General features: G+C 53.9%; 2 protein-coding genes across 3 annotated transcripts; both read right to left on the reverse strand.

The window, feature by feature from the left end:
- Positions 1-215: 215 nt before the first annotated feature.
- TPPP3 (tubulin polymerization promoting protein family member 3) lies at positions 216-5,382 on the reverse strand. The gene is made up of 4 exons (XM_038772953.1): positions 5,183-5,382; positions 1,626-1,819; positions 1,152-1,305; positions 216-831 (listed from the first exon to the last, which is right to left on the reverse strand). The coding sequence occupies exons 1-4, from the start codon at positions 5,336-5,338 to the stop codon at positions 643-645; spliced, it is 693 nt and encodes a 230-aa protein (XP_038628881.1). The 5' UTR covers positions 5,339-5,382; the 3' UTR covers positions 216-642.
- Positions 5,383-7,368: 1,986 nt separating this feature from the next.
- ZDHHC1 (zinc finger DHHC-type containing 1) lies at positions 7,369-39,000 on the reverse strand. 2 transcript variants are annotated; one of them, XM_038772842.1, is made up of 11 exons: positions 38,868-39,000; positions 31,344-31,586; positions 30,050-30,225; positions 27,369-27,470; positions 26,707-26,831; positions 26,003-26,161; positions 24,158-24,270; positions 12,224-12,318; positions 10,994-11,087; positions 10,147-10,237; positions 7,369-9,077 (listed from the first exon to the last, which is right to left on the reverse strand). In XM_038772842.1, exons 2-11 carry the CDS (start codon positions 31,584-31,586, stop codon positions 8,593-8,595), a joined length of 1,683 nt encoding a protein of 560 aa, XP_038628770.1. In that variant the 5' UTR covers positions 38,868-39,000; the 3' UTR covers positions 7,369-8,592. The 2 variants fall into 2 exon arrangements, with proteins under 2 accessions (XP_038628770.1, XP_038628769.1); XM_038772841.1 differs by having other exon boundaries at positions 10,147-10,240.
- Positions 39,001-55,669: the final 16,669 nt, after the last annotated feature.

The following is a 55,669-nucleotide window of genomic DNA, read 5'->3' on the forward strand; positions in this document are numbered from 1 at the left end:
ATGTAGGGCTATTAGAGGCAGCATCTGGAGCGGGGCCAGAGGACAGGCAAGGAGAGGGTGTGGCAACTGGGCGGAGGTGACTCTTGTCCCCCTCCCCCCCCGCCAGATTCCCGCCACCGCCTCGATTGGGCCTTTTCCCTTTAGCACCTCTTTTCCTGGCCGTGCTCACCTTGTCGCCCTCAGCCCATGCAGTACTCTCAGTCAGGCAGGACAGGGTCAGTACAAAAGGGTTTCTTTATTGGGTGTTGGGTACAGAGTAGGTGCTGGGCCAAGGGACACTGGGGAAGCAGCTTAAATATGGGGCAAGCAGGTGGGGTGGGGGCCAATGGTATGGTCGCTCCCTAGGGCTGCGCCAGGACCCATCTGTGCTCAGAGCACAGGCCTCACCCTTTACCCAGAACAACCCTGAGGTGGGAGCGGGGGCAACTTGAGCCCCTGGAGGCATCCTGCAGCTGGACAGAAAGCTGTGCACACAGGGGCACAGATTCAGGGCAGCATGGGGTCTGCTGGGGGGCACGGCTGCCGGGGTTTGGTGGTGGGGGGGGGGAGGAAGGGCATGGTCCCCGGAGCCCCTGTGCCCCTCGGGGTTGGTCCTGGAACGGCAGGTTGGGAAAGCGCCCGAGGGGCCGGACCACCTGGGCCTCATTTCTTCACCTTGGCATCATAGGTGCCCGCATGCTTGTAGGCGCCCACATAGCCACTGTCATCAAGGATGTCTTGCCTTCCCGCGATACCTTTGCCCTTGCCGCTCTCATCAAAACGCTCCTTGTGAGAGCCCGTGTACTTGCTGGTGTCCGTCAGCCGGTCCACAGCTCCGCCCGTCTTGGCTTTCTGCCCAAACATAACCATCAGGCATTCTGAGAGGGGCCGTCCGCCCCGCGGTCCCCACAGCCACCTCTGCCCGCCTCCCGCCCCAAATCCCTGGATTTCAAACCCTCCAGGCTCTCGGACTCTGAGCCCCTCAGCAGCCCCAGCTCAGACCAAAAAGGCCAGCAAGAGAAGGAGGAAGGCACGGCGGGAAGTAAGTGCGGGAACTGTTAGGTTAGGAAAGTGCCTCGCTCACTCTCTCCGGGCCCACCTGCCCTCGAGGGATCCCCATGGTGCCAGACCGCAAGTGGCCAGGTTGAATTCAGGGCGAGAAAGATACTTACTGTGACGCCCACATTGGCCGGTTCCTTGCCCGCCACGAGCTGGCAGATGGCATCGAAAGCCTCCTCCTTGCTCTTTCCCTTGAACCGCTTGGCTGCCAGCTCCTCCAGGGCCCTCTTGAATTCCTCATAGTTGATGACTCGGGCGGTCTTCCCCCTGCCAGGCAACATGGGCATTGTGATCCCTGGCCTCCCTTCTGCCAGCTGCTCAGTCCCTGCTTTTTCCAATCCCTCCTGAGCATCAGTCTCTTCCCTAGAACCCTCCCTAACCTTGAGCCCTCCTCCAGGCAGGGGCTGGGGCAGGAGTGGGAGCCAACACTCCACGGCCCCCATGCCATCTCATGGGTGGCTGCCTCTTCTGCCCAGGAGAGCCCTCCACCCCCCCCAGATTTGGGGGGTCCCACCCTGTCCCCAGCTCCTCCGATTGGGCAGGGAAGTGGGGAGGGAGATCCTGGCGAGCTTGGGGGCAGCTCTCACTTGACTTTGGAGAAGACAATGTCAACATCGGTGCCGGTGACACTCTTGCCGTCGGCCACTTTGCAGTCCTTGCACAGCTTGGCCCAGTTCTTGCCGTTCATCTCCTGTCCCGTAGCCTTGGTGTCACCGTGGATGGCAAACTTGCGGAAACTCTCCTCCAGCCCTGCCATGTCCGTGCTCTCTGCCATGCTTCCCTGTGGGGCCCGGGTACACAGCTACTGTCACTGTCACCCAGCCCAGGCAGGGCCCCCACCAGTGGCCTCTAGGCTCCTGAATCCCCAAACTGCCCCCCGCGGGCCCTGGCCCGAGTTCTCCACCCCATGCCCCGTTTCCTCTTGGTGCTTTGCTTCAGCAGCTGGATCAAGGCAGGGAGCGCAGGCTACCTTGGTGGCTCAGGACCGTCCTTGGGGCCACTCGGCCACTCAAAGAAGAAGAGCTGACAGTGGACCAAACCAACGCAGCCGGGCTCAAAGCAGAGCCGAGCTCCAGACCTGGCCCTTGGCAAGGAGATCGAGACCACGGCCCAGTGGGGATCCCTCTTCCAGGAACGATCTGCACGGACCTTCTGCTGGAGAGCACAGAATGGGAAGTTTGGGAGCTATGTCCCTAAGGGAGGTGCCCAAGGAAGAGCCAATGGCATTGGGCCCGGTGGGCTTCTAGGAGGGACTCGTTAGAGCTGTGAACCTGCCTGGACCTGTCTTCCGGCAGCATTTGCTGAGGCCCATGGCAGGGTGGGAACAGGGCTGCATTGTCCAGCCCAGGCCAGGAGTGGTACCCAGCTGTGGAGGCAGTAGCTGGGGTCTTCCAGGTCCACCCTGCTGTCGCTGGCACAAGGGACCCACGGGCAGGTGGACAGACGGGCCATAACCCTCAGCCCCTTCCTTGGAGGCGCTGCCATTCTGGCCGGAACAGTGTTGACAGAGGGCACGGAAAACTCAGGCCTGAGTATGAGGGCTACCGGGTTGCCTCCCCCAAGGTTGGCCATGCCCCTGGAAAGGTGGTGCCTGATGGGGTGGGGGGCGGGGGGGGGGGGGCAGGCCAAAATGCCCCGCACCTGGGTGGCGGTGGATCTGACCGGCGCTCTTGTTACTATTTGCCATTAAACAAAAACGCAAGGGGTGGGGTGACCGGGGGGAGGGGGGGTGGCGGGGGGAAGTGTGTGTGGTGGTGGGGAGGGGGGGAATTGGCTCCAGCACAGTCACAGTTTGTGTTGCTTGGAGATTGTTGTTAAGGGAGGGTGGTGCTGCTTAGACACAGTTGCTAAGGGAGGGATGGTGTCTCAGGGTGGAGCAGTGGTTGCCTCTGAGCCTATGCTCAGGGCCGGGGCGGCTCTAGGAGTGGCTCCCTGATGCCACTGGGCTCGGCTAGGGAGCCAGGGGCAGTATAAGAGCTGAGGTGGAAGCCAGAGCCCCAGGTCTCGAGAGCTGGGGTAAATCTAGAGTTCAGGGTAGGACCTATCCGTTTATACCCAGAGCCTGGCCCTTGCCTAGCCATAGAGTCAGAGTTAGAGCAGCTAGCCGGGTGAGGGATCCTGTGAGCTGACGGTGGGGAGAAGCCTTAGACCTGAGTCTCGATTGGCACAGGGGGTCAGAATGCAGACTGGGCATATTGAGGGATAGACAAAGAAGCTGACAGAGGACAGTGTGAAGGGGGAGTAAACCTCCCCTCTTCCTTGCAGTCCTACGGTGGCGATGGTGGGAGGGGGACAGGGTGAGATGAAGCTGATCCCTCATTCAGTGGGTCCAGGGGAAATCCTTCTTCAGGGCTAGTAGTACACAGGTCATCTGCCCCTCTGGGGGTCACCAAGGATGGGGGGCAGGGGGCGATTCAGAACTATATTCCTAGAGGAGGTGTCCGAGGGCTGGGAGGGCCCTGGTCAGCTTTAACCCCCCCCAAGGGAGAGCCGGTGGGGCAAAGGGGGTGGTGACAGCTTGGGGGCCTGGAAAGCTAGGCTGGGCTGGGGTTGGAGCATTTGGGGGGAGGATGTGAGGTGAATGAGTGAGTGCTCTTAGGTTTTCAGGGTCTCCCTCTCACGCACAAATGCTCATGTTTTGGTCCAATCTGAATCAAATCCTGATACACAGCCATCTCCAGTGGCCTTCTACACACCCAAACCATCACTGAGGAAGGATGAAACACTTCAACCCTGATCTGGGGCCAGTACCCCTTAAAATCCCAGTAGGAGAGGAAGGAGCAGAAAAAGAAAGAGAAGAGGATGTGGAGAAGGGTGGCTGAGTTCCCTGGCCTGCGGCTGCAGGTCCCAGTGAGGGGTGTGGGGGTGCCCTGCTGACGGCTGTTGTTAAGAAGTGGGAGTGGAGGAAGGGGCTATCTACCCCCCCCCCACACACACCCCAACCCCAGGGTTTACAATGCCCAGCAAGGGAAGGGTCCGAACTGGAGAAAGAAGCGAAGAAAGACAAGGGGTAGGAATGGGAGGAGGTGGGAAGGGGGTGGGGAGGGCTCCCAGCTGGCCATCTTGTCCAGCCACAGTGGCAGCCCAGAGACAGCTGGAGCCATTAATCAGCTGTCCAGCAGAGCCCCCGCCCCTCCCCCCACCAGATCAGGAGGAGGGGATTCTCCAAGGAAGAGACTCCAGGGAGGGAGCAGTAGGCACCACCCTGAAAGCGCTAGCAGCTTGTGCTGCCTCTCACTCTTGGACCCATTAGGTACCGCAGAGGGGAGAGGCGGGTGGGCCGCCTGTGGCTTCTCCCTCTGGACACCGCCCAGCTTAGCCCCCTTACTCCGGGGTACGGGTCAGCCCAATCCCCTCCTTGCCTGGCTTCTTCAGAAAGCCCTAGGTTCTGCTGGTTTAACCCAGGTGCCAGCGGACTCGCCTCTCCCTGCTGTCTCACTGGAGCTTAGGCTCTGTGTCCTGGCCCCACACTGAACTGCTCGGCCCAGGCCCTACCCTACCTCCTCTCGGCCTGTGACAAGGGGCCCCGGGGAGTGCGTGGAGAGTTTCCCCAAACTCTGGCTCCACTGGGGTGGGGGTTGGGGTGGGGGGTGGAGTGGAGAGAGGCAGAGGCAGGGAGCGGACAGGGGCAGAGGTGAGGACAGCCAGGTCCTCTGGAGGCTGGGATAGCTGGGGCAGCTCAGGTCAGGCAGGGTGTGGTCTGCATGCACACTGCTTCCCACTCCCCCTCGACGCAGCCCCCTCCCTACCTTATGGGCTCCGGGACATCACCAGGGGCGAAGCCCTTCCCTCGGCAGGTCCGCATGGGTCCTGCCTCCCCACGACCCTCAAAACCCCCGTCTCTCCCGTTCCCCCCCCCCCCCCCTCCCCGGCTCCATCTCTGCTCTCGGGGCACCCCGTTCCCCGCTCGGCTCTGGCCTGAGCTGGAACATCCTGCCAGGTTGATGGTCCTTTCCTGATTTAGCAGGAGGATGGGAAGAAGGAGTGGGACATAAAGAGAGTCAGGAAAGGGGAGAGAAGGGGGGAGGAAAGGAAGGGAGAGGGTGTGGTCCCGACCCTCTCCCTCTCTCCACCATGCCCTTGCGCCCCCCGACCGCCCCCCCACCCCCTCCCAGGGGCTCACCGCCCCGGCTGGGCTCCCTACCTCTGAGGCCGCCCCTGTCTGCTGCGTGCGGATGGACGGTGACAGACAGTCCGTTTGAGAGGCTCCGGCTCCGCTCCCTGCCGGTGTCTCGGCGTGAATGCAGCCCAGGCGGAGTGGCTGATTATCCTGTGTTTCCCCGCGTCTCCATGGTGACATCCTGTCCCTCCTCCCCCTCCCTGGGTGGGGGGGGGGGTTCTCTTCAGGAGAGTGACCAAGGTCACGGCAAGGCCCCGCCTCCAGCTCCCGCCCGGGCCCCGCCTTGCCTAGCTGACATGTGTTCCCGGCCGGGCCCTCGGCCTCCGTACTCTAGTCCCCCCCACCGCCCCGCCGGACCGGCTGCTCTTCCCGGATTAGTTTTCCCACCCCGCGCGAGCTGCCGGGAATAGGGCAGCGGCAGCCGGAGGGATGCGCACGGAACTGCTCCACCCTACCGCGCCGTCCCCGCCCCCGGCCCCTCCCCGCAGCGGCAGCCTCTTCCCCTCGAGCCCGCAGCCGAGCTCCACAGCCGTCCGGGGAAGCCGGCCCCGGGGCTCGGAGAACGGAGGGGGCCGGGGGCCAAGGCGGCCCCCCCGATCGACCCCCCGCGCCTCCGGCTGACCGCGGGGCTGAGGGGTCGGGAGGGATCCTGGCAGCAGAGATGAGGGTAATGGAGAGGGCCGGGGGAAGAGTAGGGATTTGCCAGAGGGAAAGATGAGTCCCATTGGGCTCCATCTGGGACAGACCCCTGGAAGCAGCGGTGGAGGGGAGTGCATGGGGCGGGGCCAGGGTATCCAGAAGAGCTATCATCCCTTCTCCCCCAACCCCCTAAACAACCCTTAACAGTCAACCTCCCCGCAAGTTTTCATGCCTCTCCAGCCCGCTCAATCTCCCAGCAACTGGGCCAGTCTTCCAAACTCCTTTCTGAATTCCCCAATTTACTCTCCCCACTTCCCCCTGCCAACTTTTTATTCCGCTCCAAAGAATCTACCTAGATCCCTCCTACCCTCCACTGCAAAAGGGTCTGAGATCATTCCCCCCCTCCCGCAAAAAAACCTCTCTTTTATCCCCTGCTGGAGCTCCCCTACCTCCCTAGCCCACTCCCTCCCCTGCCCCCTTCCCCCCCTCCCTGTTCTAGGAAAGGAATGAGAACATCCTTTCTCAGCTGATGGTATCTCTCTGGCTTTGGATGTGCAGGTGCAGGCTATCTTGGCTCTTGGCTCCCAGGCCAGAGGGATGGACACTTCATCCAACCTATCTGCCCTTTTCAGAAATGGAGTCACTTCTAGTCTGAGGCAGACTAGGGTGGGGAAAATGTGTGCAGAAGGACTCCAGCTGCCCCTTTCCCTAGCTCTTCCCTACCCACCCCCATTCAAAGCCCAGCCTGAGTCTTTGCCTTGCTGACTCCCTAGTCCCTCGTCCCTAATTCTGAATTCCTCCAATCTTGCCCCAGGCTACTTCAACAGTATTGGGTATTCTTCCCAGCCTCGTCCTGGGCCCCCTTGGTTCAGAGCCATGAGAACCTAAGAGCAGCCCAGCTTAGGCAGTATTGTGTGAACAGCTAGAGGCATATTCATTCATTCAATCGTATTTATTGAGCATGTGTATGTACATACACACGTGTACACACACACACACACACCCTGCGACAAACAGCTAAACTTATGGACACACACAAAGCTATACATAAACTTATACACACCCAGCAACACACATATTCCAGTTCCACAAAGACACACCTAGCAACACACAGAGGCAGACACCCACACATACTGACACAGCCACCTAGACACAATAGCACACATGCACACAAACATACCACTTTGCCCTGAAGACAGGAAGTTGGGCATTTTTCCATTCTGACTCGTCTGCTCATTCTCTCCAGTTCTATCTGCTCCCAACCCCTCCAGACCCTTCTCCTATCCCACTCTCAGCGTGAGCAAGGCCTGGTGACCCTTCACTGACCCTGGTCTTGTTCTCTTCATCCTCTATGCCCCCTTCCCTGCCACTCCCAGGATTGTCTGGAGCCATCTCCCACAACCCCGTCGAACACCGAAGATCCGGGGCCTGAGGCCCCAGCCCAGGATGAGCTAACTCAGACCGTAGAGAGGAGAGAGGCAGGTTAGGGAAAGAAACAGAGGAAAGAAAGGAGACGGGAAAAAGAGGCTGGCAGTCATCTTGGCTCTGGTGAAATGAAGAGGCCAAGGCAGTTAGCAAAGGATATAAAATCTATATTTGCGGCTTCATCTACCAGGCCCATGGGTAGTGGTGGGGGGGTATTGCTGCTGCTTTTGCTGCATCATTAGTTATCAAGCCACTGGATCCAGGCCAGGAGATCTGATGAACCCCGGGGCCTTCATTTCCCTGACTGTGCACCCCCACCATATCCAAAGCTTCTAGAGACCTCCTTGCTTTCCAAGAGACTGAGTCTTGGGGGAGTGTGGAGGAGTGCTCCTAAAGTGAACTCAGTGCTGGTCTAAGGTGCTGGCCCGGGGAGAGGGGATGGTGAGGACGAGGGGAGGCATGTGACGGCCAGGGCTTCTTCACTGCATCCTGGGGTCTGGCTTTCCGGGCTGGCTCAGCCTGCCTGCCCGCCCATGGTCCCAAACCCCATATCACTCAGCTGCCAAAGCCCCGGTCGGACAGATTCTTCTCCCTCTGGCCCCTTGAGGGATGGCATTGGAGCTTCCATACACCAGGCCACTTGTGCTCATTTGGGGAAAGGCAGGACCCAGGAGCTAGGCCCCATGCATAGTCAGGAAAGAGATGGGGCAAGGACTGGGGTAGCCGGAAAGCAGGGGCAGGGCTTGGGAATTGGCTGCTTTAGGTTCTGAGGCTCAGGGTAGCTGTGAGTCTGAGATGTGCTTTGCATAGATCTGGGCAGAGGGGCAAGGAGCGGGCAAGGGGCTGCTGGATGGACACACACAGCTCTGACTCACTCAATGGCACTGGGCCTGGTGCCGCAGCACTCCCTCTGCTTCCTTGGCACCACGCCCCACTGAGGAGGCAGTGAGATGCCATCCTCGGCCCAGGGAAGGCTCTCCTCCCGCTTCTGCCCTCCTTCCCTGCTGGACCCCTGTTCGGGGCTCTACGACCCTGAAGCCTTCCGCCAGCAGGAGCGAAAGGTGGCCACGGGCGTGGAGGGGCAGCTGGCCCCCATCTGATCTTCTGAGCAGCAGGGGAAGCCAGCCTCCCCAGGAGTTCTTGACGCCACCCCACCCGCCCCCGCCCATGGCCTGTGCAGTGGCCACGTGGTTTGAGGGTGGGGCGGCCGCCTGGGGCCAGACTGAGCCTCTCCCTGCCGGCTCCCACCCAGGGCACTTGCAGCCATGATGGGGGTAGGTCCGGCTGAGCCCTGGAGTCCAAGCCAAGTCAAGATACATGGAGGCCCTAGGCCTTGCCAGGCCCAGGATCATCCGGGCCCAGGGCCAGACCTAAGCCAGGTCCAGCTCGGGACATTCTTGCTCCCCAGGGCCAAGATGGCAGGAGGGTCCATCCCCCCCATTGGAGACAGGGGGATCCCCACTGCTCTGGCTGACGAACACAGTAGGCGCCTTGCTGCCGAGCTCCAGCAGCTGCTCGCCAGACCCGTTCCTCCACAGGTGCCTCCCCTGAGTCGGGGTTGGGAGCGAGAGGTGATGGTGGGGCTCAGGGTGGGAGATAGCCAAGTCCTGGCAGGAAGTTACTTGGCCACCCTCATCTAGGGTTGCACTACCTAGGCGGGTCTGGGCCACGGGGATCTCTTCCATGGACTCAGCCGATTCAGAGTGGTAGTCAGCTGGGGGGCCAGTGGCCTGAATGGGGCTGACAGGATCGGGGGGCCGGGAGGCAGGGGCAAGGTATGCAGGCACTGGCAGGCGGAGGCTGGGGGAAGAAGAGCAGGAGGAAGAGCTGGAGAGGCTGGCTGCCGAGGAGTGCTCTGGAAGGAGAAGAGGAGAAAGATGAAGTCCAAGAAGGAGAAATGTCCTTCCCACCCCCATGGCTCAGTCCTTCATTCCTCCAGAGCCCCCACGCTCCAAAAGATAGGGAGGGCGTGGGCTTGAAGAGACTGAGGTTGGGGAGCCTGGGGAAGTGAGGGTCATGGAAGCTGAAGAGCAATGTCAGTCAGAGGATGAGACCAGTACGTTCCACTGTCCTCCACTGAGGACCAACAAGAGGAAACGTGACATTCAGCTCAAACAACAGGGAGGCCTTTTCCCTCATGGGTGCCAACTCCAGAAAACGGAAGGGGCAGGGCTATTAGTTTTGTTCCACTCCCCACCACCCAGCTTTGGAAGGAGGGCAGGCAGCCAAAGCTAGCCCACCAGCTCCCCAGAGCCAGATGGGGATGGACTTGCTCCCCCCTGCAAGCTGGTTTGGCTAGGCCTGGACTTCTGGGCTTCCCCTTCTCCTCACTTCATTCAGGCTTTCTGTCACCAGTAGCTGGGAGGGAGTTCTCCTGCCTCAGAGAACGACAGGGGCCTGACCGCCACCCCGTCTGGACCTGGATCCTTGCTCTCAGTCCTTGTTATGGCTCCAGAGCTGGGGCCTCTCATAGGACAGGAGAATCCCTCCTGCACTGTGACTCTGGATCTCTCTAGCAACCCCTGGAAGTCTTGACCCGACTTCACCCCAGACTCAAAACCAAAAAGTTGGCACCTGTGCTTTCTCCATTCTGATTTGAAGGAGTAAGAGACAGTGGTGGTATGCCCAAAAAGCTACCGCTTCCCTGGGGTCACTTCCCTGGGGTAAACTTGCAGTTCTACTGGCTGGTGGCTGCTTGGCCTGGAGGCAGGGGAGAGAAGGGGCAAGGCGAATCCGGGAGGGCCTCGGCAGCCCTGGGATTTCGGAATCTCTCCCTCGCCAACTGGCCCAGAGAGAGATAATCATTTCTGGGCTTCTTGCGGGGAGGGCAGGGAGGAAAGGCCAAGACCTGCAAGGACAGGCATCCTGGTGGGGAGGGTGGGAGGGGGGCGGTACTGGCAGAGAGGGGGCGGAGAGGAACTCACCAGGAGAAGGATCTGGTAGCATAGGTTGGTCCCGGCTCCCGGATCTGTTACTTGTTACGGAGGCTGGTGTCTTTTTCCTCTTTTTCTTCTTCTTCTGTGAACAAAACCAACAAATGTGATGCCATCTTCCTTCTTTCTCCCTCTCCTATCTAACACTACTCCTAGGGCTCAGGGCACGCTCTCCAAGGAAGTTCCTTACTGACCCACTCTGGATTCCCTGATCCTATCCGAACCTCCTGACTTGGCAGGTCCCATCCCTGTATTCTCGGAGGTGCTGTTGCTGGTGAGAAACTGCCAAGGAGGAGCTACCTTTGACCAGAGAGGGGACAGCGGGGGATAATGGTGGGAAGGCACTTGGAGCAAGATCGGGGAGCTTGGGAGGAGGAAGGAAGCTGGGGTGTCAGGAGACCCGCTCAGCTACGGGCTTGGAACTACAGAATCTGCCAATGCTGGGATTCAAAGAGAGCTACAGACCCAGAGTAAGCAGGGATGGGAGGCCTGGCAAAGAAGGGCAGGGGGAGAAAAAGCTGAGAAGCCCAACCTGAAAGGGTCTCGGGGAAGAAAGGGTCATGGTGGCAGCACTCCCAGCCAGTTCCCAGAGAGTAGAGCTTGCCTCTAACACAGTGGGTAGACGAATCCCTGAGTGAGCCAGGAGAAGGCAGCAGGGCCCTGGGGGAAACGTCTGTCTGGCATCCCTACCAGGGCCTGGGGATTGGCAAGAGGCGAGAAGAAAAGAGGAGAAGATGCCCAGGCTCTGTCCACCAAGTCTGCTTTGCCAGCTGCAGGCTCCTGTCCCTCACTCGGGGGGACAAAACTAGACTGAGTCGAGGAGCCAGCTCCCACTCACCTGAGGCTGGGACGTGGGGGGCAGCACGGAGGTCTCCGGTGAGGAGGGCAGCTCCAGCTCGGCATTGACATTGTTGATGAATAACCTGGAGAGGCTAGGAGGAGAAGGCAGAGGACAGGCCAGCTGAGAGAGCTGCCAATCCCTCCTCAGGTCAACCCCTTGTGCCCCTCCCCAGCTGCAGCTGGCTTGCACCCATCCTAGGCAGCTCCTAATCTCCCTTAGCCAACCTGGGGCCCTCTCTCCTGGCCCTCAGGGCCTAATCTGGGCCTGCAAGTGGGAATGAACTGCAGGAAGACCTCATAAAGTGGAGTGAGTGGGCTGCTAAAAGGGCAGGAGAGCCTCAATGCACCTAGGGAAAACAAGTCAAAGAACAACTGCCCGATGGTAGACTCCAGGCTCCAGGGCAAGAGTCAGGAAAGAGATGGGCCTACCTATTATTGGAGGGGCATTTTCCCCTCTTAGCCATGGTGCCCCTATAGCCCACCCCCAGGCAGGTTCCCTCTGCTCAGGTGATCCACCTGCAGCTTCTGTCCCTCGCCCTCTCTTCATCCCTTTCTTCTCACCACAGATCACCTGTGGCCCCCGATTCCACCCATTTCCTGCTTTCTACAGTTCTTCCAATGCCCCCTAGCCCCAAAGATTCCCTTGTGCTTCCATCGAAATGCTGCCCAATGGGATTGGCACGGGGAATGAGCCCGACAGTGATTTCCCAGAAAATGGATCAGAGTGATTCCCGGAAAAACCCCTGGCCGCTAGTCTTGCTGGGCTTTAGCTTTCCTTACAGAAGCTACCCTGTGACATACTTGCCCCTACCCCACAGCTCCTTACTCAGATGCCCTATCAGTTCCCAGGAAGGGGCAGCCTCAGACGCAGCCTTTGAAGAGAGGAACTGAGGAGGCACACTGGCTGTCACAAACAAGCATGAGGAGGGGAGGGCTGGAGGGCTGGGATGAAATGACTCAGCAGCACTGCCTCTCCGGCACTGAGAGAAGGGAGGGGAGGAAGGACGAGGAGAGGGGGAGGGAGGAGTGGGCAGAGGGAGGGAAGAGAAAAGGGGGGAACAGGAGAACAGAGAAGGGGAGAAAGGGAAGAGGCAGAGAAGTGGAGAGAGGAGGGAAAGTTGGGGGACAGAGGAAAGGCTTTAGAGATGAGTCCTGGTCAGTCCCAGTCTGTGGAAGCAATCTCCACCTAAGCTAGGGCATAAGGTATACAGGGTAGGGGACTACTCACTCTGTTTCTGATGTCCTAGGAGCTCCAAAAGAGGTTTCCTCCAACTGCCACTCAGAAGCAGGGAAGTCAAGCCTCTGGACGTAGAATTCCATCTCCTAGAGGGGGCAAGAATGAATGCAGCCCAGCTCTGGGGAAAAGATGGAAGCTTGAGGGAGGGAGGGAGTGGGCTTGCCCCCATCCCGCCCCAATTTAGGCCTAGGAGATAGGAAGGCAGCAGCTGGCACAGTCAGAGTGCCTGGGAAAGAGCCTTTGTCACGGGGAGGGGGGCCCGGGTGCGTGCACAGAACAGTGTACCTGCTTAAAGCTGACTCTGCACTAGGCAGATTCCCCAGAGCGGCCTCAAAGTGCATTCAGAAGCACTCGGTCTCCTCTGCCTGTACAAGGTTCTCTCCCGATCCTACTCTCAATACCAGCAGGTCCAAGCTGGGCGTCCTTCCCCCAGTTCCCCCACTAAGACCCCATTCAGAAAGGATTTTGTCAAGTGTTTTTCCCCACACGGCCCCTAATCCCCCCACCCCCATCCTGCTTCCTCCCCACATCCTTTTAGATGGAGCAGGGGCTTTCAAACTGGCCAATCAGAAGCCTGTTTCACTGCCTAGTGCTACCTGTTAGACCTGGATCAGAGCACGATCCTGGGAGGCGGGCTGTACAGGATCCGAACTCCAAACGCAAAGTTACATCTTGTTAGCAGCTTCCCAGGTCAGCACTGCCTTCTGCACATTGGACTCCCTGATACCTAGATATTACTTGGGGGTGGGGGTGGGCGGGGGGGAAGAGTTGTCCTCCTCGGCAGGGTCTCGTCTCCACACTGAATTAGCACCAACCACTGCCGAGTCTGAGGGCAGCTCAGCCCCAGACTGGATTAGGAGGGGAGCTGATGTCCGGTCTGTTGCTTGGCTCCTCTCCAGAGAAAGTGACTGTGCGGCTTCTTCAGCTGCCAAGAGGGTTCGGTGTTGGACCACCTCCCCCATCCCAGCCCAATACGGGGAGGGAGATGAGCTGATATTAACAGGGCTGCTGATATTAAAGGTCCTTTCCCTCCAGTTTGCTGCTCACTTGTACACCAGCCAGTCTAACACCGGGGTCTCGGCTCCACCGACACTGGGGGAGGGATACAGCTGACAGCTCGGTGAGAAATGGGATTTGAGCCCACGGCCCACCCCCCACTCCGAGGCCTACTGATCCAGAGACCATGAATGGCGCTTCGGGGCCAGGAGGGATTGTCAACGCATCCCAGCCCCGGCCTCTTCCTGGAAAGGGACCCCGCTGCACAATACCACTCATCAAGCATCAGGAACCAGATCCGCCCAATGCCATCCAGCAACTCACATCTACCGTGTTCAAGACCACCATCATCATCATCAACCACAACCAATCCTTGTCTGACCTCTGGCTCGGCCTTCTGAGCTGGCCAGAGCTTTTACAATAAAGCCACTGTCCATTCAGCATGGACAAGAACCATGGCCGATTAGGGAATCCCTACCCCCACCCTGGGCAGACCCGGCCGAAGGTTAGCCCTGCAGAGCCTGGAGCAGGGGTGGGGGGCCTCCTCCTCTTCTAGGAGGCGAACTGCTCAACCCCCATCCCCTCCCGTGATAACCCGGAGGAAAGAGGCGGGGTCTGGGGGAGTCTATTGCTGCTCAACGACCAGAGGAGGGGAAGGGGCTGGGGAGCCGAGAACAGCCCGATCCTGCCTGGCTGTCTGTCCTGATTGCATTTACCAGAATATTTCCATGGAGACAAAGGGCGTCTTGACTAATGCTGAGACAACAGATTGCATTCCGTCTCTAAAACAAGTTACTGTTTAGGAGCAACGTGGACACAAGGGCTCCAGAAGTATGCTGTTCACTTTGGCAAGCACCCCCCTACCCACCCCCCAATGTCTCTCTTCCCCGAGAGGGGTTGGGGGCAGGGGCAGGGGCACGTCCAGACAGGTAGGGAGGAGGCTGGGTGCCTCAGCCCTTATGAGGCTTGGAGACAGAAGGGGAGAGAGGGAACTGGGGGGCTGGGGGCGGCTGGGCTGCTGGCGGAACTTGGAACTGAGGGTGGAGGTGGCTGTTCGCCCTCTGACTTCTTGGCTGGGGCCTCCAGGGAGGAGAGGAAAATTCTGGGGAGAAGGGTTAGGAACTGCTTCCCCTGGGAACTTTTCAGGCCAACTCCACTTCCCCCGTTCTTCCCAAAAAGCCCATCAAACTTTCTGTAACCTTTACCCCAGTGCAGAGGGGCCACTATCTCTCTTGGAGAAATCACAGCCACTGGGGCTGGGCTGCGTGTTGAGTTCTCGGGCGAGGCCAGGAGTTTAACAAATACCATCATTATTATTCAGAAGCCTCCCCTGTCCTCCCTCCTTTTTTCCTTCCCTTCCTAGGTGGAAAAGAGGAAGTAGGGAGGGAGATAAAGGTCAGGGTAGAGGCTCTAGGCTGAGGAGCTCTTCCTCGGGCAGGTGCTGAAACAATGCCCAGGGCTACAGGCAGCAGAGGAAAAGGGACATAAAATGGGGCCAACGTCCTGCGGACTATATCGCCCTCCCCACCGATCGTCCCTTCTTGATAACTCCTTTCGGAAAGAGGGGTGCTAGATAGGCTCTCCCGCCCACAACCGGTTGGTGAAACAATTCCAGGTTTAAACCCAAGTTGGTTGGGAGATGGTGCAGGGGCTGCTGCAGCCTGTTTGTGGGTGGCAAATGCAGTGGAAACCAGTCTGCCGGTGATCTGATCATTGAGTTCAGGGGCGAGTCACCACAGCACCCAAGCCCTTCTTGCCCAGAGTCTCTTCCTCTTCCATCAGGCTTTCCTCAGGAGTCATCTGATACTTCCCCAGCTCTTCTGCCCCCGGGGCTGCCAAGAAACTTTACTACACCCAAACACACCCATAAAACAAACCCCACTACCAGCATGGAAGCAGGCTGCCACTAAGAGGGCCGTTCCCGCTTCACACTCCACTTCTCCGCTGAGGGAGCCGCAGAGAGCCGCTGGGGTTGGCACTTAGGGAAAGTGTAAAAGTGAGGCTGGGACAAAGAGGTTTCAGACTCGGAGGCTTCTAGGAGATTCCTGAAAGAAACGATGAGGAATATGGTGTGGGTGGGTGGGGGGAATCATCCATTTTAGGCAGGAGGGTGAGGATGGGAGAGGGACAGAATTTCTCTTCTTCTAATTGGATGGGAAAGAGGCTTCGGAAGGGCAGTAACTTGCCCTGGCTCAAGTGGGCCTGTACTCCTTAAACACTTTGATACTGACCCCACCCGCAGCACTTTAGTCCATATCCTTATTCGCTCCCATTTCCCCTAGTTGTAATTTATTTCAATGTCTGTCCCCTTCTAGACTGTGAGATCCTTGTGGGGAGGGATTGTGCCTACCTACTCTGTTGCAATGTATTCTCCCAAACTCTTAGTACAGTGCTCTGAACACAGTAAGCACTCAATAAGTACCATTGATTGGTTGAGAGCAAGAGAATAGGGGAGAAGGAAACTGGCATGAGGATGTCCCCAAGCTAAGGAACAGTTAAAGGAGATAAAGGGATTCATCTGTGCAGCTGCTGCACTGGGCTCCAATACTCCTCCCCCAGACAGCAGGGCAGAGCAAGGGGCTGGGAAGGAGGAGGGAGTGATTGAGAGAGAAGGGTCAATTAGCCAAATTCAATAAACAGATGGAGGGGCTGACCCAGGGGAGTCAAGAGCCTCTTCCTGCTGTCAAAGTTCAAGCTCCCAAACCCACCATCTTCCCGCAGAGCCAAATCCCACCTCCCCGTGACTTTCTCAGGCTTCTTTCTCAGGGAGGTTTGTGTCAGTACCCTAGGGAAGGGGTAGAAAGACTGCGGATGTCAGCTAGCAGGTTTCCAGTTCGTTATTTCTGTAAAATGGTTGCCGAGTCAGCCTCCAAGGCACCTGGAGAGATCGGAGAGGTGGTGAGGAGGATGAGTCCACCCCCGTTTTCTCACAGGGCGAGGAAGACCTGAACTTGGGCTGAATCTGTTCCTGGACACTTATGGGAGTAGAGCTAGGATTTAAGCCTAGATTTCTCACTGCCCCCCCCCCAACACACACACACACACACACACACACACACACACACACAGCCCACCTGCGCCCCCCACCCCCACCCCACACCACGCCGGGCTAATCTCCAGCCCGGGGCCACTCCCGAGGAAGCTTCAGGGAAAGCACAGGGAGACAAAGTGGAGCTCGAGATCTCGAGATCGGAGTTGGAAACCGAGCCAGAGTTAGCATGCACCACTCGTGCAGAGCACGAGCAAGCTGGGGCAGGGACTAGACTGTCTGGTCTCTTATGTACCCCCACCCCTGCCAAGCGATCCCATCCATTCCCACCCCGGCCTTCAGTTTCAATTACCACCCTGGCAGACACATTCTGGTGAATAGCCACTCCCCGGAGCTCCGCAATGCAGGTGGGCAGAGCCCCTCCCAATGCGGCTGTGAATCAGGCTGGCCCCAGACACACATAGCCTTTCACGAGCCCTTCAATAGCCTAATTGAGTATCAGCCAGCTGAGCCACGTGGACTGGCAGAAAAAGGCAAACACCAAGAGGGGACAAGTTGGAACCCAGGAAAGCACATTGGGTTGTGCCACCAGCACACTGCTCAACCTTAACTGCTCCTTAGATCCCCTGCAGGCTCAGACCTTCCTTGGCCTGGCAAGACGCTCGGGAATCTCGGGAATCTCATGCCCTGTCATTCCCCTTTCCTGGACTCTTCCTGGACTTTTGTTGCCGGGCTGACTCCCCTACGCAGGCCTTCCTTTTCAATTCTCCACCCAGGCCCCTGCTCTATGGATCTGAATATTTGGAGTTGGTGGGAGGGGAGGAGGGGGAAAAACAGGGATGGCTTCCTGTCCAAGACCCAGATAAGCCCAGGGTCAGGACCCGCCCATGGAAAACATCTCACCAAGGCACCTCATCTTTGTTCTGACTCTGTTGAATTGTACTCTTCTCTGAATTGTACGCTTGTTGTGGGCAGGGAACATGTCTACCAACTCTGTCATACTGTACCCTCCCAAGCGCTTAGTATAGAACTCTGCACACAGTAAGCATTCAATACGATTGATCAAAGTGCTTAGTACAATACTCTGCACACAGTACACGCTCAATAAATATGATTGATTGAAGTGCTTAATACAGCACTCTGTATCCAGTAAGCACTCAAGTACCACTGATTGATCGATTGATTGACTTTGATCAAAGAAAGCTGGGAGGAAAGCAGATCTGGCTTCTCTCTCCCAGCTCAACCAGCCTTCGGGGACTAGGTTTCCCACCAGTACAATGGGGATCCCAGACACACACACTCCCAGGGATTCTGGCAGCGGACAACGTCTGTGGAGAATTCTGGGACTACAGGCACATCTATCGCTCGCCCTCTCTCAACCCCACTGACGCTGACTGCAAGTGTTAGAGCCCTGACTCTTGGGTCCCCGTCCTCAGCAGCACATGGGGAATGGTGAGAAATTGCCTCCCCTGGCCCTTTCCCACCCAGCTAGGGCTCTTCCGCTAACCTTGCAGCAAGGCTCTTTGCGACACTCCGGCTGAACTCTTGCCCGCGCCCTGGCGCCCTCCTGTGGAGAAGAGTGGAGACCAGCCCGTTCAATCCCTGGGAAAGCGCTGCCGAGTGTTGCGCTTGCTGGAGTCCAAGAATGCCCTGCAGAGTGAGCAAGCCCAGTGCTGGCTGGCTAGGAATGACAGCGATGCCTTAACAGCTCCTAAACAGGCCAAGCAGGCAGCTAGAAGTCTTTGAGAAAGCTCCACCACTTCATTTCTGCCTGGCCTTCCCCTCCCCTCCTGACGGAACGGTTTCTCTGCTCCTGCGATTTCACTGCATTTTCTTCTCCCATAGAACCTACTGGCTACAAGAGGAGCAGCAGAAGTCTTTCTCTCCGTTCAGCCTAATCTCACTGAGCCTGGGTGTGTGGAGACTCCCAGCTCTTGGTGAGATGGCAAATCTCAGAAACAGGGCTCTTGGAGACTGACCCCTCTGCTGCCCTGAGTCACTTCCACCTGGATTCCAGGGCCCAGGAACCCCTCACAAGGATGACTACATCTAATGCTGGTTAGACTAAACGCCATGCTCAGAATCCCTGGTATCCAGGAGTAGGTAGAGACAGGTAGGCAGCTGGGTCACGTCTGTACTTGCTCAGTGTCTTTTTTTTTTACGAAAAAAAAAAAGAAAAATCAATATCTTTGAGCTTCTGGGACAGCTGCCTCCACCCCCAGTTTCTTGGGCCAGTCCTTGCCGTGGATGGGATGTTTAAGCAATAATACTAATAACAATATGAATATTCATTTATATGCCACTGCTGTCAAAGGGCTTTCCAATTATTAGCTAATCTCCAAAATGTTTCCTTGCCCCATTAACCCCTGGAGACCCTGCCGTGGTCCAGCTTCTGTGGGCACACTAAAGGATTGTTGACCCACTCAGGTTAGGCTCAATCCTGCCAGTCTGCAGGCTGAGGGTAGGGGAGAGAACGTAGGCCTCTGGAAGTCCATCCGGCGACAGGCCTAGGGGACCACCCTAGGGTACCACTCTCCCTCAGTTAGATCCCTGGCCTGTGAACCAGACCCTTTTTAGGCTATGTCCCAAGAGCCTCTGGGAATCCAAACTTGATTCCCCTAGAGAAACCCTTTTGGCCCTGGTTTTCCTCCCTTGGCTCTCAGGCCCATCCCAACTCCAGGCGGCCGGGTCTGCTGGGCTGGAAGCCAAGTCCCTGGCTCTCCGCCTAGCCATGTGACCTGGGGAGCTCTTTTTCCCTTTTTGGATGTCTTCCTGCCCCCATCTCTGAGTTCAGGGGGCAGGGCGGTGGGCATCACACTCTCCCCTGGCCTCCTTGTGCTGGGGTTTGGGGAATCGGACTTCCAAGGTAAAAGCTCTGCAGGCCCCTAAACTTCAGGGCCCACGTCATCCCCCGGGCCTGGAATGCCCTCCCTCTGCCCATCCGCCAAGCTAGCTCTCTTCCTCCCTTCAAGGCCCTGCTGAGAGCTCACCTCCTCCAGGAGGCCTTCCCAGATTGAGCCCCTTCTTTCCTCTCCCCCTCGTCCCCCTCTCCATCCCCCCGCCTTACCGCCTTCCCCTCCCCACAGCACCTGTGTATATGTATATATGGTTGTACATATTTATTACTCTGTTTATTTATTTATTTATTTATTTTACTTGTACATTTCTATCCTACTTATTTTATTTTGTTGGTATGTTTGGTTCTGTTCTCTGTCTCCCCCTTTTAGACTGTGAGCCCACTATCGGGTAGGGACTGTCTCTATGTGATGCCAATTTGTACTTCCCAAGCGCTTAGTACAGTGCTCTGCACATAGTAAGCGCTCAATAAATACGATTGATTGATTGATTGATTCAGGGCCCATAGTTTCTCCCTGCCCTGGCTCACCTGCCTCCCAGGCATTCCTAGCCTGAAGGATCTGGGTTCTAATCCCAGCTCTGTCACTTGGTCTGCTGTGTACCCTTGGACAAGTCACTTAACTTTTCTGTGCACCAGTTTCCTCATCTTCAAATGGAGATTAAGACTGTGAGCCCCATGTGGGACATGGATTGTGTTCAACCTGATTAGCTTGTATCTACCCCAGTGCTTAGTACAGTGCCTGGCACATGGTAAGCACTTAAATACTATTTCAAAAACTAAACAAACCCAAAAAGCTCTGCTCCTGATGGGTGTCACAGCAGGCTCGGTCGGGGTTGTGAATGGTGAGAAACCCTTTGAGTTTCCCCCACTGCATTTGGCCCAGGCTGAGACCTGCAGGGTCAGGGTGCTTACCCATTAGGTCTTGAGCCGGGGGAGGTGTTCACCGGCCGGGACAGAGGCTCCCTCGAGGGGAAGAGAGTGTAGGGGAGGGGAGGGGAAAGGAAGGGATGGGAAACCCAGGGCTGGGAGACCCTGCCTTCCTCCCTGACACGGGAGAGCCCTATGGAGCCCTGGCCATCCCCTCAGGCCCTGCAGCTGTTCAGGACAGTCCGGGCCCTGACTCTCCCGCCCCCCACCACAGCTATGATGGAGATGGATGCGCTCGAGGCAGCGGGATTCTGTTGAGAGGGGCTGGGCCCTCGGGGCAGGATGGCTCCCAGCCTGTTTGTGTTTGTATCTGGTTGCTATGAGGGGAACATGAAGAATCCGGTGGGCTAGCATTTCTCATCACAACGTAACCGGGCATCTTGGAGCCTTTACTGCTCTCTGAGGGACTGCATTGAGTGCAGGCGTTGGGCACGCCCCCAAGAACAAACAGTCCCCTCCCTCTGGCCTCCGGCGGCCAGCACTCCGCTGAGCTGCTCACACACTGGCCTTCAGGAAGCGCCCAGACGTGGGAATGAGAACAAGGCGGCTCTGCGGCAACACCCCACACTATTCTCATCCCGCTAGGCAGTGGGAGGGTTGGGGGCAGGAAGGGAGTGAGGGAACAGGGAGTGAGGGAGGGAAGGGAAGACAGGGAGGGGAGGGGAGTAGAAAGAGCAGCTGTTGACTCCCCAGCTTGTAACTCCACCTCCTGCCCCAGGAAGGCGCTCAGGGTGAACTGCTGTTCAATTGGACGGTTTAACTCTTTCCTGCCCGGTCTGGGCCTCAGAGAAAAGCATCAGGGAGACCATGGAAGACAGCCTATCCCTAGGGCTAATCGTCAATCGTATTTGTTGAGCGCTTACTGTGTGCAGAGCACTGTACTAAGCGCTTGGGAAGTACAAATTGGCAACATATAGAGACAGTCCCTACCCAACATGCTGGCAGGGCCAGCCACAGAGACTGCACTTAGAGGCTAGGGTAGCTAGCCTCCGCCCCCCAGCAAGAGCAGCACCAGAGGCTGCCTTGCTGCTGGAGCCCAGGGAGACTGTCAAAGCTGAGAAGAACCCCGGCGTCTCACTGCCTAGTGATGTCTCCGCCCTGGTTCTCACTAAGTGTGCTGCAACTCAGGGAGCACTCAATAAACACCATCACTACACTTACTACTCCCGGGCACCACTCTCTGCTTCTTTGCTGGGGGGTGCGCATTACTGCCTCCCAACCCTGACCATTCCCAACCTGGCTGTCTGAATAGGAATCACAGCCTCCACCCCATGGCGAGTCTACTTGGGCTCACCTCTCCTGGTCCTGCTGCTTCTATTCTAACTTTGCCCCTCTGTGATCACCTCCCAGTGGGCTGGGTCAGGGAAAGCCCTCCTCCCTCCCTCCCACAGGTGCAGAGGGGCCTGGGGAAGCTTTGGGCCAGGCTCCCCAGAGAGGACTGCAGACTTGGGGAAGCAAATCTGTGAGAAAGGCCCAGTTTGGGGGAGCGTGACCACCCTGGCTGACTTGCCTGTCCTCTGGCAGAGGAAAGCCCTGCTTATCCAACATCCCTTCATCCCAGCTGGAGAAGGTGGGGAATGCGACCCCTGAAGGTGCGTGTGGGAGGAAGTGGGGTTTCATTATGCTCCTGAATGCCCCTTCCATGGTAGCTGGGGTCTCCTGCGGGCCACCCTGTGAAGCCCCTGGAACACCTCAGATGAAAGGGGCCCCAGGGACCCCCTATGGAAAGAGCTAACAAGTCATCTTGGTCATAGCCTTTCCTTCAAGCAAATCTACACCTACCTCACCCCAGGTACATGAAGCAGCTCACTTCTTCATAAAGATCCTCAGAGAAAGAGTACTTATTTGAGAGCTCAGTCGGCCTTACAGTAGAAAGTTCTTCCTTATGTCTAACTAAAACCCTGCCCGTTACAACATCAGACTATTTCCTCCTTGTCCATTCTCAGCAGAACTAGACAGTCAAAAGCAGCATGACCTAAAGGCAAGAGTGTGGTTCTAGGAATCAAAGGACTTGGGTTCCAATGCCAAGCTCCACCACTGGCCTGCTGCGTGACCTCGGACAAGTCATTTCACATCTCAGGGCCTGTTTCCTCAACTGTACAATGGGGATGCAGTACCTGTTCTCCCTTCTACTTAGAATGTGAGCCCTGCAGGGAACAGGGACTGTGTCCAACCTGATTAACTTGTATCTACCCCAGTGCTTAGTACATAGTAGGTGCTTAACAAATACCACTATTATTATTAATAATGATTGATACAATAACAACAATAATAATAATGTTTCCAATACTGCAGACTCCAAACTGCTGAAAGGAACAAAACAACACATACTTTGGTGGGGGAGGGTGGAAGAGGATAGGGAGGTGGCTTTGTCTGGATCATACAGAAAAAAGCCCATTTGGCTGTGACCTTGTTGAGAGTATCTCTCTCCAGATAGTGAGTTTCAAGACAGGACCAGGCCCAAGTCTGGCCAAATTTATCCTGAACTGCCTCCAAGCACAGGATCACAGGCTTTTGGGTGCCTTGAACTTAGTATTTGAAGGGGGCGGGGAGATTGGTAGATTTCCCCTGGTTTCCTTCAGCTCCTTTTTCGTTTCTCCAATTTCTCTTTCCCTATTGAGTTCCCAACTACACTTGGGACTTCACTAAGGCTGTGCTGAAGGTAATGGGAAGATGAGTGTCCAATTCCTGCTTAACACCCTCCTGTTAACACACTGCGGTTTCTTGCTCGGACCCCTGGACCTCTCTGCTTGGTCGGGGTTGAACCGGGGTTACCGAGGCCGGATAGGCAGGGTGGATGGTCGCACTCTGACCCTCTCAAATTCACGTTTGCCGGCTACCACTGAGTTCCCAGCACATCGAGACTAGTCCCACTTCCAGCCCCCTCTCTTCTGAGATGGAACTTGCCTCTCTTATCCAGGTGGCCCTTGGCAAATCTAATGAGAAAACTCCTTACCCGACTTGGGTCACTGATTTATATACACTGTAAGCTCCTGGTGGTTGGGGAACATGTCGACCACCTCTGTTATACTGTACTCTCCCAAGCACTTAGTACAGTGCTCTGTACACAGTAAGCATTCAATAAATACCAATGATTGATTGGTTTTAAAAAGTATGCACTGGCAGCATGGCTCAGTGGAAAGAGCACGGGCTCTGGAGTCAGAGGTCAAGGGTTCAAATCCCGGCTCCGCCAATTGTCAGCTGTGTGACTTTGGGAAAATTACTTAACTTCTCTGAGCCTCAGTTACCTCATCTGTAAAATGGGGATTAAGACTGTGAGCCCCCCGTGGGACAACCTGATCACCCTGTAACCTCCCCAGCACTTAAAACAGTGCTTTGCACATAGTAAGCGCTTAATAAATGTCATTATTATTATTAATATTATGTAGAGAAGCAGTGTGGCCTAATGGAAAGAGCCCGGGCCTGGGGGTCAGAGGACCTGGATTCTAATCCCGGCTCCATCACTTGTCTGCTGTGTGACCTCAGGCAAGTCACTGACCTTCTCAGTGCCTCAGTTACCTCATCTGTAAAATGGGGATTAAGATGGTGAACCCCATGTGGGAGATGAACTGTGTCCAACCCAATTCTCCTCAGCACTTAGACCAGTTCCTGGCAGACAATAAGTGCTTAATACATACCACAATTATTAGCCCTGGCCTGGGGCAGATCTCTCCACAGCATGGGATACTCTCCCTGGGGACTGCTCTAAGCCCACCCGTCCACCAGCACTGCCACACCCAACAGCTGCTGGCAGCCTAAAATCCCATTCTTCTCCTGGAACAAAAGAGCTGCAAGCTACTCTCCCCTTTCAGAAGCTTCTTTCATCCAAAGTTTCCCTTCATTCCATTTCATCTCTAGACTCTGAATGCAGCCATACAATCCCAGCCAAACCCACCTTTTTTTCCTTGGGCCTTTCTCCCTTCAGACTCTCAGAGGCAAGTTTCCCTCTATCTCTCCTCTCAGTCCCCGGGTTCCGCTCGCCCTCCCCCCAGCTCCTGCCATCCCAGGCCACCGTCCTCACTGCCGACAGTCCTCCGCTCTCCAGTTCTCGGTCCCCCTCTCAGCTCTGCCCACCTCATTCCCGACCACTGCACTGTGTCGGAAGGTGATCACCGGGCCCATGGGGGAGGGCAGGTGGGGCACAGTTAACTGGTACCTGAATGGGTTGCGTTTGGGGGGGACAAGGCTCCAGATCTTTGTCAGCCTCCTTCACCTCCTGCGTGGGACGCTGCTGCACGATATACTCATAGGTAGTGAGCTTGTTCCACACTGGAAGGGAAAAGACATTTCCTTGAGGATGGTGGGCACAAAGCAGAAAGGGTGAAAAATGGTCCTTACCAGAGATGCTATTAAGCAGGCAGTGGCTCCCTGCCCCACTTCCATGGTGCCCAACCCAAAGACTTCTCTCTTAGGCCATTACAGAGTGGAACAGAGCCGGAGCCATTCGGCCTGGTCTCGGTTCACCCAGGACCTAAAGTTCTGGACCTGGCTCCGGAGGACCACAGCAAGGCAAGCCCAAAATGCCCTGGGGCAGAGCCACACCTCTTCCTTCTCCACTCCCCAACCTGTTGCCTCTCAGAGCTGGCCCATATTGGACCTGGATTTCGGAGACCGAAGGGGACAGTGGCTGCTCGTTCCTCTTTTCATTTGCCTGCATTCAGCTCAATGTGGGCTCGCGTGGGGAAAAAAAGCCAATCGAGGAGACTTCGCAAACAAAATGGGCTGCTGGAAGGAGGCTTCTGAAGTGGGCTTGCTAGTAAATGCCTTGCCGAGCCGAAAAATTCTGGAATTCTATGACAGACACTTCTTTCTCCATTTTACCAATAGTGCGCGTTTTCTCTTTGGATTTCCCAGTGGAAGAGATTATTTGGGTGCTTACTATTGTAATTTGATTATAGCTTAAACATTCAAAAAGTGTCCATATTCGTCAACAAGTGGCACTGGAGGTACTGCTTTGTGGGCAGTTCTGCAGCTGAGCCAGCCACATAGTAATAATGGCATTTATTCAGCGCATACTATGTGCAAAGCACATGGCAGACATAACTCAGTCATCCCAGCTGCAGGCACATGTGTTGGCACTGCCTAGCGACTTGAGCTACATTTGATTTCATTTCCAGGTTCAGGGATTCAATTGTTGCATTCTGTCACTTTATGTGCCCCCAAGTTGGTGTTCACAAAGCTCACTATGCTAAAATCCAGTTTTAATGTTCTTCACTGGTTCAATTTCTGCACGAGCCAACTTTGGGAAAGGGGTTTTCCAGGGACTCCTGAATCCTGGGATTCCTGATGGTTCCACCGAACCCCTCTGAGGGAAGACACCGGTGTTCCAGGAAGCCCTCCCAAGGCCAGGAACAGGTCCACACGGTCAAAACTCAGCCTGTATCAATGAGCATGAGGGTCACTGGGAGAAAACCTCTGGTCCGCTTTGGTCCTTGGACCACGAAAACACAATTTGCACCTCTACTTTCGCCCTTGGACCATGAAAATATAACCTGCATCTCTCCGGGGTCTGAGGAAGGCCTGAAGTGTATGGGGGAGTAATTGTCAAAGACGTGGCGCCACCGCGTGGTTAGCGGAGGCATTAGAGAGACACAAAGGGACGGGCCGCCCAGCTGGCTGGAATCAGAGTAATAATAATAATGGCATTTGTTAAGCGCTTACTATGTGCAAAGCACTGTTCTAAGCGCTGGGGGGATACAAGGAGATCAGGTCGTCCCGCGTGGGGCTCACGGTCTTAATCCCCATTTTACAGATGAGGGAACTGAGGCCCAGAGAAGTGAAGTGACTTGCCCAAAGTCACACAGCTGACAAGTGGCAGAGCCGGGATTCGAACCCATGACCCCTGGCTCCCAAGACCGGGCTCTTTCCACTGAGTCACGCTGCTTCTCTTCAGCCCCACCGGGTGGGGCAGTTTCGGGGGGGTGGGGGGCATGGAAGTGGGGGAAAGGGGCCTTCTGCCCGGCCGTGGAGCTGGACAGAAGGGCAGGGAAAGGCCACATACTGAGATAGATGTGGAAGCAGAGCAGATGGCCCAGCAGCACCACTGACAGGAGACCCAACAGAATGAGCAGGGCAGCGAGGGCCAGGATGGCAGGTGCCTGGGTTTCTACGGGGGCCGCAGGCAGGAACACAAACCAGACATCCGTGTGATTCTTCAGGACTGAAAGACACAAGCACAACCAGGGTGGCCGGGTTCCCAGCCAGCCCAGCTGGCCAGAGAGCCGGGAAGAAGAAGAAGAGAGGGAGTGGTCCAGAGGGCCTTGGATCTGGAACAGAAGAGATGGTGGAGTTGGGGAGCTCGGTGGGCACACCTGACGGCTCACAGGTGCCTTGGCCCCCAGCCAAGTCTAAGGAAATGAGTACCTAGCGGCCCTGTGGGAAAGAAATGACAATAGCCAAGACCTGTTTCGGCCACCTGGGGACCGACCAACAGAGGCTGAGGTGGCCATTTAGCAGCCCTGGCCGGACCGTTCAGGCTCGCGGCCCCGCTTCTGGGCTTGGACCAGGGACAGAATCACTTGCTGGAGCAACACTTCCACTCCTTAACTTTGGACCCAATCCAGAGCACCCTTCTTTATTCTGGGGTTCCTTGGCCTGGAGCTGACAGCCCATCCGTTGAGTGGCTGAGGGAGACCCACCACTTCACCCACCCTTAAAACCAGCTCTGGCACCTGAAGCTCCCTTCCTTGAGCCAAGTACCCCCACCTTCAAAGTGTTTGTTGGTCCGCAAACGCATGGGGTTGACGAAAAACTCCACGAAGACGTAGAAGGCGATGAGCAGCAGGAGTAGGACGCCCAGCAGAGCCGACACCACGCTGTTCAGGAAAAGCCTGGGAAAAGGACAGGGAAGGTGTTTGGCTTGGATTCGGGCCTGCTATAATCCCCCACTCTCTCCCAAGATGGAGGGCCCTTACCACCCTAACCTGCTCAGCCAGGGTCAGGCTGTAGTCTCTCATCTCACAGAGGGCAACTCCACAAGCAACTCATTTTTCAGGGGAGCACCAACCCAGCCAAGGGAAAAAGAGCCCCCCCCCCCCCCCCCCCCCCCCCGCCGCCCAAACCACCCCACTGGGTCTCAATTTGGTAATCTCTCTTCTACCCCAATTTAGACATAAATTCTGGTAAGTGCCTTCCCTTGCCATCCCCAGGTCTAACGAAGACCCACCAGAAGACTCCTGGGACACATGCAAAGCCCAGAATACAGGCTGAAATGACACCCATGACCCCACCACGAGAACCTGCCAATAGAGGGGCAGGGGGCCCCACCCCACCCCCCACCCCCACCCCGGGGCCCCAAGTCACAACCCTTTATCCCAGTGCTAATGAACTGGGTCATCCCAAGGGGCAGAGGGGCTCCCGGCTCTCACCAGTAGTTCCTCTCGCCCACACAGTTGTTCAGCCATTTGCAGTGGTGGTCAAAGCCGCACACACACTTGTTGCAGGTGCTGCAGTGCTTCGAGCGTGTGCTCCTGCCCATGAAAGTGCTGGGTTGAGTGGCCAAACTCCCTCTCACCCATCCCCCCTGCGACGCAGGCCAGGGAAGGCCAGTGGAGAGGAGAAGAGTACAGCACCTACAGGAAGCTCGCCAGGAGCAGAGCAGTTAGCCATCTCTGTCATGGTCAGTCAAGGCCGGTACCCTAATGCCGCTGCCCCCGCTCCCCTCCCCATCCCTCCTCCTCCTCCTCCTCCACCTGGTCACTTCCAGCTGCTCGGCTTTGCCTGTCCCCCACGTGTCTAGGCCAAGGTCCCCTGGGCTGACCACATCATTCACTGGTTTAATAGCTTGCTTTGTCCAGCTCCCACTTCTCTAGCGTCAGCCCGATATAAGGTATCCTTGCTCCCCAGTTCGCCTTTGGCTTTTCTCTTCAGTTCAGTGGGGGGTGGTCTGGACTGAAAAGTTCACACCCCACACTAACGCTAGAAACCTCCAGGTGCAGACGTACTTACTCCCAAGCCCCCTCGCCCTTGCTGAATCCCCAGAAGTGGCTTCCTGTTTCTTCCTCAAAGAAGCCCAGAGACCCTCAACTCCCAAGGACTCTTCCTAAATCCCCATTCCCGGCATCTCTTCCATTTCCTCTCCCAGCTCCAGTGGCCTGCTCTCACAGAGGCCCACTGCTCTTCAACTGGCTTCAGAACCACGGGGAGGAGAATCGACAAGCCAGTAGGTGGTCAACTTTCTAGCTCTGTCTCGGAAGCCAGAAATAACTGGCTATGCAAGGGTTGGCAGCTCTTTCCATCAGCAGTTCCTTCCAAAATTCCTTAGGTTCAGGCTAGAAGCACTCCTTCCCAGGACACCTTCGTTCAGGTCATCCTGTACTGGAGCGCTCTTAAAGAAACCAGGATAGAAGCAGGATCCTGGGACCTCTGGGTCATGGCTCCATGGGCCCAAGATGTCAATCCATCAGTGGTATTTACTGAGCACTTACTGAGTGCAGAGCACTGTACTAAGAGCTGGGTAAAGCACAAAAGATTTGGTAGACACGATCCTCAGGCCCACAGAATTCCGGTCCTGACCACAAAAGGGACTTCAGCGCTGACTGGGCAAACAACTTCCCAGGTCCCTCAGATTCAAAGAATTCCTAGGCATGGTCCAGATCCCTGCGGTCCATGGCTCATAAACACACAGATTTCCCCACCACCCAAGGAGCCCTCAGAAGATCCAGCTTCAGGATGAACCAGAATCTCAGGGAGGGCATGGGCAAGCAGAGAGTTTGCTGCTTCCCTGGTTTCAACTCCCGACACAACGAATCCTGGCCTGGCCCTGGGAAACCAAGGCTGCCGGTAGTTCTTCTTAACCCTTTACTGCAGGGAGCGGCAGGGAGGCCAATCTAAAAATCAGCACTGGCACCAATCTCTTTGGGAGCTTCCTCCCCCCTCCTCCTGCGCCCTCCCCACCACCCTGCCACCCCCGTTCCTGCCACCAAATATCTTACAGAACATCCGCTTCCCTTCAGTTTGATGGCCCACATCTGCCCCAAAACAGTACCAGCTGTTCCCAGGGCCAAACGCTGAGGGCAGCCTAACTGCTCACCTCGGCAGGAGCCAGGCCGTCTCAGACCTCAAAGTCTAGCATATGCAATTTCTGGCTTCCCACTCAGGAGAGCTTAGAGAAGCTGCACTTTTGGCCAGAGCACTTGGGCTTCCTCTCCACAAGTTTATTCTGGGATGGTTTGAATTTCCATAAATTTGGCCTTGCGGAACAGCAACAGGAATAGATTTCTATTGTGTATCGAAACACTTCCTGTTTGGAGCCTAGAGAATCAAACTCAAATGGTCAAGCTCCAACACGCCTGGCTTGTTGGCTTGCTTGCAGAGGGTCAGAGCCGGCAGCCAGCTGAGGGGGACAGGGGTCCAGGAAGGACAAAGCCAACTGCTGTCCCAGGCCTGCCAACGGGCAGACTCACTTGGCAGTCAGGCGGCTGCCCGCTCAAGGAGTTAGGAATCTGCCTTATCCAAAGGCCATCTTGCCTCAAAGGTGGAAGCGAAACTTGGGTAAAAGCTGTAGAGAAAGTAGTGGGGGGCACCCGATGCCCACGGCCGAGAGGCCCATGGCTGCCACGGACTCCTGCTCCCAGGCCCCTGCCCTCCTCATCAAAATGGGAATCGGCCATTCCTGGGAAGCCCTGGTTTTCCAGGTATCGCCGTACAGATCTGGCTCCCAGCTCCGAAATGGTAGAAAACTCTTTATGGCCATGGCATTACTCTTCCAAAACCACAGTCAGACAGGTGCCCACATCTACAGGATGGGAAAACCAGGGCCCAGAGAGGCGACATGATAAGGAGCACCCCCCGCCCCCGCAAAACCCATGGAGCTCCAGGGCTGCCACGTTTGTTGCTCCAATGGGAGCTCCGCCCTGGCTTCAACCATGACACTGCACTCCGATGGCAGAGGAGAGGGAAAATGGAGGTCTGGGGCGTGCAGGGTCCAGTGTGCTGCCTGAGGCCCACTGGCTCTGGGCCAACTCTTGGTTCAGGAGGGTGAGCGACTCACTCTTGGGGAGCCACCCACCCCACACTCCTCCAGAGCTTCTGGGCAGAGGGTACTTACACGTCCACGTCACACAGGTTGCAGTGTAGGTTCTCGATGACGTGGGCATGCTCGTTGCGGTTGAAGATGGGCAGGGGCCCCAGGTAGCTCTTTTCTCTGACGTTGACATCTGCAGGGTCAATGGAGACTGCGGTCAGATGGATGACAAGATGGCAGAAGAAGACTATGCTCATACACTGATCTCGGGGTTAAGGACTCTGCAGAGTAACGTGGGGAAACGCAGAGCTCCTGGAGCTCTGGATAGACTGACCAGGCCAACAGAAGCAAACGGGTTCATAAGTACCCTCTTCAAAGGTTTCCCTTAACTGAAAACAAATTTGGGGAGCTTCAGCCCCAAAACCTTTTTTAAAAATTAAAAAAAAACAAAACCACAAATCATCATCACCACCACCACCACAACACTGCAGGAACGACCAAAAACGGGAACATGCAAAATGCCTCTCCTCAGCACAAGTGCAGACTACAACACAGACCATTTGAGGGCCGGCCATCTGGCAGTGACAGAGAACTTTACCAAAATGAACAAATGAATCCTCAAGCATGTGCCCGGGACTGAAAAGAAGTCAACCTGAGCCTAATGAAAAACCGGGCAGCAGACCAAATGTAAATCAAGCTGGCCCCCTCAAAATGGAATCTCCCTGGGCTCTGTGTTCTCTTCTCCTTAAGACTGGTTTGTTTAGGACTCCGGGTTAGTAGGGCAAAGTGGTGGGGGAGCAGAGGAGGAGGATACTGGGAAATGTGGATAGAGCCGGTGCAAATTTAGGGGGCTGGAGAGCATTTCTGCAATCTGCTGATTTCTGAAAATTGCCCACGAAGCTGCCATTTGAGGTTTCCATTTCCGAAGCTGGGGAAGCAGGGGCCCAAAGAGGTGAAGGTCCAAGTCTCTGGTCCCACAAATAGGCAACCGGGAATCCTGGGCTCCCCGACAGCTCACACCCTACCCGCCGTACCTCAGGGGAAAACTTGCAAGCTGACCAAACCCAGTAGGCCCCTCTCCCTGGGAACACTGGGAACAAAATAAGTAAAACCAACTCTATTCTACTGGCCTGAAGTAAGTTGTTCCGCTATAGTCTTGGGACCAGGGTGTCAGGGGTGCGAGAAGCGGGACTGAGGAGTATTGCCGAATACAGTGACTCCCAGAAACCTCTGGCACTTCACCTTATCGTCCCTGTGGATCCCAGGCCCCTGCCTTAGGCCCCGTTTTCCCCCTCCCTTCAGCCCCCCTCCAAATCATCCAAGAGCCTGTCCAAGCCAAAGCTCCTCAGTGGAGGGGTGGGTCATCCCCAAAGGATACGATGTAGCCGGCGGGCACCCAGTGGTGGGGCAGGAGAGGCACGAGGATCCCAAAGCCAATCAGAGCAAAGAAGAGATACAGCAGCCACGCGATGATTTGCAAGGGGTGTGGAGGCCAGCTCCAGCCATTTCTCCGGGAGGGCTGGGTGGACGCCTCAAGGGACGGTTGGTTTGCCTTCTCAGAAGCTGTCCAGATGTTTTTTTCAGGAGCTGTCTTGTTAGGGGGCTTGCTGCAGATGGTCATCTACCAAGAAAGAGAAAGCAAGCTCTATTGATCTGGCCCCGGGAAGGGCACACGGGGTGTACCCCAGAATTGAAACCCCTGGAGGCAACGGAGGGCAGGGGAAAAGAGGGGTACCTCACCTCTAGCAGGGAGTGTGCGTCAGGGGGCAGGGGCTCTGCAAACAAGAAGAATCATTCACCACCGTGGGGGGATGGGCAGAGACTTACCCAAGGTCATGCAGTAAACCACATCAGAGCCAGGATTCAGCCTGAGTTTCCCAGTGTCTGCCCAGGACTCAGTTTGGTGGCTTATTACTTTAAGGTTTTCTACACACACACACACACGCACGCACACACGTGTCAAACCCAGAAAGACATGTTCTCATCTGGTAACAATATCAGCTTGGTTGCCAATAATGATGAGAACACAGACCAATTTTGGAAAGCTTCATCACCTCCTATCAGGAATCTGGAACACCAGCTTGCAACGCACAAGCAGTTCTTACCCGAGCAACATGCACACAGCAGGGCTCGGGGCTCCCCTGGTGAGGTGGGTGGGGATGGGCTTTGACCAGAGGAAACTCCACCTAGACTGACTGTTCCCAAGCCTGTGCGCTCCATCCAGGCAGCCCACATTCCAGAAAAGAGGACCAGATCCCCAGCCTTTATCAAGCTCTTCCACACTGCCAGGAGTGGCGGGGACCAAGAGGCTAAAACCCAGCCCCAGGGAACAAGACAGAAATCAAGCTGGAGGCAGGATCTTAGGTTCCTCAATTAATAGGAGGGGTGAATCCCATTTGGACGGGGATGGGACAAAGGTGGTGATAGAAATGACCCAAGACAACCAGTGTAAATCCACTATTCTCTCCCCACAGGGCAGAGCCAAAGACAGAACACAATGTCAATGAAGAAAGATCGATACAGGCCATCCCTTCCATTCTTAGCAACTGGAGCAGGCTTGCTTCCATCCGTAGCTTCTGCTCCTGAGCAGGCAGAAGAACCCTGCACGGGATCAGGCTGGCCGGCGGGGCTGAGTCGGGCTGGCTCTGAGCTCAGCACAACGGGGTTTGGGCCGGCCCTCAGCCCCAGCGGCCCAGCCCTCTTTCTCACTGAATTCTGAGCAGAGCCGAGGTGGGGAGTCTTGGGAGGACTGCCAAGTAGTGGCCAGGACACTGCCCCACACAGGTGGAAGGCCTGACCATGGGCAAGCTGGGTCCCCTGGACCACCAGGATGGATGAGTGCCACCAGCCCTGGGGACGACCACAGCCATCCGGCAGCATTCTCCTGCCACCCCTCGACTCCCACCCAAGATGAGCCTGGGGCCCAGTTCCGGTTGGCGCTACACACATCTGATTCAGCGCGCTTCTCGCCGGAGGTTGGGTCGCCACCAGGTCAGGCTGGCTGGCTTGGGTGGGCCTGGCCTGGGATGGAGGCAGAGTGGCTCAAGCCAGGATCCAGATTTCTAAGTCAGGTAATGCTCTAACAGGCCAGTCAGGGTCTTGTCCCTTCCAATCTGAACCTTGCTCCAGGATGGCTTCATTTGTCTGCCACGCTCAAAGCCAGTTCAATTTACTCCCCGTACTTACCCTCCTGAGCTAGTGACCTGCAGAAAGAATGGAAAATCACTGGGGCTGAAGGACAGAGCCATCATTCCTCACCCTAGACCCCACTGGCAAGAGAAACATTGGCCTGTCAGCCTTGTGAGTGTCCCTGAACTAAAACAGAACAGCCCTGGAGAGGGGGAGTGTTGGTGGGGGAGAACCACTCCTGCCCTGGGCTGAACCTCGTTTCACAAATGAAGTTGGTTCCTTCTTCCCTTGACTCTTTCCCCTACCATCACTTTGCTATCTGGACTTAAGGATTAATCAATTTCATTTTCTTAGGCTACGATCTGCACTTTCAGGAGAGTCGGGTGAAACCGGCCGAACTGTGGAATGGGAGAAGAAACAGAATAAGGCCCTCAGCGCTTGAGCCCTGGCCTGCTTTGTTGGGCCCTGGATCCCTAATCTTCCTGAGCTCCCCCAGAGTGCCCCACCTCCCTCTGGGGTTCCAGTTTTTATCCTCAACCAGGCCGCTTAGCCACATGCCAGGTTTGCCTCAGTTCTTTGTCCCCTGACACCAGCTGGCTAGTCTAATCCTGATCCTTACCCTGGGCCCAGCCACACCATGCTGCCAACAGAGCAGATGCATGGCAGCGGTCAAACCCCTCAGCCAGGCCCCACTGTCACTCCACTAAACAAACGAACCAGGGGAAGATTATCTGCACACACTAGAAGCCTGGCCTCTCCCTTTAAGATTCCTCAAAGGCTTTGGATTTACAGAAAAAAATCACAATTTTAGGTGAAAGCCAGCCCTATGGCTGGTTTCCTTACTCCCCTCCCTTCCCCCTGTCCCCACAACCCCGCAAGGCAAATACGATAAGATGAGGTCGGCAGGTGGAGGCCAGCCTTTGGTTGCTTGGTCACCAAGAGGCTTTCCCCAAGAGGAACGAGGAGGCCTTGTGACTTAGTCACAATATCATCTCTACGCTGATGACACCCAGATCTACATCTCTGCCCCTGCTCTCTCCCCCTCCCTCCAGGCTCGCATCTCCTCCTGCCTTCAGGACATCTCCATCTGGATGTCCGCCCGCCACCTAAAGCTCAACATGTCGAAGACTGAGCTCCTTGTCTTCCCTCCCAAACCTTGTCCTCTCCCTGACTTTCCCATCTCTGTTGACGGCACTACCATCCTTCCTGTCTCACAAGCCCGCAACCTTGGTGTCATCCTCGACTCTGCTCTCTCATTCACCCCTCACATCCAAGCCGTCACCAAAACCTGCCGGTCTCAGCTCCGCAACATTGCCAAGATCCGCCCTTTCCTCTCCATCCAAACCGCTACCCTGCTAATTCAAGCTCTCATCCTATCCCGTCTGGACTACTGCACCAGCCTTCTCTCTGATCTCCCATCCTCGTGTCTCTCTCCACTTCAATCCATACTTCATGCTGCTGCCCGGATTATCTTTGTCCAGAAACGCTCTGGACATATTACTCCCCTCCTCAAAAACCTCCAATGGCTACCGATCAATCTGCGCATCAGGCAGAAACTCCTCACCCTGGGCTTCAAGGCTCTCCATCACCTCGCCCCCTCCTACCTCACCTCCCTTCTCTCCTTCTACTGCCCAGCCCGCACCCTCCGCTCCTCCGCCACTAATCTCCTCACTGTACCTCGCTCTCGCCTGTCCCGCCATCGACCCCCGGCCCATGTCATCCCCCGGGCCTGGAATGCCCTCCCTCTGCCCATCCGCCAAGCTAGCTCTCTTCCTCCCTTCAAGGCCCTGCTGAGAGCTCACCTCCTCCAGGAGGCCTTCCCAGACTGAGCCCCTTCTTTCCTCTCCCCCTCGTCCCCCTCTCCATCCCCCCGTCTTACCTCCTTCCCTTCCCCACAGCACCTGTATATATGTATATATGGTTGTACATATTTATTACTCTATTTATTTATTTATTTATTTATTTTACTTGTACATTTCTATCCTACTTATTTTATTTTGTTGGTATGTTTGGTTCTGTTCTCTGTCTCCCCCTTTTAGACTGTGAGCCCACTGTTGGGTAGAGACTGTCTTTATGTGATGCCAATTTGTACTTCCCAAGCGCTTAGTACAGTGCTCTGCACATAGTAAGCGCTCAATAAATACGATTGATTGATTGATTGATTGATTATTAGTGGAGCTCCCACCTTGAAATATACAGCTATCCCTCTCACTCTGGCTTTCAAGTTTTTAACTAACAAACCACATTCAATTGAATACTACACTGCTGAAAGTCACCCAATTAGCCAGATGGAATTGGATGGAAGAGCTGGAAGGAGAACCCCACTGAAGACTGACAGAAAGCCAACAACAATCAGCTGCACTTTGAGCTAGCCAAAGTGTCAAAATACTTGGAGCCAGCTATGAGGAACAGATGAAGTGAAAAGCACTTCCCTGAAAATGAGCAGAGGGTCCGTTTAAGCATCAAAAACAAATGAGCTGACAGTGGTGAGCATCGGATTATTTACTTAACTTCTTGTTTGGTCGGGATGGCACTAGTGAGTTCATTTTACCTAGTTCAGTCTTGCTGACTGATCTAGTTTAGTTCTGGGTTTAACCCACGCCAGGCTTACCCTAGGTTCAACTTGCTCTGTTTGCTGCTCCGACTGTGCGCTATAAGATAACCCGTTTAAGCAGTTTACTTTTGGCTCCCAATTTAAGTCCCTGAAGGCTGAAGAGGAGTTGGCACATTTTGGCTCAACTATTCTTGATGCTGAATGGGTCTCTGTTCCCTGATCCCCAGATAAGTTTCAAACCCTTTCTAATCACTGATCTTCTAGTTGGCAACTCTCATCCTTTGTCACTCATCCCTCTCTAACCTTGGCTGCCTGCAAGTGGCTGGCTGGGCCTCCACGGAAACTCTCATCAACCCTCTGCCTTTCCAATACTCAGTCTCCCCATGGTCCTTGCCGGGAAAAGGTGCGTCTTCAAGGATCAATTTTCCTTTCCGTAAAATGGAACTTCCATAGTCACATATCTACTTTAAAGGGGCCAGGGAAAGCTTGAGGGACAACGTGCTATGAAGCAGTCAGAGAAAATGGGACAGGAGTACGAGTTCATATCATACACGGCTCTGCATAGGTTCTGTTGCTTTACATTCTTATTCTTCAAACACTCCTGGGATGTAGACAAATGACAGGTATTGGCCTCTTTCTGGGTGCAAAACAGAAACACAGAGGGGTAAATGACTTTCAATCATAAAATCCTTGAGCTCAAGTAGTTCATTCCCCTACCTCCTGCCAGGACCATGCCAAATCATCTCCTAAGGGTGAGACCACTCAGGCGGAGGACTCCATAACCCCCTTAGGCTTTCTGTCTCTGAAGCAAATGGCCTTCACAGCCAGGAAGTTCTGCTTCATCGCTATCCTGAATCCCTCCTCCTGCAGTTACACAGTGTCTTCATGTTCTACCTCAGAGTGTGTGTGTACGTGTGTGTTGGGGGTGGGGTGGGGTGGGGGGACGGTTGGTGGGGAGAGAAGAGATGAAGGACCACTTGGGGACATGGCCAGGGCTGGCTGGCTCCAGGGTAGAGGTAACAAGCAGGTTACCCTGATTTTCTCTAGGGCACGCTTGCTGGCCTTCCTAGCTACTGTGAAAGTTTATTCATTCATTTCTAAGGCTAGAGGCCTCTCCGGCACAAAGCATCAGGGTGAGGAGTGTGGCACAGTCTTATGACCTAGTGATTTTCTCGCTGTGGCTGCTGGTAAAGAAACTGGGATGAGAAGAAGAGCTTCCAACCCCTCCTTCCCCCGTCCTCTACAAGTTCGAGGGACACAATGTTGCTCTCCTGGCTCCGCAAAGGGACACACAGTCATTCTGAATTATTCTCATCCTGTCAGGGATCGTGGGAATGACACAGGTCCTACAAAGCTCATATCTTCATTCATACACTTGAGCTGGAATGTGACACCAAAAGAAAAGAAAAAACAAAACCACTGGAGTCAAGTCTGGCAACCAGGGGCTCGTTCCTATGTCAGGAGATTTTGTGCTTATCTGGCATGAAAGATGCAGATGTCGGATGGCTTGGTACTTTCCTTCTCCAGACATGCCCCAGCCCTTGTGGCCACACCTGCTCTGCCACGGAAGACCTACCACTCTTAGCTTCTCCCCTCCCGTGTCTTTCCTGAACCCTCACCTTTCCCAACTTCTACCTACTCTCAGGAACCACAAGGGTAGAAGTGTCGGTCCTCAAGAGGTCATTTACTCAATCATCACAAGTCCTTCACTGATCAAGGTGAGCTAGGGGCTACTTTCAAGGTCAAACAGCAGCCCTTAGAGGGTCAGTGCCTCCCTACAACTCTCCTACCATGAATGGTCAGCAGGTATTCTAACAATGCCTCTGAAATCTACACCCAGAAACTGATCACCAGGAAACCTCGCTTGGGCAACTACTTGTAATAACTACTGATAGTTTGTCAGAGGATCTCTTTTCTCTTTCGACAAATAATTTTCATTTAAAATATTCATGGTTTAAGAAGGAACACAGAGCCTCCAAACTCCCCTAACGAGGTCCAAGAGCCCTTCATGCAATTCAGGTGACTTCTCCAGGCAGCAAGGGTCCCTGAAGTAGCCCACCCCCCTCCCATCCTTTTTTCAGCACTCTTCTAGGGAGCTGGGAGACCCATAACAGTAAACAGCTTCTCTCTCAGAGGAAGCATGAATGGTAAAATGAGAGCGAAACCCCATCCACAACCTAGTAAATAGTTCTGTCACTGGATTGTCTTCACTCCTACTGCATCATCATTTGGAATAAACAGACAAAGTGTCTGAATCTGAGGGAAATCTGAAAGAGATGTGTTCCCTGCCCTCTGAGCGCTTCCACTTGAGCCCATGCAGCAAATGATGACACAGACTACAACACTTAAAAACAGCTTTGGATTGTGTCTGAATCTGAGGGAAATCTGAAAGAGATGTGTTCCCTGCCCTCTGAGCGCTTCCACTTGAGCCCATGCAGCAAATGATGACACAGACTACAACACTTAAAAACAGCTTTGGATTTCCGTCAAACTGCAAACATGAACAATTCCTAACAGTCATTTAGTCTGCAGTTTCTTAAAAAAAATCCTTGGAAATCTTGTTTTGCAGGATTTTTTTTCCCCCCTTAAAAAAGGCTTTAAGGTGGGATGAAGGGAGTTTCAAAGGAGAGTGGAGGAAAAGCCTAGGGGCAAGTGAGAGACCAATGCCAGTGTGGAGGGAAGGAAGAGACGAGAAGGTAATGGGAAAGGGAGTGGATTTGCTTTAGGGCCAAGGAGAGGCTACAGCCCAATAGAGTTCAGGCCTAAAGAGAAGAACCCAGACCTGGTCTCTCTTCCGTGCCCTCTGCTTGCTTCACCCTGCCTCGTGATCCAATCCTATGGAGTTCTCAAGAGATGCACCAGCCGGGCCCGCCGCAATGGGCATCAATCAATCAATCGTACTTTTTGAGCACTGTACTAAGCGCTTGGGAAGTACAAGTTGGCAACATATAGAGACGGTCCCTACCCAGCAGTGGGCTCACCTAGCAAAGGAGTTTGGGGTGGGGGGAGGGAGAAGAAGGGGAGCGGCCTACCTGAAAGGAAAGGCCTGGGGGAGTCCCGCAATAGGAGAGATAAAGGAGCCCCAGCCCGCTGTAGAGGCATCCTCCCCCGAGCTGTTCCGACGCCAGCCTTCCCGACCTACCTGCCTCCCTCCCTCCCTCCGAGCCGCTTGGGTGGCAGCTTCCCGACCCCGTGCCCGGGGAGGGCTGCCCCTCTCACCTTCCCCCGCGGCCCCGCCCTTGCCCTCGAGGGCCCAGCCCTAGGGGCCTCAGGCCCACCCAGCGGGAGCTGCCCCCCGGGCCCGGATCGGCGGTCTCGCTCCCGGCCCCATGTTGTTGCCGAAGCGGGCGGCGGCAGCGGTTCTCTTCTTGGCTCGGAGGCTCGGGGCGGGGCCTCCCCCCGGCCAGGGCTGCGCCCGTTCCCTTGGCAACGCCTGCGGCCTACGGCGACCCGCGCTGTCAAACCATTTCAAAACGCGTTTCCCTTGCCCCCTCCTGAAGAGTTGGGAGGGAGGAAAGCACTCAACTCACTTCCCCCCCTCCCAGACCCTTTTCTGTTGGATTCTCCCAGTCCCTCCTCCTATAGACACCGTCCCCAAAACGTGGCCTTGAGGAAGGGAGGCACGACTGATAGTACGGAAGCCGGTGTTCTACTCCCAGCTCTGCCATGGGCCTGCTCCGTGACCTTGGGCAAGTCATTTAAGCACCCTGTGCCTCCGCTTCCTCCTCTGCAAAATGGGGATAAGATGCCTCCTCCCCCTTCCCCGTAGATTGTGAACCCTGTGTGGGACTGGGACTCTATCTGATCGAATTATCTCTTGTAGTCCATCTTGGTGCTTAGCCGAGGCCTTAGCACAAAGTGATGAATAAATACCATGAAAAAGAACCTTGGCATTCTTCCCTTACCTGTAGAGAAGCAATTGCCTCAGTTTCCTCATCTGTAAAATGAGGATAAAATTCCTGTTCTCCCTCCACCTTGGACTGTGAGCCACCTGTACGACAGGGACTGGGTGCTGGGCCCCTACTAGATGCATAGCAAATACCACCATTATTACTATCAGTAATTTATTTGAATGACTGTCTCCCCAACTAGACTTTTAGATTTTTGAGAACAGGGATGATGAGGTTGCCCCCAAACAAGATGCCAGATGGGTACACTCCACCAAAACTGCCCTTTCAAAGGTCACCAATGACCTCCTGCTTGCCAAATCCAATGGCACCTACTCTATCCTAATCCTCCTTGACCTCTCAGCCGCCTTCGACACTGTGACCATCCTCTTCTCCTCAACACGCTATCCAACCTTGGCTTCACAGACTCCGTCCTCTCCTGGTTCTCCTCTTATCTCTCTGGCCGTTCATTCTCAGTCTCCTTTGCGGGCTCCTCCTCCCCCTCCCATCCCTTTACTGTAGGGGCTCCTTAAGGGTCAGTTCTTGGTCCCCTTCTGTTCTCCATCTATACTCACTCCCTTGGTGAACTCATTTGCTCCCACAGCTTCATCTCTAAGCTGATGACACCTAAATCTACATCTCCACCCCTGTTCTCTCTCCCTGCCTCCAGGACATCTCCATCTGGATATCTGCCTGCCATCTAAAACCCAACATGTCCAAGACTAAACTCCTTATCTTCCCTTCCAAACCCTGTCCTCTTCCTAACTTTCCCGTCACTGTAGATGGCACTACTATCCTTCCTCTCTCATAACTGCAACCTTGGAGCCATCCTTGACTCCGCTCTCTCATTCACCCCACACATCAAATCCATCACCAAAACCTGCCGGTCTCACCTCCACAACATCGCCAATATCCGCCCTTTCCTGGTCATGGGTTCAAATCCCAGCTCTGTCAATTGTCAGCTGTGTGACTTTGGGTAAGTCACTTAACTTCTCTGTGCCTCAGTTACCTCATCTGTAAAATGGGGATGAAGACTGTGAGCCCCACGTGGGACAATCTGATCACCTTGTATCCTCCCCAGCACTTAGAACAGTGCTTTTCACATAGTAAGCACTTAACAAATGCCATCATCATTATCCATCCAAACCGCTACCTTGCTGGTTCAATCTCTCATCCCATCCTGACTGGATTACTGCATCAACCTCCTTTCTAATCTCCAATCCACCTGTCTCTCCCCGCTTCAGTCTATACTTCACTCTGCTGTCCGGATTATCTTTGTACAGAAACGCTCTGGGCGTGTCACTCCCCTCCTCAAAAATCTCCAATGGTTGCCTATCAACCTTCAAATCAAGCAAAAACTCTTCACTCTTGGCTTCAAAACTCTCCATCACCTCGCCCCCTCCTACCTCACCTCCCTTCTCTCCTTCTACAGCCCAGCTCGCACACTCTGCTCTTCTGCCGCTAACCTCCTCACTGTGCCTCGTTCTCGACTGTCCCTCCGTCGACCCCTGGCCCACATCCTGCCTGTGGCCTGGAATGCCCTCCCTCCACCCATCTGCCAAACTAGCTCTCTTCCTCCCTTCAAAGCCCTACTGAGAGCTCACCTCCTCCAGGAGGCCTTCCCAGATTGAGCCCCCCTTTTTCCTCTCCTCCTCCTCCCCTCCCCATCGTCCCCCCCCCCCACCTCTGCCCTACCACCTTCCCCTCCCCACAGCACTTGGGTATATTTGTACATATGTATTACTCTATTTATTTTATTAATGATGTGTATATAGCTATAGTTCTATTTATTTTGATGGTATTAACACCTGTCTAGTTGTTTTATTTTGTTGTCTGTCTCCCCCTTCTAGACTGTGAGCCCGTTGTTGGGTAGGGACTGTCTCTATATGTTGCTGATTTGTACTTCCCAAGCACTTAGTACAGTGCTCTGCACACAGTAAGTGCTCAATAAATACAATTGAATGAAGGAATGCATTGGTATTCTCTTTCCAGACCAATTCCCTTCTTTTACTCAAGGACCTCACAATCTAGCTGGAGGTGGCTGATGGGCTAAGACCCAGGAAGTTGATAACTAGCTGGGAAAGGCTTGTTGGAGGAGCTTAGATTTTAGGGTGACTTTGAAGATGGGGAGAACTGAGATCTGGTGGATATGCAGGGGAAAGAAGGTGACGGGGAAGACAATATGAACAAGGGGTCGGAAGTGGGTAAGGTAAGAGTAGAGTACAGCCACGAGATGGGCTTTGAGGGAGTGAAAGGGAACAAGCAAGGGAGGAGTGGGTGAGGAGAACCAGTAACTAAGGGGGAGCAAGCTGCGGGAGGGCCTTAGAAGCCAACGGTAAGAAGTATCCATTTGATATGGAGGGAGGGAGACAGACATCCATGGAGGGTTTTGATCAATCATTAAATGTTATTTATTGAGTGCTTACTGTGCACAGAGCATTGTACTAAGTGCTTAGGAGAGTGCAGTAGAGTAAGTAGACATAATTCCTGTGCTCAAGGATTTTACACTCTAGTGGGGGAGACAGACATCAAAATAAATTACGTGAAATAATAACGGTAGTATTTGCTAAGTGCTTGCTGAGCGACTTTTCAGGAAAATGACCGAGTAGCAGCGTGGACTGGAGTGTGGACTGAGGTGGGGTGAGGCCGGAGGCTGGTCTCCCTAGATGAGCGAGGAGGCCAATATAATAATCCACTATGTCGAACACTTGAACCAGGCTAGTGGCTGTTTGGTGGAGAGGAAGGGGCAGATGGTGAAATGTTTTTGAGGGAAAATGGGCAGGTTTGAGCAGTAGATAGGATGTGAGAGCAAAATGACAGTGAGGGGTTGAGGAGGGAGGAGGGAGAAGTTTCAGCCTTGAAGAAAAGTACATAAAGCAACCAACCCCCCAGCGAAGATTGCCAGAACTTCTCTGCCCCTCCCCCAACGCCCCCAAAGTCCTCCAGATGCAAAGTTTAATTACCAGCCTGAGCATGGTCTTCTCTAGGTTTTGCCATCTGAAGAAATAAAGAGAGGTACCATGAGGGGGAGGGAGGCAAGGGGCTCTCTCAGGGGCAGAGGGACAAGGCTGGGAAGCAATTTGCAGGCACCTTTTATGACCTTCCGGCCAGCTCTCCACATTCCCCTCCTCTCTCTCTCACCACACCCCCGCCATCCCAGAGGCCCAAACCAGATGTGGGAGGAGGGAGGAGGCAGGAACTATTCTGTCATTACTGATGAAGAAATTACAGCCTATTACAGGGACAGGACGCACGGCGGGCGGGGGTCACAAGGAGACCCAGGGACAGAGCCAGGAATAGAATCCAGGAATCCTGCCCCCAGTCCTGGGAGGCCCCCACAAACCAGGAGGAAGAGAAGAAAGGGGCCCTGGGCTGAACGGCCAGCCGAAATCCTATCAGCTCCTCCAGCAGCCTCGGCAGGATCTCGGTTGGAAAGCAGAAATAAGGACACGGTGTACAGCACATCACACCCTATGGGCTCTCGATAAACACTATTGCTACTTTTCCCAGCCCTGCCAGCCCTGGAGGCCTATCACCCAGGAAACTCTCCTCCCTCTTGACCTTGCCAGCTCCCTTTCCTCACACGGGCCCCCTCCCCAACACCCTCCCCTGGAGCACCCCTCCCACTCACCCCCACGCCCTCTCCCCAGGCCCTACCAGTGACCCCTCCTACAGCCCCTCCCTCCCCCCACACCCCTGAACAGACATGTCCTGCCGCAGGGCCTTCCTCTCCAGATCCAACCTGGGCTGGAAGACAAGAGACACGGGGAGGGGTCGCCCCACCTCACTTCCCCCCTCACTCATGTGGCCCTGGTACTCAGATCTCTCCCGCCTCCCCACTTGCCAGGTGGCTGAGTCTCCTACACGTCTCTAGCCCTCTCTGTCCCCATGCTGCACTCACCCATTCCCCCTGGGCTCTCTATATACCACCCCAGCCCCTCCCTGGTCTTGGCCAAGATGGGGGACTCCAGGGTGAGGTGTCCTGGGGCAGAGAGGAAAGGGTCGGAATTGGAATGAGGGGTCTGGAGCAAGGATTCCAGGCACGAGGTGACTGATAGAAAGAGCTGTGCATGGACCAGGCTATTCCTTTCCCCACTGGAAAGGAATAGGAGAGTGGGAGACAAGATGGGTCAGGGAGGGTGGGCTGCTGGGGAGCATCTGGGAGCTCATAGAGCCAGGATTCATGAGAAGCAGGTGCTGAGGCAGGTGATATGACTGAACTGGGCACCTGATAGGTGGCATGTGGCTGCAGGGGGCCACAGGGGACTAGGGGAGAAGCCAGAGTGAGGCAAGAACCAGGGGCTGGCTAGACCAAGGAGGGGGGAGAAAAAGGAGACCGTAGTTGGTAGGGGGAAGGGCATAAAGGGGATGAGAGGTCCTAAAGGGATAGGGGCTGCAGAAGGTAAGGGGAGGAACATCTGAGGGATACGGACAAGGCAAACATGAAATTTAAATCTGAAAACAACAGGACGAGGAGACAGTGAAGCCGAGAAAAATGGCTGGTTCAAAATAAACAAAAGGAAACCCTCCTTCAGACAGCGGGTGGCTAGCATGTGGATTTCATTACCACACGAAGCTGTGCAGGCTGAAAACATCAATAGATTAAAGAGGGTTGGATATTTTATGGACCAGCAGTCTGTACTGGGTTATCTATCAGTCAAGCAAGCTATCAATCAATTGAGAAGTAGCGTGGCCTAGTGGAAAGAGCACAGGCTCGGGAGAAAGAGGACCTGGGTTCTGATCCCGGCTGTGCCACATGTCCACTGTGTGACCTTGGGAAAGTCACTTAACTGCTCTATGCCTCAGTTACCTCATCTATAAAATGAAGATTAAGACTGTGAGCCCCACGTGGGACATGGACTGTGTCCAACTGATTGGCTTGCATCTATCCCAGTGCTTAATACAGTCCCTGGCACATAGTAAGAGCTTATCGAGCCCTTCTTGTGTGCAGAGCACTGTACTAAGCATCTGGGAGAATACAGTTCAACAGAGTTGGTAGACACAATCCCTGAACACAAGGAGATTACAGTCTAGACGAGGAGACAGACATTCCCCTTTCTAGACTGTGATCCCGTTGTTGGGTAGGGATTGTCTCTGTTGCTGAATTGTACTTTCCAAGCTCTGCACACAGTAAGTGCTCAATAAATACCTATGAATGAATGAATTAAAATAAATTACAGATAGGGAAAATAGCAGAGTGTAAAGATATGTATGTAAGTGCTGTCAGGGCTGGAGAGGTAGATTTGGGAATCATCTGTGTAGAGGTTATTGAATCCATGGAAGAGAAAGAGATCTCCAAGGGAGTGGGGGTAGATGTAGAGTAGAAGGGCAGCCAGAATTGAGCCTTGAGGAACTACCATAGTTAGAGGGGGGGAGGCAGAAGAGGAACCTGTGAAAGCGGCTGAGAATGAATGACCAGAGAGATAGGAGGAGAACCAGGAGAGGACAGTGTCAATGAAGCCAAGGTTAGATAATGTATCTGGGAGAAGGGGGATGGTCCACAGTATCAAAGGCAGCTGAGAGGTCGAGGAGGATTAGGATGAAGTAGAAACTGTTGGATTTGGCAAGAAGCAGGTGACTTTAGAAAGGGCAGTTTCCATGAAATAAGCCCCATGTGAGACAGAGGCTGTGTCTAATCTGATTAATTTATAACTCCCCCAGTGCTTAGAACAGTGCTTGACACATAGTAAGCACCCAACAAATACCATCAAATAAAATATATAAAAATAAATAAACGGGAGGGGTGGAAGCCTGACTGGAGGGAGTAAAGGAAATGATTGGAGGAGAGGAAGTGGAGGCAGTGGTTGTAAACAACTCACTCAATGAGTTTGGAAAGGAGTGGTAAGCCGAAGATGAGACGATAACTGGAGGGTGATGTGGGGTCAGAGGAGAATTTTTAGGGTAAGGTGTACTAGGATACATGGGCATGTTTGAAAGCAGTGAGGGAAGAGCCATTGGAGAATGAACAATTGAAGATGGCAGTCAGAGAGGAGAGAAGGGAGGAGGCAAGTGTTTTGATAAGGTGAGAAGGGATGGGGTCGAAGGTGCAGGTGGAGAGGTAGATTTGAGGGGAGGTGGTAGAGCTCCTCTTGAGATACTGCTGGGAAAGAGAGGGAGATTCAAAGAAAGGGCAGGAGAAGAGAGAAGCAGGGAGATTCTAGGGAGATCATGCCTGATGATTTCAATTTTATGGATGAAATATGTGGCCAGTGGCAAGAGACGGGAGGGTGCGGGGCAGGGGATTTGAGGAGGGAGTTAAAAGTCCGAATCAGTGGTGCAGGCAATGGGCATGGGAGTCAATAAAGATGGAGAAATATTGTTGCTGGGTGGGGGGGAGGGCAGAGTTACAGTAGGTGATGATGCATTTGAGATGGATGAGCTCGGCCTGGTGTCTGTATTTCCACAACTGCACTTCACAGCTTGAGCACAAGAGCAAAGAAAGCGGACTGTGGAGTTGATCCAGGAATTCTTCCCCCAGCCCTGGGTGGCCCCTACAAACCAGGAGGAAGAGCAGAAAGGGTCCTGAGCTGAACCACTGGCCGGAACCCCACCAGCTCTTCCAGTGGTACCAGCTCAGTGGAGGGACAGGGGGGGCGAGGTAGTCGAGTACTATGGAGAAGGTGCAGTTGAGGATGTGGATTTGTGCATCAAGAGAAGGTAGGTTGGGTTTGGAGGCCAAATGAGGCATGATGACTTTGGAAAATTGGAAGGTGTCAAAAGGTGGGAGGTCTCTGGGAGAAGAGGACAGATTTGCGGGGAGGAGGTGTGTGGCGAGAAGGCAGGTGAAGAGGTTGTGCTCAGATAGATTTCAGAGTTAGTGAAGGTAGAGATTGTATAGTGACTCAAAATGATGGGATGGCGCATTTGGCCAAGTTGGTGGGTGAGGTGGGGTGGAACAGGAGGTCAGTGGAGTTGAGGATAGAGGAAGCAGGCAGCGGGAAGGCCATCAGGAACATCCACGTAGATCTTGAAGTCTCCGAGGATTAGTGTAGGGATGGAGAAAGAGAGAAGGAATGTATGAAAGGAATCAAAATGGTTCAGGAAGTTGGAGGTGGGGCCTGAGGGGCAGTAGATGACCATGACTAGTAACTGGAGTGGGTGGTAGCGGCAGATGACGTGGGCTTCAAAGGAAGGAAAGGAGAAGGATGGGGGTGGGATGGTGTGAAAGCGGCACTGGGGAGCAAGAAGGAAGCAGACGCCTCCTCCTTTCCCAGTGAGTCTTGGAGAGGGAGAGAAGATGAGGCCCTCTTGGGAGAGAGAAGAAGGAAAGACAGTGTCGTCTGGGTTTCAGTGCTGGTGAGGAGGAGCAGTGATAAGGGGGAAAATTAGGGATTATATGGGTATAGAGGGGTTTAAATAGATTCATGGCATTAGGGAAAAGTTAGGGATGTTAGATGGTTCATCACCAAACATTGTCAAGCTCTGATTACACATGCCTGCTAGGAAATAATATTTTAATCAAAGATATAATTGAAAAGGATGCACAAAGGAAATTCAAATGTAAATTCAAGTCCACAGCCTTGAGATTTAAACCATACAACCCCCAAATAGATGATCAACCTCCCACTTCCCCAGCCCACCTTCCCATCAGCTTAATCATGTGATAGAGCCTTCTTGCCCACGGAGAACCAGTTTCCAATAACTGAAAAAAGCAACCCCTCTCACCACCAGCACCAGAAGAAAAGAGAGCGATTTTGCTTCCGCTCACCTCCCCTCAGCCTCAGCTAAGAGAACTCTGGGGCCTAGGGCCCATCCAGGCCCACCCCCTTACTGTGGTGCCCAAGGTAGTGAATAACAACGGCGGTGTTTATTAAGTGCTTACAGTGTGCCAAGCACTGTCCTGAGCACTGGATTAGACACAAGAAAGCAGATCCGACAGCGTGCAAAATCAGCCCCATTTGCTTCCTGGGTGGTGTAGTTTCTCCTCTCCTTCACCACAATGCCCTTACCAACTTTCAAGAGGACCTCTGACTGGATGTTTTGAAAACACAGCGTTCACCTCCAAGATGGACTGTCTACTTCTCCGGGTCTTCTGCTCCTATTACATGACTTTTATTGGCATGCAAATGAGTGGAGACCACTTGACCAAATCAATCAGATCTTACATACGGACTGATAGCTATCATCATTTAATTGCAAGTTCCTTGAGGGCGGAGAATGTGTTTTGTTTCAGGTGCACTCCCACAAGCACTTAGTATAGTGTTCTGCCTTCAGTAAGTGCTCAATCATACCATTAATTGATTGATAAATTAACAGACAATAAACCTAAGTACCCCCATTTGTCATACAACACAGAGGTTGTGTGCTTGCAAAATCCCATGTTAGGCCAAACTAGACTATAAGCTCATTGTAGTCAGGGAATGTGTCTGCTAACTCTGTTGTGCTATCCCAAATGCTTAGTGTAGTGCTTTGCACATAGGAAACACTCAATAAATACTATTGATTGATGGAAAACTCACATTTTAATACTGTGTCCAACACTGTATGCACACACACAAACTTTCTTCTGAGGCCACAGCACGCTGTATCCAGACTCGTCATATTAGAGATACTACCTGTTTACTTGTTTTGATGTGTACCTATCTATAATTCTATTTATTTATATTGATGCCTGCTTCCTTGTTTTGACGTCTGTCTCCCCCTTCTAGACTCTAAGCCTGGTGTGGGCAGGGATTGCCTCTCTTTATTGCTGAATTGTACTTTCCAAGCATGTAATACAGTGCTCTGCGCACAGTAAGCGCTCAATAAATATGACTGAATGAATGAATTGCATTACTTAGGCAGCATATTGATCGATGAGGCAACAATAGACAATGAAGTAGAAGATCAAATCCAAAAAACTGGGACATCCTCTGGGAGACAGATAAATACAGGATGATGGCAGCATGCTATTAGATTGGAGTAATCCCGGCTTTCACCACTTGTCTGCTGTGTGATCTTGGACGAGTCCCTTCACTTCTCTGTGCCTCAGTTTCCTCATCTGTAAAATGGGGATTGAGACTGTGAGCCCCATGTGGGACAGGGACTGTGTCCAACCTAAGTACCTTGTATCTACCCCAGTGCTTAGGACAGTGTCTGGCACATAGTAAGCACTTAACAAAAGTCTTAAAAAAAAAAAAAGCGGGGGGTGGGGGAGAGGTGCTGAATGGAGCTTTAGGAGGCTGATTAAATGGCAAGACAGGATTACAATCAATGATCCGGACATAAAGTCAGTTGCTTAGCACTGAAGTTTTGCTCACCTCAACACAACTTCTCTGGGTAGACATATGAGGAGAATGGATGATGATAAATATGGAATTAACTGCTGTATGGTAAACTGAAATTGGAAGGACAAAGGAAACATTTTAAGGATACCGTAAAAGAAAGCTTCAGACAAAGCTGCATCTCAGCTGAAAACTGGGCGATCACTAGAAGACAGACCAGCATGGCACACTGTAATCAAGAAAGGAGCAGCTCTTTTGGAGCAAAAGCTTTGAGAGGATTGAAAGGCAAAGAGGCCAAAGCAAAAACAGCACAAGGCACTACAGACAAACACAACGGCCCAAGCAAGGGACAGTTCCTGTTTGTGCCAAGAGTGGTAAGAACATTGGTCCCTAGATTGGCCTTTCTAGGCACCCACAGGTGCATTTCATCACCAGTGGCACCTTCAAGTACTATGTCTATTCTTGCTAAAGCTGCAAGGTAAGAATAAGCAGTGGCCAGACCCAAGGTGACCAGAGCCTGGGCAGGACTGAGGTAATGAGATGGGTGGTTTGAGAGTTAGGAGGTGGGGAAGGAGAAATGGTTGTGTCAGAATCCTCATCCAGATTGTGGGCCTGGGAAGCTGGCAGGGCTAGGGGATGCAGGCCGTGACAAAGCGGAGCAGGAGGCAACTGCAGAGAGAGTGAAAGCCCAGCCAGAGATGAAGGCAGTTCCACAGATGTTCCATGACTTTCTTGTAACTTTCTCTTTCTTCAGCGCTTTCTTCAGTGCTTAGAACAGTGCTTTGCACATAGAAAGTGTTTAACAAATACCATCATTATTATTATTATTGTAACTAAAGAGAGCTGAGGGCCTGGCAGAGAGACCAGAGAGTCACTGAGGGAAACACTCAAGAAGCTGGATGGGGCTTTGTATGTTGTCCAACCTCCGATATGGTTGGGAGGACTGTGAACCCACACAGAGCCCCATCCAGCTTCTTGAGTATTTCCCTCAGTGACTCCTAATTGCCTTACTTAGCATCAGGTGGCATCATAAACAAAGGCCTAGTGGAAAGTGCAGGGGCCTGGGAGTTGGGAGATCCGAATTCCAATCCCAGCTCAGCCATGGGCCAGCTGGATGACTTTGGGCAAATCATTTAACCTCTCTTTGTCTCAATTTTCTCATCTGTCCATGGCATCGCTATGAGTTGGAGATGACCTGACAGCATAAGACAAGACAATATGGGGATAAGATACCTACTCTCCCTCCCTCTTAGACTGGGGGGTCGGGATTGTGTTTGATCTGATTACCTTGTATTCAATTCAATTGTATTTATTGAGCACTTACTATGTACAGAGCACTGTATTAAACGCTTGGAAAGTGTAATTTGGCAACGGAGACAATCCCTACCCAACAACAGGCTCACAGTCTAGAAGGGGGAGACAGACGACAAAAGAAAACAAGTAGACAGTCATCAATAGCATCAAAATAGATATAGAATTATAGATATATACACAATTAATTAAATAGAATACCAAATATGTACAAATATACATAAGTGCTGTGGGGCAGGGAAGGAGCAGAGGGCGGGAGTAGGGGCGATGGGGAGGAGGAGCAGAGGAAAAAGGGGAGGGGGTTCAGTCTGGGAAGGCCTCCTGGAGGAGGTGAGCTCTCAGTAGGGCTGTGAAGGCGGGGAAGAGAGCTACTTTGGCAGATGTGAAGAGGGAGGGCATTCCAGGCCAGAGGTAGGATATGGACCAGGGATCAACAGCGGGACAGGTGAGAATGAGGCACAGTGAGGAGGTTAGAGGCAGAGGAGCGGAGTGTGCGGGCTGGGCTGCAGAAGGAGAGAAGGGAGGTGAGGTAGGAGGGGGCGAGGTGATGGAGAGCTTTGAAGCCAATAGTGAGGATTTTTTGCTTCATGAAAAGGTTGATAGGAAACCACTGGAGATTTTTGAGGGGTTGGGGGTGGCATGCCCAGAGTATTTCTGTAGAAATCTTTAGAACCCTGTATCTGCCCCAGAGCTCAGCATGGTGTTTTGGCACCTAGTAAGCACATAACAAATGCCATTTTTTTTTAAAAAAAAAAGACTGTCTATGAACCAGGAAACTGTGCTCACCTCAGTTCATGGAACATCATGGCTGTTACTCCAAACAGCTGCAGAGAAGGGGTAAGTCTTTTTGGACATAGTGAAGTGCAGCCTTGGGCAACATGACTTGACAACCGAACACGGAGACACAACTGTGGCAGCCGACAAGCCTGCGGTGTCGCCATCAAGGAGTGGCTCTTTTTGAGCAGAAATTTTGAGGCTCAGGAAAAAAGCAAAACCAGCACCAGGCATCTCAAACAGAAGGCAGGCAGGGGTACCGTCTTGTCGTGTCCATCTTGCGACAGGGGCTGTGGGTTCCACGCTGGTCTTGTCAGTCTCCCCTGCAATCGCGGATACATCAGTGGCGTCGTCTTCAGCTGCAAAGGCCAACGAACGAACTACTGTACCCATCAGTGGCGGCATCTTCAGCTACAAAGGCCAACGAACGAGCAAACTACGGTACCCAGCTGTTACCCAGCAGCAAGAGGGCTCCAGGGACCAGAGGGTGCAGTACCCCAAGGCATCGGCAGATGGTGCCAGTCAGCCACAGGGCCCCTGCTGACCTTCCAACAGTGGCTGGGCCGCCAGCTTTCGATGAAAGCCAAGCCATCCCCCGAGGCCTCCAGATCCATCCATATACCTCAGTCAGAATGCCCAAGTTTGTGCCTGCAGACAGGAACACAGAGTGGGGCTATCTTCTGGTTGCCAAGGCTTTAAAAAGAAATGCAGGGAGCGATGGGGTAAGCTTCGAGTGGAGAAGTGGGCCTGTCTCGTGCTGGTCCCTCTCAATCAAGCAATGGTATTTATTGAGCTCTTACCGTGTGCAGAGCACTGTACTAGGCGCTTGGGAGAGGACAATACAGCAGAATCAGCAGATAGATCCCCTGCCCATAACAAGTTTACCTCCCCTCTCCAGAATGCCCTAGGGGATGGACCACCCTCTTCCCCCTCCCCCTTTATTCTTGAGGAGTGAAAGGGCTGAGTAGGGAGATTGGGTCCTGGGTCTTTGTCTGGTGAGTTCCTTGGTCTGCACCTACTTTCTCCGAGTATTCCGCCGGAGAAAGACTCGGGGGCTGGATGGGCCCTGAGTCGGACCCACAGTAGCAACACTTGTGCCCCCCAATTCTTCTGTCCGTATGTCTGGCTCTTGGGGTGGATCCTTATACTCCTGTCCTGGCACCTCCCACCTGCCCCCTACACCCTTTTTGCCTGAACTGCTCTACCAGCCTGGGTTTCCGGGTGCTGACTGCAGCCAGTTTTCTCCCCATTGGGTGGGCTCCGCCTGCTCCTGGCTTCCTAGGCAGGGCCAGGCCAGGCGGGATCAAGCCAGTGGGAAGCACCATCTGACCCGGCTAAACCTCCTCAGGTTGTGGGCCTGGTGTGTCGCTGGCCTGGGGGAGTGATTGAGGGTGGTCACTCCTCCCCTCAGTCAACCCCCTCTGTGGCTCAGGCCTTTCTTGTAGACTCTGCAGCCTCATCGCCTCTCAGAGCAGCTGCCCAGTTTCAGCCCAGAGGTGGCTGGGAACCAAGTAATCAATCGGTCATTCAATCAATATTATTATTATTATTATTATATTGAGCACTTACTATGTGCAGAGCACTGTACTAAGCATTTGGAAGAGTAGAATTAGCAGACAAGTTCCCTGCCCACAGTGATCTTATGTTTAGAGGGGGAGACAAGATGAGAGGAAGCAAAGACTGGGCGGTGGAAGGGGGCAAAGGCAGATGTCAGGTTGGAGGAAGAAAAGGGACTCACTCTTCCCCACTTGCCCACTCCCTGGAGAATCAGCAGGAGGGAGGGGAAAGAGCAGACAGGCCTCAAGGTACTAGCTTAGAGAAGCAGCGTGGCTCAGTGGAAAAAGCACGGGCTTTGGAGTCAGAGGTCATGGGTTGAAATCCCGGCTCTGCCATCTGTCAGCTGTGTGACTTCGGGCAAGTCACTTAACTTCTCTGTGCCTCAGTTACCTCATCTGTAAAATGGGGATTAAGACTGTGAGCCCCACGTGGGACAACCTGATCACCTTGTAACCTCCCCAGCGCTTAGAACAGCGCTTCGCACATAGTAAGCGCTTAATAAATGCCATTATTATTATTAGCAAGAGTAGACAGTGTTCAGGTGCGTGCCAGACTCGGTTGTGTTCACACCCTGTGCTACCCCCGAGGCCGAAGAAACCAAGAGGCAGTGGCACACCTGGGAATGGAACCCAAGAGTCCTGGCTCCTCCCTTTACTAGTTGGCCTGGCAGGAAAAGAGGCACGGCTTGTACTGTGGAGTATTTAAAATGAAATAAAACTCTTGTCTGTCTGCCTGTTGGCCGGTCTTTCTGACTACATGCCAGTTTGTCTGTCTGCCTGTCTGTCTACCTGAAGCTCCAGTTCTCAGGAACCTCAGGAGTCAGTACACTGAGTAAGAGGAGTGGGGATAGGTGAAGTGCTCATCGGCTCCACAGATCCCTGGGCTGGCCAGGGCTTGCAGGGGTTATCCTGTCCATCTCTCTGTCTCCAGATCGAACAGTCCAGATGGAGGGTTCATTTGTTTCTAGAGATCTCCACAAAAAATGACGCCCTTATCCACCCAGCATGGCCTAGCGAAAAGAGCACAGAGCTGGGAGCCAGAGGACCTGGGTTCTCATCCCGGCACAGCTACCTGTCTGCCATGTGACCTTGGGCAAGTCATTTCCCTTCCTCCGTGCCTCAGTTACCTCATCTGTAAATTGGGGATTAAATCCTCCTTCCTCTGATTTAGACTGTGAGCCCTCTGTGGGGCAGGGACTGTGTCCAACCTGATAATCTCGCATCTACCCAGTGGTTAGAACAGTGTTTGACACAAAGTAAGCATTTAATAAATACCATAAAAAATCCACGCATTTCAGGGCCTGCTGCAATCCCTCCTTCCTCCTGCTTCCTACTATTCCCACAGTGATCACATCAAGAGAGGTTGGATCAGGCAGATCTTCCTTTTTTTTCCTTATTTTGTTAAGTGCTTACTATGTGTCAGGCACTGTACTCAGTGCTGGGATAGACCCAAACTAATCAAGTTGGACACAATCTGTGTCCCACATGGGGCTCGCAGTCTTAAATCCCATTTTACAGATGACGTAACTGAGGCATAGGGAAGTTAAGTGATTTGCCCAAGGTCACAAAGCAGACAAGAGCCAGGGCCGGCTCTTAGAACCCAAGGACTTCGAACCGAGTCCTTCTGATTCCCAGGCCCGTGATCTATCCACAAGACCATGCTGCTTCTCAATGCTGCCAGGTTAAGGGCAGGGACCTAGGCCTGGTTGGGCACCTGTCCAGAGCCCTTGTATCCCTAGTTTGTTGCCCAGGGTGACCTCCATCTCTAGCCTTCCAGCCTCTGTCACTGAGTTCCAGGGCCGGAGGGGCAGGTGTGGGAACAGCATTCAGCTACATATCTCCAATCAATACCCCTGGGGTCAGGCCTGTGTGGTCTGATCAGCAGCTGCCTGTTTGCAGTATCAATCAATCAATCAGTCAGTGGTATTTATTGAGTACTTACTGTGTGCAGAGCACTGGGAGAGTACAACAGAGTTGGTAGACCTGATCCCTGCCCTGAAGGCCCTCACAGTCTAGAGGGGGAGACCAACAATAAAATAAATTACAGATAGGAGAAACAGCAGAGTATAAGGATATTTATCATAAATACTGTGGGGCTGGGGGAGGGGTGAGTATCCAAATGCTTCAGAGGTACACATTCAAAGCATAGGTGTCTCAGAAGGGTGGATGAATAGGGTGAGGAGATGAGAGGTTAGTCAGGGAAGGCTACCTGGAGGAGAAATGCTTTGAGTAGGGCTTCAGAGATGGGGAGAATAGTGATCCGTCAGATGATTTGGGGGGTTCCAGGCAGGAGGAAGGAGGGCGTGCGCAAGGGGTCGACGGCAAGAGAGACGAGATGGAGGCAGAGTTCGGTCGGCTGGCGTTAGAGGAGTGCTGTGGGAGGACTGGGTCGTGGTGGGACAACAACAGCCTGGGCTGGGCCTCTCAGACTCAAACTCAGGAGTGAGCTCAGTGGGGGCCGAGCCACCCCGGGGGCTCAGCGATCCAGACCAGCCTGTAACTGAGTAGTCCCACAGAGGCCTCAGGCAGCCTGTACATCAAGTAGGTGGTAGTCGGCTGGTTATAGGCTCCTCAGCGAAAGTACCAAGACTCCTCTGTACCGAAGGGAAAGGCTGACTCTGGTTCTGGATTTCAGACCTATTAAGGGGCTGAATGAGGAGTGGAGCAGGGAGCTGGAACTCTAGGCTGATAAGATTGGGTGTCTCCCTTTACTGACCAATTTCTTTGGGGGGGGGGGCGGGGGGGGGGCAGCAGTGGGACCTAGTGGAAAGAGCACGGGCCTGGGATTCAGGAGACCTGGATTCTAATCCCGGTACTTTCGCTGAGGAGCCTATAACCGGCCGACTACCACCTACTTGATGTACAGGCTGCCTGTCTGCCGGGTGACCTTACCTTCTCTGTGCCTGGGTTTCCTCATCTGCAAAATGGGGATTTAGTACAGTCAATCAATCAGTGATTTACTGAGCACTTACTGTGTGCAGAGCACCGTACTAAGCACTCGGGAGAGTACAATGTAACAGAGTTGGCAGAGACGTACCCTGCCCACAATGAAATACCTGTTCTCCCTCCTACTTAGACTGGGAGCTGGATGAGAGACAGCGGCTGTGTGCAATCTGATTATCTTCTATCTACCACAGCGCTTGGGACATAGTCAGTGTTTAACAAATATCATTATTATTAACAATTGGCGGCTGAACCCCACCTGCCATCATTTTCCTCACGGCACTCTGTGGCCGGGCCAGTTCTGAGCCTTGGGTTCAGGACCAGTACAATCTGGGATGTCCTTGGGT

This window comes from Tachyglossus aculeatus, chromosome X1, assembly GCF_015852505.1.
Source record: "Tachyglossus aculeatus isolate mTacAcu1 chromosome X1, mTacAcu1.pri, whole genome shotgun sequence".
NCBI lineage: Eukaryota > Metazoa > Chordata > Mammalia > Monotremata > Tachyglossidae > Tachyglossus > Tachyglossus aculeatus.

Coding starts and splice junctions, on each gene's coding strand:
- TPPP3 (XM_038772953.1), bottom strand. CDS start 5,338: ATGTCACCATGGAGACGCGGGGAAACACAGGATAATCAGCCACTCCGC. Junction 1,306..1,625: donor ATTGTCTTCTCCAAAGTCAA/GTGAGAGCTGCC, acceptor GTTGCCTGGCAG/GGGGAAGACCGCCCGAGTCA. Junction 832..1,151: donor CGGCCAATGTGGGCGTCACA/GTAAGTATCTTT, acceptor ATGTTTGGGCAG/AAAGCCAAGACGGGCGGAGC.
- ZDHHC1 (XM_038772841.1), bottom strand. CDS start 31,586: ATGACCATCTGCAGCAAGCCCCCTAACAAGACAGCTCCTGAAAAAAAC. Junction 26,832..27,368: donor GTGGGCGAGAGGAACTACTG/GTGAGAGCCGGG, acceptor TCCTTTTCCCAG/GCTTTTCCTGAACAGCGTGG. Junction 11,088..12,223: donor CCTAGGACATCAGAAACAGA/GTGAGTAGTCCC, acceptor TTCTCCTCCTAG/CCTCTCCAGGTTATTCATCA.